The sequence below is a fragment of the Pogona vitticeps genome, chromosome 2 (genome assembly GCF_051106095.1).
Source record: "Pogona vitticeps strain Pit_001003342236 chromosome 2, PviZW2.1, whole genome shotgun sequence".
Classification (NCBI taxonomy): domain Eukaryota; kingdom Metazoa; phylum Chordata; class Lepidosauria; order Squamata; family Agamidae; genus Pogona; species Pogona vitticeps.
Window position 1 is genome coordinate 27,048,405 of NC_135784.1, and position 70,037 is coordinate 27,118,441.

General features: G+C 43.9%; 5 protein-coding genes across 12 annotated transcripts in view; 2 read left to right on the plus strand and 3 right to left on the minus strand.

Moving 5' to 3' along the window:
- The first annotated feature begins 2,301 nt into the window (after window positions 1-2,301).
- Window positions 2,302-16,743, plus strand: LOC110070838 (E3 ubiquitin-protein ligase TRIM11). The gene is made up of 8 exons (XM_020778555.3): window positions 2,302-2,492; window positions 4,250-4,796; window positions 6,170-6,265; window positions 6,981-7,214; window positions 10,290-10,312; window positions 11,671-11,783; window positions 14,784-14,816; window positions 15,722-16,743. The coding sequence occupies exons 1-8, from the start codon at window positions 2,473-2,475 to the stop codon at window positions 16,240-16,242; spliced, it is 1,587 nt and encodes a 528-aa protein (XP_020634214.3). The 5' UTR covers window positions 2,302-2,472; the 3' UTR covers window positions 16,243-16,743.
- Window positions 16,744-18,318: 1,575 nt separating this feature from the next.
- Window positions 18,319-34,496, plus strand: LOC110070840 (E3 ubiquitin-protein ligase TRIM11). 8 transcript variants are annotated; one of them, XM_072989054.2, is made up of 9 exons: window positions 18,319-18,635; window positions 21,144-21,683; window positions 24,965-25,033; window positions 27,460-27,690; window positions 29,244-29,266; window positions 30,643-30,758; window positions 32,570-32,602; window positions 32,705-32,752; window positions 33,574-34,496. In XM_072989054.2, exons 2-9 carry the CDS (start codon window positions 21,264-21,266, stop codon window positions 33,723-33,725), a joined length of 1,092 nt encoding a protein of 363 aa, XP_072845155.2. In that variant the 5' UTR covers window positions 18,319-18,635; window positions 21,144-21,263; the 3' UTR covers window positions 33,726-34,496. The 8 variants fall into 8 exon arrangements, 7 of the variants coding, with proteins under 7 accessions (XP_072845155.2, XP_020634220.3, XP_020634218.3 ...); XR_002299111.3 differs by lacking the exon at window positions 30,643-30,758 and adding an exon at window positions 30,583-30,612 and having other exon boundaries at window positions 18,322-18,635; window positions 24,965-25,060; window positions 32,705-32,815; window positions 33,574-33,712; XM_020778561.3 differs by lacking the exon at window positions 30,643-30,758 and adding an exon at window positions 30,583-30,612 and having other exon boundaries at window positions 18,322-18,635; window positions 24,965-25,060.
- A 10,497-nt stretch (window positions 34,497-44,993) lies between these two features.
- On the minus strand, window positions 44,994-47,439 carry LOC144587178 (vomeronasal type-2 receptor 26-like). Its single transcript, XM_078386837.1, has 2 exons — window positions 47,379-47,439; window positions 44,994-46,274 (listed from the first exon to the last, which is right to left on the minus strand). Exons 1-2 carry the CDS (start codon window positions 47,437-47,439, stop codon window positions 45,364-45,366), a joined length of 972 nt encoding a protein of 323 aa, XP_078242963.1. The 3' UTR covers window positions 44,994-45,363.
- LOC140703663 (vomeronasal type-2 receptor 26-like) lies at window positions 47,436-56,504 on the minus strand. Its single transcript, XM_078386838.1, has 4 exons — window positions 56,223-56,504; window positions 51,340-52,146; window positions 48,958-49,185; window positions 47,436-47,570 (listed from the first exon to the last, which is right to left on the minus strand). Exons 1-4 carry the CDS (start codon window positions 56,502-56,504, stop codon window positions 47,436-47,438), a joined length of 1,452 nt encoding a protein of 483 aa, XP_078242964.1.
- Window positions 56,505-63,075: 6,571 nt separating this feature from the next.
- The window catches only part of LOC140703664 (vomeronasal type-2 receptor 26-like), an 8,211-nt gene continuing 1,249 nt past the window's right edge, over window positions 63,076-70,037 (minus strand). Inside the window, exons 2-5 of the mRNA XM_078386839.1 lie at window positions 67,942-68,748; window positions 66,450-66,677; window positions 65,059-65,185; window positions 63,076-63,986 (exon numbers count right to left, since the gene is read on the minus strand). Coding sequence (XP_078242965.1) covers window positions 63,076-63,986; window positions 65,059-65,185; window positions 66,450-66,677; window positions 67,942-68,748 — 2,073 coding nt within the window. The remainder of the gene's footprint in view (window positions 63,987-65,058; window positions 65,186-66,449; window positions 66,678-67,941; window positions 68,749-70,037) is intronic.

Below are 70,037 nucleotides of genomic sequence, written 5' to 3' on the forward strand. Positions count from 1 at the left end.
TATACCATACAACGAAATTCACAGAGGGGAAGAAGTAAGCCTCAGGGGTAGAGTGGTGGCAAATGATTTCATAATTCCTGCTGATCTGAGCCTGTGAACCCTGGTTCCACAACACCACTGGCCATGATGTCCAAAAGTACATTTGTTAAATGCTGAGAAAGGTGTACATATTTATTTATGGAATGGAAGACCACCTGTGTAACAAAGAAATATCACACAAATTAGCTAGCAATAAGAACATAACATAAATCAGATACAATTTAAATATAAAACAGGTGAAAATGTAAATAAACATATTGGTAAAAGAGCAACATCCATCTGGCTAAAAGTGAGGTGGGGGAAGTGTGGCCCTCTAGACACTGAAGAACCACAAGTCCCAGCATTCCTTAGCGTTGAGGTGGGGGGATTCTGGGAGCCACAATCCAACAATATCTGGAGGGGCCCGTTTCACACATTCATTGGATAAAAGTTTGTCCCACTGACACTGAATGTCATTTTCAGGCACCAAAGGTTATGATGAACAAGAAGATCTGATTCTGTAGGCACTTACTGTTCTCATGGCATAATTTTGTAAGATGCTGAAAAAGGGGAAATTAAAAAAGGAACTGCTATCTGAAAATCTGGAAGTAGTCAGAGGTGGCAGGATCAACAGCTGTAATGGGAAAAACCACAAAAACCTAGAAGATAAAGAAGGTGGCATTAAAGAATCAGATAATCAGCTGGTCCAGAAGCCAGAATTCAAAACAGATATGAAGTACAGTACGTGCTTGATGATCAGTTGTAATTTGCACCATCAGGATGGCCATCCAAAGGGGATGCGTCTGTGATAGCACATCCACCACTTGGGTTCAGCAGCATACTTGAGTCTACGCTATTGCAAAAACTGCATCTCCCTTTATGAGCCTTTACCCTGGGGTTTATAATAATCAGGTGAGTCCTTGCTCTCTTCCTGATAAGTTTTCAATGCAGTAGAAAAAAAGGGGGGAGCGGCTGCTGGCCAGTACTCACAGCAGAATGTGGAAACATGACGTAACTACTCCTAGAGTGGGGTATGGATTCTGGGAGTTGTAGTCCAATAAAGCAATGATTCCAATCTTTGAATTATACCTAATGATAAACTTGTATGTTTAAATTGAGAGGAAAAAAAAATCTGAAGGCGTGTTCTTGCTGTGGTTGAGTGTTGTCAAGTCACCTCGACGTATGGTGACCCTATAGATACCTGGATATACTCAAACACAGTTTTTGAGGTGAACAGGCCTCTTACATTTAGCCAGAGAAAGGCATTCATGGGTAGTAGAGTTTCTCTTGTTTCTCACCTTCCGCCCACTCACTTGTGATTATCAGATGGCCAGGTTTAGGAATGTTGTCAGGACACAATGAGGAAATAGTTGCAACATTAAGCCAGCATTAATCTTCTAATTCTTGGCATCATTACCCAATTGGGGCAAGATCCTAATTTCAGGAGAAGCTGACCAATAGAATTGTAGAACTTTATGGCTCTTCTTTATGTTATAAAATATCTGTACACTGTATTTTCAGGGTCTTCTTTGCTTTTAAGAGAAGTCCCAGCTGACTCTGTATTGCTTATTCTCAATACAATTTCAGCTTTTTGCATCTTGCCTGATCCCAAATTATAAACAGGCTTTGGGTCATAACATGATCTCCAAAATGTCCTTTTCTCAACTGCCCGGCTCAGCTCTTGCAAACTTAGGCCTGTGGCTTCCTTTAGGGAACTGATCCATCTCACATTCCGCTGCCCTCTTTTCCTGCTACCTTCCACCTTTCTCAGCATTGTCCTTTCCAGAAAATCCTGCCTTCCCATGATGGGCTCAAAGTAGGCCAGCCCCTGTTTAAAGCATTTTTGCCTCCAGATATAGTTCAGACATATTCTTAGACTATTGTTGCTATTAGATATCATTGACACCACCAATTTACAGCTGATAGTTTTATTATCCCTGACCCGTTAGTGATGACTGGATCGTAGAAACAAAGCTTCAAGCAGCAAAACAACTCTCCGGACAGCCTCAGCTGTAGCCACAGTTCACTTAGCACGATCTCAAGCACGTGCGCCCTGAGACTTTCCTTTTCAAGCACCACAAACCTCTTTTTCTCCGGAGCTTTCCCGCGCGAAAGGAGAGGAATTATCAATGGAAAGAAAGCCGGCTTCCCATTGGCTCGAAGTCAACATAAGTAAACTCCCGACCAATCAGAACTGAAGCTCTGCTGTTCCGCGGAGCCAATGGCAGGAGTTTGGAATGCTCCCCACAGACCCAAGAGGGACTACAAGAAGCGGAGCTCGGCGTGGATGCGGGCGAAGAAGGCAGCGCGAAGGCTCTTGGGAAATGTAGTCTGTTCTTGATAGAAGGGCGTGGCCTTGCCTCCCATAAAGAAGGCGGCGGTGGCGGGGGGGGGGGGAGACGTATGGGGTTATAAGGATATTTTGCTTTGACTTGCAGGCAATATGGCCCATGCATGATCCCCAGGCTTTCCAGGTAAGGATGGTTTTGTCCTTGGGTTGCAACTGCCTCAGGCGGCATGGTTTATAGGGACGGCAGTGATAGCCCCACCCCACCCCTAGTTCACCTCATTGTTCTTTCTGAGCACCCCAGTCTGTCCTGCATCCCCTTTATTTCTCTGCTACCCTCAGTCTTTCTGAAGAAAACTGTCCCATTGACACTGTTTAAAAAACATCAGATCTTAAAGAGACTGACTGAGGCAGTCTTTTTAAGTGGAGAAATCTGACCCTCAGAAGAATCCTGGGCTTAAGTCTTAAAGATCAGTTACAAAACAAAGGAGGGTACAATAATTGGAGAGAAATGTCCCTGCTCTGTATTCAGAGGCTTTCAGTAGTTAAAGAATTCCCTCTTCTACTCATGAGCTATATGTAATGTCTGTTTCTGTGTTAAAGTGGAACAACTAAATTTCAGCAAAGTCCACTTGGTTTTTATATGTGGAAGGAGGGACAATAGAGCATCTTGTTCTTTGCTTCAGATGGCAAAATGTGTTGGACCAGCTTTAAGAATGGGAAGAACTGTCCTAGACTTGAGGGGCCAGCTGTTTCTTTTGCTAGTTACTGTGCTTTGAGTTTATTCATTTATTACAAGTTGCTTCCAAGCTTAGAGGCTTATATTATATCCTGAGATTTGCGTGGCTCCCTCGCTGGGTATTTTCAAGAATCATTTAAAAACATGGATGTTTCGGCAGGCCTTCCCATCAGATAATTCCTGATGCCCTTTTCTTCCCTCTCCTATAGTTTCTCCCATCTTGTTTAATGTTTTTTCTATGTAAAAATTGTTTTATATATACCTATTGTACTATTTTATGTTGTTAGCTGCCTAGAGTGGTCTTGATCTGACCAAATAGGCGGGATATAAAATAAATAAATAAATAAAAATAAAATAAATATACAGCTGGTCTACCTCCTTCATGGAGTATTGAGGATTAGTCCACATGATGCTTTCCTTAATCTGCCTTTTTTAAAAACTAGAAATTAAACCCCTGCTAATACAGTAATTTGTTTCCTACATTCATGCGCCTCATTATTCCCCCACCTTGTTTATAGTTCTCTTTCCAATTTTTAGTCTCATCAGAACCCTGCAAGCAGGTCTAGTTGAGGGAAATCAATTGGCACAAGACCACCCAGTGAGCCTCATGGTTTAGTGGGATTTGAACCAACATTAACTATGCAGTTCTTCATGTTGACTTTGATATTATAGCATGCTGATGGAAGAAAAACTGATTTTTTCTCTTCAATGTCTTTGGATGGTAGATCTAGGATCTGCAAGTAAAATGCTGCTAATATACCACCCCATAGTGCTTCAAACACTCTCTGGGCAGCTGACAATTTAATTCTGCAAACTACACAATGCCCAGCAAGCTGGGTATTCAATTTACTGATCTTGGAGGGATGGGAGGCTGAATCAACCTCGAGCTGGCTACCTGAGCCTGGGATTGAATTTACTGTGCCACATAGACAGCCACCTGTTTTCTCATCTGCAAATTATATCTGGGAAGGATAAAAGTTTGGTTGGGACCTTGGTTTGCTTTACAATAAAATAGCATAATTTTCTGAATTCTAGTTGCCCAACCAATCCTTAAAAAAGGGACGGTTGGCCATGGCTAGGAGAATGGGATTAGAAAATCACAGAGAAAGGAAGGATGGTTTCTTAAAAAGTAACTTTCAAAGCTCAACCCCACCATGGCTGGTTGTGGCTTTCAAACACTGTCGTTTCCTCTTTCTCACTTCCAGAAAGAAACAGTTCCTTTACAGCCCTTCTGGAGAGAGAAGACTTCTCTGGCAGAGATCACCCCGTTTGCCTGCCAGGCAAAGAGCTGATCCCATCCAGGGCTTTCCCCACGGGTGTGTGAGAAACGCCATGGCTACTGCCAGCAACATCATGAAGCAACTGCAGTCGGCACTAACCTGCTATATCTGTCAGAGAAGTTTCTTAAACCCTGTCACTCTTGACTGTGGGCACAACTTCTGCCACAGCTGCATCCTGACTCACTGGCAGGAACGCGGGTCCGAAGCCGCCTGCCCTAGCTGTCAGGAGAAGATCCTGAGGATCAGTTTTCCATTAAATAAGCAACTGGTTAATATTGTTCAGCTCACCCAAGACCTGGCCGATCAGGTAAGGCGAGCGGCAGGCAGGCAAGAGCGCTGCCAGGAGCACCAGGAAGCGCGGCAGTCTTTCTGCATGGATGACCTTGTCCTCTTCTGCTCTGCTTGCGACGCATCTCGAGATCACCAGTCCCACCGTGTCCTTTCTGCAGAGAAAGCTGCCGAAGAGTACAAGGTGGGAACCGACGACTTATGAATGTGCAGAACCAATGTTGTTCTTATGGCCTTTTGGGGGGCTCCGGTGTTTACTCAGGGTTTGATTTCTTCATGAGTCGTATGGCATGGCTAGAGAGAGGGAACAGGTGCGCTGTGCGTCGTGAGTAGCCCCCATCTTGGCCCAAAAATTTTCACTGGCCTCTGGTTGGGAGCCTAGGAAGCTATGGATTGGCTGGGCTTCCTTCTGAGTATACACCTGGCTCTGTTACTCATATGGGGCACACTGCCCATGCTAGAGCAGTGGTTCCCAGCCTTGGGTATCCCAGCTGTTCTTGGGCTGCCATTCCCAGAAGCCTTCGGCATCAGCTGGCTGGGGGTGTTCTGGGAATGGCAGTCCAAGAACGCTTGGTTTACCCAAAGTTGGGAACCATTGCTGTAGAATCAGGAATTAGAGGGACTCAAAGAATTTACTGTTTCTTTGCTGTTAAATGTGCCCTCTTTTGCACCCTCAAGATCGGTGCTAGAGAAGCAGAGTGCTGGTTGAGGCAGTGGCAGTAGGACACTTAAGCCATGGTCAAACTCTGGACCAAAAGGGACCCTTTCCACTTTAGAAGATGATGGGTATTGCTCGGTTTACTTCAAAACTTGGTAAGGCAGCCCTGCTTCATTGGAGAGTCCCTGCTGCTGCCTCTGCTGCGTAGAGTCCTCTACAGGGGTGTGTAATGTGTCCCAGGAAGGTGGTGGAGATGGCGATAAAGGAAACATTGGAACGGGAGAGGTGGATCCCTTCCATAGCAGTAAGGCTGTTTCTTGCTTTGCTGCCCAAATGCAACTAATATGAATAAAGCGTTCAAAAACAGAGACTCATTTCTTTCCTTTTCTTTCTTTCTCCTTGCCATTCTTTGCCTTATATCGGCAGTTACAGAACTAGAGTGACTTGGGTTGAGGGAACTTAAACTGTATTGACATATGCTACCAACATGAATTTGACCCAACTCTGGGAGGCAGTGGAAGAGAGGAGGGCCTGGCGTGCTCTGGTCCATGGGGTCACGAAGAGTCAGATACAACTAAACAACAACAAAGTGTGACATACGGAATGTTCATAAACATTTTTAAGTGTGTTCGGAGAGAGCTTTTGGAAAGTTTGTGATTAGTTTCTGTACAGGAAGGGAACGAGCCCGTATAAAAACTTAATTCAGATTCCAAGGCTGTGGTATAATAGAGGCATTGGCCCAAGAAAAGGGAACAAGAGGGTAGGTAAAATAGAAAAATGGGGTGCAGAGAAAGGTAGAAGAGGCAGAGAATAGAGGCGTCGGCATGAATTCATCTCTTAATTTTGTAACTACAGATTTCTAGCATTTAAGAATTTTGTCATATCTGTTTGTGTTTTAGCATCACTTTTTAACATGTGCAACAATTCTACAGAAGGAGAAGGAAAAGATTTATAAGAATGACAGTGCTGAAGAAACTGAGTGTATGAAATTATCGGTAGGTGTTACTGCAAAATGACTTGAAACTTATTCATGCGGTTTTCTTTTCTGCAGCTATTGACCGTGTACTCAGTGTAGACAGCTAAACTACCAGTGAACAAACAAATAAACAAGATTTAGCAGAGAAAATCATTTTCAGAGAGTTCTATTTTTAAAGCTGATTTGCAAAGTGCCTGAGCAGTGGATGTCTGGTACCAAAGGATTTTTGTAGACTGCACCCCCCCCAAGCATCTGATGCAGACTGTAGTCTGTGAAAGAATTCAGCCAAATAAAATGATCTCTAAGGCTGGGCAAGATGTTGTTGTTGCTGCAACAGAACAGCAAACTAGGCTCCATCTGAAAAGAGGGGATGTGCACAAAGTGCTTGGAACAAATTCCCAACATGTGGCATTATGGCTGAAATCCTGTTGCTTAGCATACTAAGTTGCACTAGACCCGAGCGTATCAGTGGGGATTTGTTCAGTCGGCTCCATAAACTTGTGGGTCTACCCTATTGGCAATTTACTATGCTACGTTAAGTTGCAGCTAGACCCTGCCCATTTGAATCAACTGAATTTACAGAAGAGTTGATTCAGTGCGCCTAGCCTAGTGTGACTTACTACGCAAAGCAACAGGATTTCAGCCATCATGCCCTTGCTGTGCTATTCGTGCCCTGATGCTGCAGGGCTTGATTCTAAGCCACCTACTCCTCTTCTCCTGCCTTATAACTACAGAAACAGATGTTCAAAGAGAAGAATGCTATGGTGGCTGAGCTGGAAGAACTGCAGCGTTTTGTGGCAGAACAAGAAACGTTTTTGCGGACTGAGATCATGGAAAAAACAGAGAAGGATATGACCTGGCGCAAGAGTGTGCGGACAGCCGTCCTTTTCAGAGAAGAGTTGACTTTTGATGACATCATCCGGGAGTTGAAGGAGAAAGACGGGGAGCCACCCTTTGACCTCCTCCAGGTAAGCAGGGTGTCTTGGACGCAGCTCTGCATCTTGTTCTGGGGCAGGTCAGTACTCGGAGCTCAGGCATCCCTTCTCAGTCAGTTGTAGAGCCAATGTAGTACAGTGGTGCCTTGCTTAACGGTCGCCCCGTTTAACGATGAATCTGCACAGCGATTAAGTTTTTGCGATCGCAAAAGCGATCGCATTGCGATGATTTAGATAGGAAAAAATCGCTTTGTGATGATCGGTACCCTGTTTTGCATACCAATCATCGCATAGCGATGATTTTCCAACAGCTGATCGGCGGTTCCAAAATTGCCGGGTTAAAAAAATTGGCCACCCGCTGTGTTTTTGCCCAGATTCCTCGCTTACCGAGCAGCGAAAATGGCCACCGTATGGAGGATTTTCGCTTAAAGGTGAGTTTTAAGCCCATAGGAACACATTGAAGGGGTTTCAATGCATTCCTATGGGCTTTTTAAAACCACAAAGCAACGAAATCGCTTTGCAGCGATTTTTGCTGCACGGATTATCATCGCTATGCGGGGCACCACTGTATAGTGGATGGAAAGATGGATTAGAACTCAGAAGACCTGGGTTCAAATCTCTGCTTGTCCATGGAAACTCACTTGGGGAGAGACGGTGGCACTGATAAGACTCCTCCTTAGAGGAACCGGATGGCATAATGGTTAAACTGCAGTACTGCGGCCAAAACTCTGTTCATGACCCGGGTTCAATCCCAGTTAGCCGGCTTGAGGTTCACTCAGCCCTTCATCCTTCTGAGGTCAGTGAATACACAGTTTGCTCTGGGGAGGGCAACGCGTAGTGTGCATAATTAAATTGTAAACCACAGTATGATTTGCAATTTTTGCTTTTTGAATATCTTGCATACTCTGGAAACCCTGTTAGGGCTGTCATAAGTCAGATGTGATGCGACGGCATGTGACAACAACAGCTCCCTTAACCATCCATAGAAGAACTTAAGAATTGGAAGAGTTGGAATGGACTTTGCAGTTTATCTAGCTTGGCACTTCCCAGATGTATTGGACTACAATTCCCACCATCCCTCAGACCCATTTCCAACACATCTGGAAAGTGCTAGGACAGAGAAGCCTGACACAGTGGCTGAAATCCAGTAGTGAGTCTCAATGAGAGTAAGCCCACTGAATCACTGAGGATTTATTGAGTCAGATTCTCTGAAAAGTCCATTGGTTCTGTGGGCTTACTTTAGTGGTGACTTATTACTGAATTTCAGCCAGTCATTCCTTTTGATAGATTAGGATGGCCATTCCAGTAGAGCTGGGGTGGGAAGATGTGGTACCTCCACATCTTGGAGTCTCATCCGTCCTAGCCAGAATATCCAGTTCCAGTGACAAGGGATCATGGGAGTTGTGGTTCAACAGCATCCAAAGGCCCTGCATTCCCACTGCTGCAGTCAGAGTTTAGAGGCTTAGTGGCTTTACATTTCTGTCAGAGTGGGGAAGAGTGGAACTGATGAAAATGGCTGTCCCTCGCCCCCAATGGATCAAGCCAACTCTGACTTATGGAGTCCCTTTTCAGGGTTTTTTGAGGTAGAAAATACTCAGAAATGGTTGAACATTGCCTTCTTTGGGGTGTGTGTGTCTGTGTGCGCATGCCCTGGGGCTGTGCAACGCCCAAGGCCACACAGGCTGGCTCCACTCACAGGAGGCCCAGTGGGGAATCAAACTCCCAACCTCTGGCTCCACAGCCAGATACCTAAACCACCGAGCTATCCAGTCAGCTATGATAATACCTATGGATCCATCACTGTTATTAAACACTCCAATTTTGCCTGTGGGTTACAAGCCATTGTAGTAGAAGTGTACAGAAGGGACATATATGGATGATAATGTGTAGTAGGAAGAGGCTAATACGGTATAAGGCCACAAAAAGACATATGAGAGAGAGACAGAGAGAGATATCCCATATTTAGAACAGGAAGCCTCTTAATATTGCAGAGAAGTGAGTGAGGCACTCTTTATGTCTTTCTGAAATTAGATTACGAAGGACCCCTTTACATAAATCACCAAACAAAGCAAGCTAAGTTGTATATTCCTGGCAGTGAGGAAAGCTCATGCTAGTTAAGAATTTTCCTCCCACAGGCATGAGCGGTCTCTGAGGGCCTTAGCTGATAATATCAAGGTACAAAATGTTGCATGGGACGTCTGGAAGCTAGTATAGTCCAGTGGTTTCTAAACTTGGGTCCCCAGATGTTTTTGGACTACAAGTCCCAGAAATCCTGGCCAGTACAGCTGGTATGGGAGGCTTCTGGGAATTGCAGTCCAAGAACACTTGGGTTACCCGAGGTTGGGAAACACTGGCATACAGTGGTGCCTCGCTAGACAGTTACCCTGCATGACAGTTTTTTCACTAGACATTGACTTTTTGCGATCGCTGTAGCGATTTGCAAAACAGTGATTCCTATGGGGGAATTTTGCTGGACAATGTTTGGTCCCTGCTTCACAAACCGATTTTTGCTAGACAACGATTTTGACAGCTTCCTCCGCGCTCGCAAAACAGGTGTTTTCGGGACCTAAGCTTCACAAGACAGCTATTTAAACAGCTGATCGGTGGTTCGCAAAGCGGCTTTCCTATGGCCGATCTTTGCTAGACAACGACGATTCTTCCCCATTGGAACGCATTAAATAGGTTTCAATGCATTCCAATGGGGAAATGCTTTTCGCTAGACAATTATTTCGCTAAACAGCGATTTCAGTGGAACAGATTATCATCGTCTAGCGAGGCACCACTGTAGAAGGTAAGCTAAGTATTGATGGCTGCTTGGCCAAGATTCTCTTGTCCGTTCCAACCTGCCTCTAAGAATTGTTGTGTGACTTCCCCTATGAAAACTGTATTTATGCTACCTTGAGATTGTGAGAAGAGGCCAGCAGTTAGGATGGATATACTGCGTAAACTCTTGCCATAGCCATCACCATCCGGTTCTCAAGCAACATACGCCAGGTTAGACTGCCAGGAGCTGTGCCTGTATGGAGCTGAAATCCCAAGATTCGGTGGCTACCTTTAGAATGATCTATGGAAAGGCACTGAGTTTCTCTTCCTTCTTTTCTCTTCTAGGATATTAGAGACCCTCTGGAGAAGTGAGTGGACAGGTTGAAAATGGAATCCTGGGTGTACAAGACTGGCCGTTCTCGGAGTGCCAGTGTAAAAAAATATGAATTGGGAAGCCTGCAGGATCTTTTCACATGTGCAACTTAGATAATTTTAATATCCTAAAACTTTTGTAAGGCATAATGTGCAGTTGCCGTCCAGGTATGGTTGTCGGAGGGAAGTTGTAAGGAAGCTGCGTGGAACTATAACATTCTGGGTGAAAAGCCTTATTTCATTCCTTTTTTTAAAAAAAAAAGTATACATTAGAATACTTGAGAGATGTACTTTTGAGGATCAATGGTTCAAATAAATCAGTGGACTGTGAATTATTGCATTAGTACAGTATTACCGCACTACTACTGTGCATTGTTACTCCCTTTAATAATTTCAAGAGCCACTGTATTCTGTTCAAGAGGAGCTGTTATTTAACTCTTCTTAATCTACTTCCCAGAAGTAATGGCTTATAGTCAAGATTTTCAAAGACCCATTGTTGAACTTGAGTTGATCTAGCTCTCTGCGCTCTTAACTTTGCACGTGGCTCTACATACTGGGAGATATTAGACGTTTTGAGGATATTTTGTGTCTCGGGGTTATCACATTCCTAGATGATACACTTAGTATATAGTTAGAAGCACTGCTCATTGAATGTGCTTGTGGCACATGTTTTTCTTATCTCCATACTTTGTATTTAGCTCTCTGATCTGCGATTGGTGAGTGGAGGGTAAATACAAGCTTACTTTGCAAAGCTGATAGTTGAGGTATGCGTCTCTGAAGAAATTCATTGATGCAGGAAAACTGTTGATTGTGGGGAGCACACATTTTCCTTGATGTCTAATTTCACCCTGTACTTGACACATCATATTGGCTGTTACCTTCGAGGCCGCTTTAACCTGATAGTAAGGCATCCAAATTTTAGAAAGGCCAAACTATTCAAAGGGCAGAATTAGTCTTTCTGTCTTGGGAGACCAGAACATAAGGCTGAAAGGTTTCTCTATCCCACCATGATTTCAGCTGCTTTATTGCTGTTTTTTTTAAAAACCTCTGGATCATGGGAGAAGGTCAGCAATTTGTGCTGTGGGGCAAGGAGTGTGTATTAGATAGGGTACACCATCATGAACCGGGCGTAATAAAATGAATTTTTCTTTCATGGCAAGCTCATAGATTGAGCCAGGCTTGCTCCCTGTTCTGTTTCTTCAATACTTCAGATAGTTTGTGTATTTATTTACAATATTTTTATTCCGCCTTTCTCCTTAAGCCCCAGGCACCTTACATCATTAAAACACATACACACATTATTTAAAAGCTCATTCAAAGATGTTTGAGGTGTGTCTGTTTTTCCCCCCCCCAGGTGCAAGAAAAAGTTTCTGGATATTGAGACTTTCCCAGTTCAGCTCAAAATGCACATTTTGGAGCAATTGGATTTAAGCTTCTTCATGCGGTCTGTTGTGTACCAGTTCAAAGGTAAGGGGAAAGGCTGCGGCAAACAAATAGGTTTCCAGCCCTTGATCATATTCTGAGAGAGGGAACTGGGCCACTGCTTGGTCTCTGGAAACTAGAGCGGAGCCTATGGGAACAGGTGAGAGCCTGAGCCTCATTTGTTGAGAAAGCCGTTCTCGTCCTTTGTGGCAGGTCCTCCTGTCGCCGTGACATTGTTCCTTCAGCTCTGTGCGAGTAAAGTAGCCACGGTAAAGATAGGGTGGCAGAGGAAAAGAGATCAGCAGACTGGTTATGGAGAACACTGCTAATAGATGAGGGGGGAAGAAGCTCTGAGATGGGGAGACTCAAGCGTTTGCTGCCACTGCTGGTTTTGTTCTCCCTTCCAATCGCTTCGGCGCTTGCGGTCGGCTAGCAACTCGTCAGCCTGGTAGGAAGACTCGTCTTCCCTCCTTCTGCCAGGAGTGGCTAGCCGATTGGGAGCTACGGAGGGATTGGAAGGGAGAGCAGAATCTGTTAGCGTAAGTACGTGGAAATTTAGGTCCAGGTAAAATGACTCACACACACACACAAGCAGCTTCTCCAACACCAGACGGGTATTTACAGGAATATTTACAGAAGTGCAAACCGGCAGCATGATACTCATCAGGAAAACAAGAATGCATCATCTATATAGAGTCCACATATATACATTTGTACATCTAGCTATGTCCAATCACCACAGACATTGCATCATCCCAGAGCCAGCCCTCCTGAGTCATCATGAGTCAGCATTTCAACACACCTGTGCATTATGGCTGCTCATTAAGGCACTTGTACTGCTCAGGCCTGTAAGTTTATCTTGACAGAATCACCAGCAGCAGATGGGAGAGTGGATGATCCGGAACCAGGGGGCTGGACCCTCGTTATGTCCAGCTGTGCGGGGTATTTGTATTCATATACAAATACCCCCCATCTCTGGCTGTCCAAACTGAGCTGTCCAAATTTCTCCTCCAATAGGAAGTTGTGGCCACCACCTGAGAGTGCCAGGCTCTTTAGGCTGTCACCTTACGTTTAGGAGTCAACCTAAAGTTGGGACAAGAGCTTGAGAAAGTTACCTTTTTGAGACGACACCTCCCTGAGTGTGGTCATGGTGGCTGGGGGCTTCTAGAAGCAGTCGTCCAAAAGGTAACATTTCTAATCCTTGGTTGAAAGCAAGATCCTTCTATTGTCCCCTCCCAGTGGGAGGTTGCTTAGGTAGAAGTGAGGGCTCTTTCAGATGATCTCCTTAATATTTCTATGTTCTGTACTGATACTATTAATATGTCCCCCTCCTCTCATTTTGCTCAGTATGGTAACTTTTCTCATGGCTTTCCACACCTTTTCATATCTCCTTGAAAGCATGATTTCCTTGTGTTCCCCTTGGGGTGTGCGGGGCAGAGTGTCGCATTGTGGCTCTTCCCACGTGAAGTTCATTATCTGGTAGGAGCCTCCTAATCAGAAGATGTCAACTAGGACTGCAAACCAGAAATGCTCCAGAAGAGAAGCTGATTTTTAAAAAAAGATTTCCTAAAGAGAAGCAGTTTTGTTAAAGAGAAGTCACTTTTTAAAGAAAAGCTTTGCCACTGGGTTTGCACTCCTTTGCAGCCAAGCAAGCGGGAAAAAAGGGTTAAAACTTGGGCACCATCTGGAAGAGGCCTTAAAGGAGCTTTCTAGCCAAGCTCTGTGTCTTCCTGATTAGGTTCAGCTAATGTAAATCCAGGTCAGGTAATGTGGATGCTTGGGATTGTAGCAAGAATTCTCACATGTCATTTGTCAGAATCTCACGACCAGAATGCTAGATCTAACTTGAATGACTGTTATTAAATTGATACAGGAAGGGACAAGGGGAAATGAAAATGGGCTCTTTGGAAATAGAACAAAATAAAACTTAAAAGCAAAGTTGGCTGTTCAGATGGTGTTGGTACTAGCTAATGTGCAGATAATGAGTATTAGGAGTGGCAGTCCAAGAACATCTGGAGGACCAGCTGCAAGTAGGCCATCCTTTGAGAAAAATAGTTGTTACGGTTAAATGCAGTCATTGTGAGTGGTTTGTCCTGCGCAAACACCATTGCTTTAGAGAGAGACCATTCTGAAGGCAACATAAGGTTGCAGTTCTGTGCACTCTTACCTAGAAGTAAATCCTACTGAATTTGATAACCCTTGTTTTCCTGAATTATGAATGAGGAATGTGTGGGCCTGCAGATGTTATTAGATTGCCTTCCCTGTAATCCCCAGCTGGGTCGGCTACCTAAATATGATGGGAGCTGTAGTACCAAAATACCTGGAGGCCCACATTTTCCAGACTTCCAGAGACCCCCACAGGTATCTGATTGCTGTAAATTCAGGCTACATTTCTCTTAGCAATTATATATTTAAATACTGTACAGTAATGGCATTTTGGATTTGGAACGCATTACACAGAGGGTTAGACCCATATTCCCCAAGTGTGTTTTTGATTCAATGGTTTCTGTGTAAGTTGTCTTGAACATATAAGGGCATACACGGGGAAGGGGGAGAAGGGGAATTACTGTGATATCCAAAACTGGCCCTGCTTGATCTGTGATTTTTTTTAAAAATCCAAGGTAATATTTCTCCCAAGAGTGAGACTCAAGCTATCTTATAATATGATTTCTTAAAAAGAGATACAAATGAAAAGATAGGAACCCGGGAGTCACCACATCAAAACATAAACAGATTATTATGTCAAAACAACGACCAAATGGAAAGCAATTCAAAAACCCATCAGTGAAAAGGCACAGCCCTTTATTGAGCAGCAAGATACTTGCCTAAAGCCTGATCTTAATCAATTTTCACTGGGTGTAATATTATAGCCTCCCTCACAAGCTGGCAGTCTCCAGATGTGCTGGATAATAGCTCTTATCCATCATATTTTTCTGGGGATGATGGGCATTGTAATTCAGCATATTTGGAGGGGGTGGGATTATAGGGAGCTTCTTCCTAACCAGATGCTCTAAAGCCTAATCTGTGTTCTCTTTCCTTCCTCAGGGATTCTGTTATCCGGATATCAAACGCAGAAAGGTAAACTTTGGAAACTGATAGAGGGGCCAATTCACAGAAGAGGTGGGAGATTGTTAGGAAGATACCAGCTGGATTTTATTAAAGTCTAATTCCTTTGAAGTCTGGAGACTTTGGAACCAAAAAAGGGCTAAACAAAAATACTAGTGTGCTTAGCCAGAATAGCCATGGAGAAGTTGATGGGAATTGTTAGGTTGGTTCAGCTGGAGGGTAGCAGGTTAGGGAAGGCTGTCTCTAAGCCATAGTTAAGATGATTTTTGGGTTCAGCCAGACATTTGCGTCTATGGCTTGGAAACGGGGATGAGCACCGCCCCCTAGAGTCGGACACGACTGGGCTAAAATGTCAAGGGGAACCTTTACCTAAATAAATACAACCGTGTTAAACAAACGACTTAAAAACATGCATTTTAAAATGTAAAAGGACAACTCCCCTCCCCAAGCAGCAGCTTACATGGTAAGGAAGGTTCTTGCCTACAGGCAGAAGGACAGCAGGGAGGGGGCCTAGCCTTGTTTCTCGTTAGAGAGAAATCAGGCTTACTGGGTGGCTGATCTATTAAGATGATGTATGGGGATTGCTTTGAATACTATAGAGAGTATAGGGTTTTTCTGTATATTAGATGTGTTGAACTACAACTCCCATCATACTCTGGCAGTCCAATGCTGTACACAAAGAGCTAATGGTATTGAAAGCAATTTAAAAGCATATTGGTCCCTCGGCATTAAAAGCCCCTTACTCGGCAGTTATAGAACAGTTGTATTGGCCTGGGTAATGGTGGGAAATGTAGTTCCAGTCATCTAAAAAACACCAGGTTGGGACTATCTGTTTATTTGATTTCCAGTTGCTGTTGTGTGCTTCAGCCTTGTTAAAAAAAGAGGTCTCATCCTGACTCCTTTGCTTTGTCCTTTAGCAAACGTGACTCTTGATCCGGACACAGCTCATCCCAGGCTCATTCTGTCTGAGGATCGTAAAAGTTTACGACTAGGAAGCGAACACCAAAATTTGGCAGAAGACGACCGGAGATTTGACCTGCTGACGTGTATTTTGGGTTATGAGCAATTCATTGCACGTGGCCGATATTACTGGGATGTTGTTCTGGGAGGGACGGGTTCCTGGGCTGTGGGGGTGGCCAGAAAGTCTCTGAGGAGAAAGGGCTTGGGTGACTTTCTGACACAGGAGGGGGTCTGGGTCATGTTCAGGATTAACAGGACGCAAGGATTTATCGGTGCTGGGAACGATGTATTTGTGCCCGTAAGACAGAGAATCAAGAGGATTCGGGTATACTTAAACTACATTGCAGGCCAGATAGCCTTTTGTGACCCTGACAAAGGGGTCATGCTCCATGTATGCACAAAAGCCTTCTTCCTTGGAGAACCTGTTCTGCCTTTTTTTTGGATTCATGGGAGAGCAGACCTCTCCCTTCCTTTCTGAGGTGGCAGCCAGCTTACCTTCCAGGCCCTGCTGTCCAAAGGCAGTGACCTTAGCTGCTCCTGCACTCATTCCTGACTTCAGTCTCCCTTTTAGCTCACTTCTTTTCTCTTGGGCCCCAAAGCTGCTTGCCTGGACAGATGCGGATCAAGAAATGTGGGTCTGGTCTTCAGAGTCAGTATTATTTTTTAAATTTGTGTTGGAGTCTCAAGAGTGAATGAGGAGCCTCCTCTGAGATTTCCAGTGAATTGTGGATCTTGATGAACAGGCTGAATCTAGCTTAATTATATTCCAAAGAGGGGCACTCTGATTAATCACATCAATATGATTTGCATTAAAGCAGATCTCAGTGTTCACAGCTTTGTACAAGAGCACCTTGCACCTCTATAATGTATAGGAACACTTGTGTTTTGGGGTTGTTTTTTAATGTATTTTACTTAAGGTTTATTTTCGTATTGCTTTGGAATTCAACTTCTAGCTCAAATAAAAACTGGCTATTTTAAATCCCCCTTGCTTTTATTTCATACCTTCAAAGATTCCTATACCTCGAAGGATTGCTTATATGATCTTGATGGATGTTGTGCTGTCTCACCCTTACAAAAAGCCATGTTAAGTAGACAGGATGAAGTACATTCAGTGGCACCTCATTATCTGGGTAGGGTGTACCTCACCCCCAAATTCTGGGGCCAGCAAAGATTGGGCCAACCTGGCCTCCAGTGGGAGGGAGTTCCAAAGTCTGGGAGCAGCAACAGAGAAGGCCTTCTCCAGTGTCTGTACCAAACACACTTGTGAAGGTGATGGGACTGAGAGAAAGGCCTTACCTTACCAACCAAGCTGATTCATAGAGGGAGACGTGGTCTTTGGGATAGCGTGGGTGCAGGCTGTTTAGTGCTTTATAGGTCAAAACCAGCTCTTTGAATTGTGCTCGGAAACCGATTGACATCCAGTAGAGCTGTTGTAATGGGGGTGTGGGTAGGTATGTGATCCCTGTAACTAGCCCCCGTCAGCCATCTGGCTGCTGCAATTTGAGCCCGCTGAAGTTTCCTGACACTGTCCATCAGGAGCCCCACATAAAGCATGTTACAGTAATCCAGCTGGGAAGTAACTATGGCATGTTTTACAGTGACCAGATCAGACCTCTCTAGAGACGGATGTAATTGATGTAGTAACTCTTGGCCACCTATTAAAAAATGGGAGATCCAGGCTCAGACATGAATCCAATAATCCATTTTAAACCTCCTCATTCCTTCATGAGATAAGCCAGTAAATGCAGACAGTGGAATAAGTCCTAAAGCTCTGCATTAAACAGGAAACCATACACCACCGGCCAAAATCTTGTTGCTTAGTCACGCAGTGGTTCTTAACCTTGGGTTACTCAGGTGTTTTTTGGACTGCAACTCCCAGAAGCCTTCACCACCAGCTGTGCTGGCTGGGTTTTCTGGGCGTTGCAGTTCAAAAACACCTGAGTAACCCAAGGTTAAGGACCACTGGCTTAGTGTAGCAAATCACATTAAGATTAAGCCCATGGAATCGAAAGGGGTTTAGTGAGTCAACCTCTCCATGAGTTCCATTGATTCAGATGGATCCTCTCTGTCATTTACTTTTTCGAAAATAAGAATGGGTCCATTTTGTGTCAATGGAATTCATGGAGGATTTGAACCATCATTGATTCAATGGGCCCCACTGAATCAATGTAGTGCTATTTACCACCTTAAGAGACAGGACCTTGGCTAATTGTAACTCATCAGCGTCTTTGCTTTAATCTCCCGTTTAAATTACTCGTTACTCCGCCTTTCATTTTCTCCCCCCCCCCCCCCCGCGACCCTCCCGCAAGAGCGGCCGGCGGGCTGTTTTGAGGAAAGGTGAAAGCGAGAAACGAAAGGAGGATCTTCATTGGACACACGTGCGGCCAATCGTTTCTGAGCAAAGGCGGGGTCTCTTCCCGGCGAAGCGCTGCACCAAGGAGACTACAATTCCCAGAGAGCTCTTCGGCAGAAAAGCGGCCTCTGGAGGCGGTCACAGGGGGGCCTGGGCGTTTCGGGAATTGTAGTCCAACGAGGCGTGGCCAAGGGCTAAGGTTTTGCTCTCAAAAACAGGAGAGCAGGTGAGCCCTGGATTCAAGCGACCTTTTTTTAAAAAGTCTTTGGCGGGAGTCTCTTGTTTGCTTCTTGGTCTGCTTTGCACTTTTTTTTCTTTTTTGCTTGCAGGGAGACTCCTGTAGCTTCGTTTTTAAAAACAAAATTTAAAATCGCATTTAGGAAATAAATTTTTCCAAACACCAGTCAGCTTGACCCCGATATTGGTTTCTTTGGCTGCAAGAGGGGTGGATGTCGTAGAAGCTTAAGCCAGTCTGCTTTTCGCCCCGTTCCTCCGTTTGTGTGCTTTGTACTTTCACAGTAAGTGGCTATTCGCAATATGTAGTGCATTTATAGTCGATTTTAAGCCGAAACAAGGTAAAACCAGTAAGGTCGGAGAGAAGGGTAGCTCAGAGCCGGCCCCACCGTTGGCCCGAGCAGGGCAATCATTTCAGGCAACAGCTTGTTGAATTTTCAGTTTGGTATTAGGCTGGGTTGGTTTTTTTTTCTTGGGCAAAGATATGAATATTTGCCTGCGGAATTTTCGTGCCTCAGCTACTGAGAGAACTTGCCTAAACTGGGATTTTATGTACCTTGAGGTGCAAGGAGGGGTGTGTGTGTCCCATTGGGTGCAATGCCTTGAAAAAACTCCCTGGAAGTTTTTCTCTGTCTTACCAGTTGCTGTGATGAAGCCAAACGGGGAAAGTGGAAAAATACTGCTTTTCTCAAATCCCCCAGCCACCAGGGTAATAGGGAGGTGAGAAATCCTGGAATTGTAATCACAATATACAGTAACTGATCCAAGCTTTAGCTCTGGATTTCCTACAATGAACAAATGGCTGAATTGGTTTATTTATTATTTTTCATTTTCATCAAATGTGTTTGCTGGAAAATGTACGAGACCATACCCATGCCTAGAATTCTAAGTACTTCCTGTCAACTCTTCAAGAGAACAAAAATCTTCCACATCCTTTTAATTCAGGGCTATAGAAGGTGCTCCAGTTTGTGTGGAAGAAAAGGGTGCCAAATGTCTCCAAAGGCAAGTGGTGCTCTTACACCTTTAAGTAGTGCATGAAACTGAAAATTATGATAAGTGAACCTGATCAGCTGTACCTCCTGATCGTCTGTCTTCCGTTCAATTCTCAAAGGTGCAAGAGCGCTCTTATTTTGTGGCATATTGGTTGCTCCTTTAAAGTTGTGCCTTCTTGCTTTCTCTAGTACATTTTACTACACTCTAGAGTTCAGAAGTAACTAATTTCAGACCATTAGTTCCTTTTTCCAGTAATGAAGGTGTAGCTAATTTACCTTCTGATTGTAACTTGATGGTGGATAATTTTAGTCCATTTGCAGTATAGCTGTAACTTCTTAATTAGTTTGATGTTTTGGGGTATATTGCTTTACAAAATAGTAGAGAAAGAACATGTTATTTTTAACAGCTGTTAGTAGCTTTTAATAAATGTTGAGAAACAGGAATGCTGCTTTTACAAATTGTAAATACCATAACTGATCACCCAAGGGGGCATCCTTGGAACTATTGTGGTAATTATAATTTATTTAAAGTTGTATTTCTCTCGGTTGTTGTGGGTTTTTCGGGCTTCTTGGCCGTGTTCTGAAGGTGGTTTTTCCTAACGTTTCGCCAGTCTCTGTGGCCGGCATCTTCAGAGGACAGCAAACTGTCCTCACAGTTTGCTGTCCTCTGAAGATGCCGGCCACAGAGACTGGCGAAACGTTAGGAAAAACCACCTTCAGAACACGGCCAAGAAGCCCGAAAAACCCACAACAACCGTTAGATCCCAGCCGTGAAAGCCTTCGTGAGTACATTGTATTTCTCTCTTCCTCACTGTCTTCTTTGCTGGGGGCATCCAAGACTTCTTTCTTTTTCTCTGTTTCCTGTGGCTTGACCCACAACACTGCCTTCTGTCGGTGCTAAATACCATCTTGAACATATGAAAAGTATCAGATTCTCACACTGGGAATCTATAATATTGATTGTAAATGTTGTTCAAAATCTTATTGATGTTCACATAGGAAAAGGTAAAGGTTCCCCTTGACAATTTGTCCAGACATGTCCGACTCTAGGGGGTGGTGCCCATCTCAGTTTCCAACCCATAAAGCTAGCGTTTGTCTGAAGACAATCTTCCGTGGTCTCGTGGCCAGCGTGACTACACACAGAACGCTGTTACTTTCCAACCGTGGTGGTACCTATTTATCTACTTGCATTTTGCATGCTTTTGAACCGCTAGGTTGGTGGGAGCTGGGACAAGCAACAGGGGCTCACTCCGTCACGTGGATTCAATCTTACAACTGCAGGTGGTCTTACCTTGCAGCACAGAGGCCTTTGTGGTTTACCCTGCAGCACCACCACGTCCCTACTGATGTTCACATAAGGCTTCTATAACTTGCCATAACGTCAGGTCCGGAAAAGGTCTTATGGGTCATTAAGTCCAGTCCGTGTCGAGGAGGCACAGTGGGGAATCGAGCTTCCAGCGTCTGGCTTCACAGCCAGAGATCTAAGCCACTGAGTTGTTTGATGAGGTGCTAGGGCATATGAGGTGCCTCAACACCTCATCAGTTAGCCACAATTAGCTGTGGCAAGTTAATGCAGACCTTTTGTAAACGCTAGTAGGATTCAGGCAAATGAGGGCAACAGCTGTGCTAGATTTGCTGGTTTGTTCTGTTGTTGCAGAAATCTTGTATGCAATCTTGGGATTCCTCCATTGCTTCTTTACAAGGCACCCTCCTCTAATATGTGATTTGAACCTCAGGAGGTTGGGGAGACTGGGAATTGCAAGATGGTTCACCCTCCATCCCTGTTCTCCCCTCTTCTAGCCTGGAGCTCACTCCTGTCTTGTTGTTGTGGAGACAGCAGTTGCTCCCCTTTCTCTGTCCGAGGCCTGTCAGCTGATTTGTGGCAAGAGACATCTGGATCCCACACTGATCTCCAAGGGGATGTCTGCGGCTGACGGCATTGAGGAGATGCTTCACTCGGAAGTGACCTGCTACCTGTGCGTCCACTACTTCATCAACCCTGTCACTTTAGACTGTGGGCACAGTTTCTGCCACTCTTGCATCCTGCGCTCATGGGGACCATTCTCCCTGGCCAGAACCTGCCCTCGGTGCCAAAAGGCCATTCTTCGGACAAACTTACGGCCGAACGACCAACTGGCCAACGTGGCAAGGCTGATCAGGCAGCTGAAAGATGTGGCAAAGCAAGTGGCCACAGGGGTGAGAATCTGCGAGGAGCATGAGGATGATGCCACTGCTTTTTGCATGGACGATCTGGTCACTTTCTGCCTAAAATGCGCCGAAGCCAGGGATCACCAGCAACATGACGTTGTCTCTGTGGAGGAAGCAGCCCGAACATACACGGTTAGGAGCTTTCAGTTTATGGAATGGAATAGGGGCCCTTTCATTCCATATATTATGGGGGCAACTTTTTTAGAAGGAGGAAGGAATTACACTCCACCCCTGACACGCCTGAATCACCAGGGCTTGAAAAATCCACTTGTCCACTTGTCTGTGACGAGTGAAAAAATGCTGCTTGACGAGCCACAGCTCCCTCCCTCCCTCCTTGCCTCCTTACCCTCAGTCTGTCTCTCTGATCCTGCAGTCCTCCCCTCCCCCTTCCCATTGTAAAAGGAAAACCAGCCCTGCAGGAGAATGTAGAGTAGTCCCATGCTGGAGAATATGGAGATTCCCTGCTCCCAATTTCAACTGAACGACCTGGCTCCTTAAGAGGCCAGGTGCTTTTGCTTTCAGGTTTATTTTTGCTGGAAACATTCAAAAGAAAGCCATTAAAAATACAAGCTTCATGACCCCACAGGCACGCAGGTAATAAAGCATCCAAGTCTGAGGGTATATTTAGTTTGGGTTTGTACACATTGTTATGTGGAAAGTGCCTAGTTTAAATTTAAGTTTAAACATAAAGGAAGAAAGGGCAGGTGTTGATCGTGACAGTCCCTGTAATCAGTATACAGTGGTGCCTCGCTTAACGAGCGCACCGTTTAATGAAGAATCCGTATAGCGATCCCTTTTTGGGGATCGCTATACGGATCAGCCCCAATCGCCGCACTCGCTTTGCGATGATTGGGGCGTCCGGTGGCCATTTTGGAGCTGCCGAACAGCTGATCGGCGGCTCCAAAATGGCCGCCGGATGACCCGAAATGGCCCCTATCTGTTTTCGCGCCCTCCCCTTGCTTACGGAGGTCGCGAAAACGCTGCGGGGGGGCATTTCGGGTCATCCGTGGCCATTAAAATGGCCGCGGATAGCCCGAAATGCCCCCCGCAGCGTTTTCGCGACCTCCGTAAGCAAGGGGAGGGCGCGAAAACACTGATAGGGGCCATTTCGGGTCATCCGGCGGCCATTTTGGAGCCGCCGATCAGCTGATCGGCGGCTCCAAAATGGCCGCCGGAGCGAAAACATCGCTGGAGGGGTAAGTTTCCACGCTTATTGGAGCGCATTAAACTAAGTTTAATGCGTTCCAATAGGCTTTGCTTACCCGCACAGCGATGTTTCCGTATAGCGAAGGTTAATCCGGAACGGATTAACCTCGCTATACGGGGCACCACTGTACTCTTCACTGGAGAGTCTAAAAATTCAGGCTAGACTGAGACTGTCCCTAATCAGTATAAGTCATTTGTAAACTTAATGGCTCTTAATGACCCACTCAAAATCCGCGAACACTTTGCTTGACAATGGATATTTATTTATTTATTTGATTTATATCCCGCTCATCTGGTCAGATTGACCACTCTGAGCGGCTTTCATAAAAAAAATACAATAAAGCATAAAAATTATTACAAGTAAACAACACCACATATAATAAAACAAATAGATAGAAAGAGAAAGGAAATTGAGTATTGACAGGAGGGAACGCCTGAACATATAACCATGTTTTTAACTGGTTCTTAAATGCCCATCGTAGGGGCTGCACGAATTGCTGGAGGAAGGTTGTTCCAGAGGTGAGGAGCCACCGCCGAGAAGGCCCAATTTCGTGTTCGCTAATTCCGGGCCTCCCTCAGCGTTAGGCTCCCCAGCCTCACCTCCTGGCTCGTGCGGTTGATCCGGGTAGATCTAGGTGGGAGCAGCCGTTCCGCCAAATATCAAAGTCCTAAATCGTTTAGGGCCTTGTATGTCGACGCGGAAATGGATGGGCAGCCAGTGCAGCTTGGCCAGAATAAGAGAGATGTGTTGGGATTTCCTCACTCCTGTAAGGAGCCTGGCCGCCGCATTCTGCACCATCTGAAGTTTCTGCGCCAGCCTCAAAGGCAGCCCCACGTAGAGTGCATTACAGTGATCTAATCTTGAGATTACGAGCGCATGCACCAAGGTTAGCTTGCAGTAATATACTGGTCCAGGGAAAATCCATCCAGCTCCTGTGAGAATTGCAGCTAAGCTCAGAGGGGCTGAGGAAGCCTGATGGGGTGTGGCAAGACATATCATAGTCCCAGTTGCTCAGACAGTACCAGGGCTTTGACCCTGCAAGTCCTGTCTCTGCTACGCTGCTCATCTTTCCTTAGCTAAATCCTCTCTATTGGGCTTGTGTCAATAAGGTCTTTGGCACTGACCACCTTAAGTGGTGCACAATGGTATGGAATGCTCACAAACACTGTATCTGTTCTGACAGTAGAGATGGCCAACGTGCAGCCCGCTAGAGGTTCCTGGCCTGCAGTTTCCAGCATTCCTCACTGGTAGGAGTTCCAGTTCCACCCCAATAAACGGGAACTTGAAGGAAAGGGAATGAGACACAATGAGAAACTGAGAAATGGGGAAATTTTGCATAATAGTTTACATGTCTCAATCTGTAGTTGCTGACTTCTCAGCCAAAATCCTGTTGCGTACTTCCATGGTCTTAAGGGCAGTCTTCCATTTTCCAGGCTGCCCATTGCCCAGTCAACTACACAGCAGGGAAAAGAGCAGGTATGCAAGGATCAGTGGCTGAAATCCTGTTGCGGAAACTTGCATTGTATAAGGCTGATGATGTAATCAGCTGCGGTGACTTTTCAGAAATTAAGCATTTCTTTCTGTCTCTGATGGTCCTGAGGCTCCCTTGGAATTCCTTGGGGAGAAGCCATTGGGAGCTGCAAGATTGTCTCCGTGTCGGTTGTCTTTAAATTCCAAAAATTGCTGCTACTAGTAAAATTATCCCAATGGCTGTGGTTTTTGGACATCAAAAACTCCCCTCCCCAATTCTGTGGCCCCCAACATCATCTCCACAATGAAAAGGATCCCAAGGGAACCTCAAACTCTTTGTGAGTGGGGGATGGAATCAGATCTTTTTAAATAGTAAAAAAATGCCTTCTGCTGCGTAATTTTCATAGAATTGTAGAAAAGTGAAGTTGCAAGGGGCCTACAAGGCCATCAAGTCCAACCCCCTGCTCAATGCAGGAATACAATCAAAGCATATCTGCCAGGTGAAGTTTTTCTTGAATGCCTTCAGTGTTGGAGCACTCGCCAACTCCCAAGGTAACTGGTTCCCACTGTTGTGCTGCTCTAACAGTTAGGAAGTTTTTCCTGATAACTTTCCATGGCAGGATTTCGGCCAGTCTGGAAAACAGCTCCTATTGGTTGCAGAGTAATCCTTGCATAATCCCTGTAGGCAAATGGGATTGATGTTTAACAAGATACCTGATGATGTCCTTCTTTTCAGGATTCCTTTATAAGTCGCGTCCGGCATCTAAGGAAGCAGGAAGAGGAGATTGTGAAACAGGAAAAAGAGGTGGAAAAGCAATGGGAAGACCTTATTGTAGGTGTTGCTGCCAATGGAAAGTTCTCTGTTTCTAATTAGCACTTTCATTTTGTGATTGACATTCAGAAAAAAAGAGCAATTTTTGGTTTCTATGAAGGCCATAGAAAAAGACTGTGTAAGGTTAGATCTCCCAAAACTATTCTTTCTGCTGAATGCAAGATGGGGGTCTGTTAAACACCAGATTTTAAAGGGTTTGTTTATCTCAAATCTCTAATTTAAGAGCATAGTTTTTTAAAAATAATTCTTGCATGATTCAGGGCTGCTACTTTCCCATACTTTTTTCCTGTTATCCCCATCAGGTGTTACCTATTTATCTAATTTTTTAAAAAAATTACATTTATACCTGGAAGTTACAATCATCATTACAAAAAAATAAATAGATGTAAGTAAGTTGGGTACCTGGCTGGGAATCTGATGTCAGAAGTTTGATTCCCCACTGTGCTTCCTGCGAGTAAAGCCAGCCTGTGTAGCCTGGAGCAAGCTGCACAGTCCTAGGGGCTTTAAGAAAAAGTAAATGGGAAAACACTTTTGTGTATTCTATACCTCTGTTGTTTAGTCGTTAAGTCATGTCCGACTTTGTGACCCCATGGACTAAAGCACGCCAAGCTTGACTCGATGGCAAATACAGTAATTGTTAATTATTATTGAAATCAAGCAGGCCTGTAAAAATCAAATAAAAACTCCACTGTAAAAGCTATTAAAATCAATTGGATGCACTCAAACCATTAGAATCAATTACAGTGGACCCTCGACTTACAGATGGCTCGACTCACAGAATTTTCGAGTTACACACTTCTCTGGCTGCAAAATTTAGGTTCGACTTACAGCCAGAGAATCGACCTACAGACCAGAAAAAAACCGAAATGGAACAAAAACAGAACAAAAACAGCCGGTTACAGATTAATCGGTTTTCAATGCATTGTAGGTCAATGGAGCCTCGACCTACAGACTTTTCGACCTGTTCCAATACGGATTAGTTCTGTAAGTAGAGGGTCCACTGTAACTGTTCTCTTTAAAAAATGCATAGTGGGGTAAATTAAATTTAGGTATGAGCAACACACAATGCAGGGTTGTGATTTGTGTTGCCCCGCAGCTGACAGCCAGTGACATCACATGGGGCCCTTCTCAGGGTGAGGTCATCACAACTTGCATTGCATAGCAAAAGTACAAACATGCATATCATGGGCACCTTGAAGACAAAACCTGTCTTCCTTAGTCTTTCCCTGGGGAAACTAGATCACAATTTAGAGTGTTTGTGGAACAGTCCAGGGTGATCTATTTCTGGACAGGCACATGATGCTCTGGGAAATGTGCTTCAGCCTCATCCTGGTCTTTTGGGTCCACCTGTATGGACATCTACTTTTGAGGGCTGGAGTGAAAACAGTAGGGTCACTTTAAGGAAAGATCACACCCATTAAAGTGCCCCTTTCCAGTGTGATCAGGTGTGCATTTTTGCAGCCATCTGGTCACACCTTAACAGATTTATTTCTATGCAAGCATTTGTGGGTTACAATCCATTTATTCAGAACCAACCTCTCTTTTATTGAGGAATTGGATTGTGACCCACAAAACTACAGGCTACAGTAAATTGATTAGTACTTAAGGAGCCATAACGCCTTTGTTCAATTCCCCATTGTGCCTCGTTGACAAGGGCTAATTCGGTGATCATTGTTATAATTATGTAGTAGGACCACATTATCTGCAGGTTCATTATCCACTGATTCACTTATCTGCTGCTTGAAAATACTAAATAACCACACATACCTGGAGATGTATATTTCCAGAGTGTATTTAACAGATGTTGCCACTAGACGGAGCCAGAGAACATGCAATGTATAGTGTTCCGTATTTCCACTATTTTCAGCATGGGGGTGGTTTGGAACCAACCCCCCCCCCACGGATACCATGGTCCTACTGTATTATACTTTTGCTGCATATCTTAAAACAAATGCAGCTACTTCACTGAAATCTTGCATTGTGTTAAAATGAGTTAGGTATGATAAGTATCTGGTGTTTCAAAGCAATCAGTTACAGTTCTTAGATTTTAAAAATGGTTAATCGTCACAGTTAATTAACCCACTAATGGTTAATTTTTAGAAAAGATTAAAAAAAGAGTTATGGGGGAGAAGTGCTTAGTGTCCCTCAAAATGTAGAATAATTTACATAAGGTTGGATGTTGGCACATGGGAATTTTTGAGCCAAAATATATTTTTAAAAGCATTTTTACAAAAGAGTAGGTTTGTGGAACTAAAAACAGTAATAAACCAAAAAAATCTGTGTCTGAATCTCATGAAGTGCCTCTCCTGTAGAATCTGCTGCTTGCTGCTTCTATGGCTGGCTTTTTCCTCAAAATACCTTAACTGGGCTGTTCTTTATCTCCAATGTGTTCCTGGCAGCAACAAATAGGAGCCGAGAAGGGAAAGATGGTGGAGGAGTTCAGCAAAGTGCACCAGCTTGTGGAAGAACAAAGCAGCCTGTGGGCTAGCAGGGTTGAGGAGGCGTTGGAAGAGATCAAGTTGAAGAGGAGTGAGCACATGGCTGAACTCTCCAAGGAACACACCATCATCAAGGAGACCATCTGGGAGCTAAATTGGAAGTGTGAGCAGCTGCCATTTGACGTCCTCCAGGCAAGGAATCCGACCCAGAACTATCAAAGCTTTTCCCCCCCCTTTTCTGTGGGGGGGCAGGGGGGGACTAAAGTCTGGTCTTTAGCCTTTGTGTCCATGCAGCCCTCCCCGCACACTTCTCACTGGGAAGATAAAGAAGCACAAGGCGAAATCCTGCTGTTATTTCCGATCAGTGACTGGAGACCACAGTGAGAATCCCAACACTATCTATTGGGCAAAATATCCCAATGTTTAATGTATTCTCTTGGAGAAAAAGCTGTCACTAAATCTGTGTGTGGTTACTTTGTCTGATGTCTCTGGATTGAGAACCTCCAGCCTGTGGACCTAATTGAACTCATGAAAGGTCTGGATATTTTTATTTCTGATCACTGATTGGGGAGAGCAGTGGGATTCCACCTCCATCAGCTGCGAAACAGGGGAATCCCGCTGTTGTCTTTAATGATCAGAAATAGTATACAAGTAGTGAATGGGGCATATTACCTGCTGCTGGGGCAAAAAAAAAAAAAGCTTGCAATTGCCATACCTGCAACACACAAAATGAGAGCAATCTGGTGAATACTGAGGAGACAAGTAGGTGAAATCTGTGTACTGAGAACAGGTGTTTCAACACCTGGGGTAGCCTTATAAGTATTTGCAGGAAACAATAAGAAAAATGTACACATCTCACAATAGAAGTTGTTTCTAAATACAGTGGTGCCTCGCACAACGAGTGCACCGTAGAATGACGAATCTGCACAACAGGGCCGTTCTAGTGATCGCAAATGAGATTGCACACCGACGGCCCCTATGGCTCAAAATCGCAAACGAAGGTCTGTAAGCGGTTCGCTTACCGACCTTTGCTTTGCGACCCGCCGATCAGCTGTTCGGTGGCTTCAAAATGGCCGCCGGAAGCCCCAAAATGGCCACGCGCAGCGTTTTCGTGCCCTCTTTAAGCGAGGGGAGGGCGCAAAAATGGCTGCCGGCCATCAGAGAAACATCGCTGTACGGTGAGTAAAGCTGCTATTGGAACGCATTAAACTAAGTTTAATGCGTTCCAATGGCTTTTTTTGATCCGTACAGTGATGTTTTCACACAGCGAGGGTTAATCCGGAACGGATTAATCTCGCTGTGCGAGGCACCACTCTATTTGGAAAGGGCTAGATAAGATGCTAGTTTCACAATCAGAAAGAAAGCAAAATGTTTCGCCTTCCAAATCTCAATCCTTTAAAGTTGCTTTGTCCGCATAGTCCACCTATAAAAGAATCTCTTATTTCTCAGATTGTGAAACGAAACTAAGCTCATTTTCAACTTGTAGAGCTAAGGCGGGAGCTCATGGTGGGATAAAGAAACTTTATTCTTAGTATGCGGTTAGAAGCACAGCTCTCTTAAGAGGTAAAGGACATCTGTTTATCCTAAAGCATGCTGGCTTCGAGCCTCACTTTGCCAATTTGCTGGCTGTTGTTCTGCAAAGCATTGGCTATATTTGTACATTTAATTTCTCAGGCACACAGCTTTGAATGCCATTATGTCATCCAGTTCTCTCCTTAGTTCTTTCTCTGTTCTCTCTCCTCTAGGATATTGGAAGCACCTTGGAAAGGTAAATGGACCTCAAGCTAAAAATGATATCCTGAAAATCAAAAGGTGGTTTCTTGTCTAGGCTGCTGCCAAAGGCCCTCTGTTAGCCCAAAGGATGTCTTTTCTCTGTTGAGCATCTTGACGTGCCAAAAATGTTTAATAGCATTAATATGCAGATGTGTAACAGGCATGATTTATAACTAAGAGGAGTCTCATAGAGTTAAAACCATTTGGGTGAAAAGCTTCATTATTTTCATTGCCATTTGTTGAAAACAATGACATAGAAGGGTCAAGGTTGCAAATATTGCATATGTTAAAGCATTTAAATATTAACGCAAGAGTCCAAATGTATGCTTGATTGGCCTGCAGTATATAAAAGGAGAACACAATGTCATATTGTAGAACAGTGAGCTAAAATGCTCGCTAGATGGAAATTTGCTTACATAGAAAAAGTACTCAGTATTAATCATATGCCATCAAGTCAATTCTGACTTATGGAGACCCTTCCGAGGGTTTTCCAGGTAGATAATACAGTGGTGCCTCGAATAGCGAGCGCCTCTATTAACGAAAAAACTGAATAGCGATGTGGTTTTCGGGGCATTTTTAAGCCTTGATTAGCAATTTTTCCTATGGGCGATTATTGGTAGCGATCTTCAATGGTTTCAATGCATTTCAATGGAGGAACCGCGGTTCGTGTTCGCTACTTTTAAAGGGTTTAAAGTTAAGGTTTTCTGTTTGAAATGTTTGAGATCGTAAAGTGCGGTTAATAAACCCTTTGTTAACCCCATTTGACCTTGTTCTGACTCTGTTAATTTGTGGTTGATTTTTCCTCCCCTTGAGATGCATTTCAATGGGGGAACCGCGTTTTGAATAGCGAGGTTTCCTATGGAGATTATCCATTAACGACGGCAATTTGTTCCAATTGGAACGGATTCGCCGGCTTTCAATGCATTTCAATGGGAAACCACATTTCAAATAGCGAGTTTTTTGAATAGCGATTTTTTTATGGAACACATTAACCTCGCTATTCAAGGCACCACTATACATAGAAATGGTTTACCCTTCCCTTCTTCTGGGAGAACCCTGGGACTGTGCAGCTTGCCCAAGGCTACACAGGCTGGCTTTACTTCCAGAAGTATGTTTAACGCTTCAACCAGTTCTCCCAGTTCTGACTTCTCCGCAGATATTTTTACTGATTAAACAGGAGAACTAGGATATTATGGAGAGAGAAAAAGTTACTGTGGCACAGTATAAAGGTGAGGTGTGTATGGACATTGTCCCCCCCCCCAGTGGTTGTCCAGCTTAAACTAGTTCTGCTCATCGTATCTTTTCTTACAGGCTTTGGAGAGATTCTAGTCTGCAAAGAAGGTTGGTTAAGAAATGTCTTTTTTTCTGCAGGTGTATGAAGGAAATGTCTGTGAATCGGGTTGCTTTTCCACCAGGGCTGAGAGGGGACGTCTGGGAACTGCAGAACTTTAATGCCTTCCTGCCAGGGGTGGTGAAGCAATTTGAAGGTGACAGAAGGACAGCTGCGAAGCTCTGATAGGGGTTGTGGCAGGTCCCCATGAAGGGGGCTGCTTGGTCTCCTGGAAAGCAGAACTGTAGGCAAATGAGGACATTGGAAAGCCAAACTAGATATGGCTAATGACCCATAATCAGAATTGAAATCAGACATTCAGGTGAAGAACACGTTTTGCCCTTCAGGTCCAGTGGTGAAACAAATCAAGCTGGCTTTCTTAGGATGGAGGGTGAGGAAAGTTCCAACTGTGATAATCACACACAACCAGCCCTTCAGAAATTCCCTCTTCTAGTGATAGGTTAATCTGTAATCTGTTGTCCTTGAGTAGATCTCTCTAGTTTCACGCATTGAGTAGTTGCCATTGGTTATGAATCTCATGTGTCAGAATCATGTCTTCTGAAGGTTTTCTGCATCTGTGCCTCAGAACTGGGAAATATATATATATTGGAATATATTTTAAAAAGAAGGAAAAAAGGCTTGAAGGTCATAGTATGAAAACTGACAATTTAAAAAAATTATAAATGTAAACTAGCTATTTAGCACAGGTTGGGCCTCGTTGTGAGTAGCATCAAAAGAAATCCAGAGGAAAAAAAACAAGACAAAAACATGGCACCTTAAAGACTATAATATTTTAATGTGAGCATTTATGGACAAGTCCACTTTGTCAGTCATATGGGAAAAAATGAAACACTGGATGAAATACCAATTTCACAAGTAACTAACTACACTCTGACTTACCCCTCCCTTCTGGTTTCTCTGGCTCTGCCTCCCGATAGCTCTCATTGGTATATGCAGATACACTGCCTCCTCAACAGGGTCTGGATTTGATGATCCATAAGGTCCCTTCCAGCTCTGAAGTTCTAGAAATAATAATAATAATAATAATAATAATAATAATAATAATAATAATAATAATAATAATAATAATAATAATAATAATAATCATAATCATAATCATCATCATCATCATCATCATCATCATCATCATCATCATCATCATCATCATCATCATCATCAGCAGCAGCAGCAGCAGCAGCAGCAGCAGAAGCAGAAGCAGCAGCAGAAGCAATCAGACAGTGACAAAGGCACATACAGTGGTGCCTCACTTAACGAGCGCCCCGTTTAATGACAAATCCGCATAACGATTAGGTTTTTTCGATCGCAAAAGTGATCGCATAATGATGTCTTGAATGGTAAAAAATCACTTTGCGATGATCGGTAAGCTGTTTCGCTTACCGATTTTTGCATAGCGATTTTTTTCCAACAGCTGATCGGCGGTTCCAAAATGGCCTCCGGGGGGAGGAAAATGCCCACCAGTTCTTTTTTGGGACTGATTCCTTGCTTACCAGGCAGCGAAAATGGCTGCCGTATGGAGGATTTTCACTTAAAGGTAAGTTTTTCCCCCATTGGAACGCATTGAAGGGGTTTCAGTGCGTTTCACTGGGGTTTTTAAAATCGCATAGCTATGTTATCAGTTAGCGGCGATTTTTGCCGCACCGATTAACATCGCTATGCGAGGCACCACTGTATTCAGTAGCACAAGAAAGGGTTGTTTGCTGGGAGTGATCTTCCTTAAAGTAACATTTTCATCTGTCTGGGAATTGCTCTATTCCAGCCCTCAAAATTTGTAGCCGTACAGCTAGACCAAGAAGGATTGAAGTGCAATTTGTCATGTGTCATCTGCTTCCTGCAATAGATTGCACTGGATGGCTCCATAAGCACTCCAAAATTCTATCTATTTCTTCATGTGATCACAACCTCAGTAATAAACATTGAGCTTAATTGTTTTTCTCTCTCTTCCTACAGAAGCTTTGGTGTCTGGATACCAGCAGATGAAAGGTAAGCTTCTGCGGTTGGTGGTGGATCAGGCGGTACAGTCGGGAAGATGGGAGGGGCCTGTCATACATATAAAATACATGAATCGGTGTGTTCTGTTGCCAGGATTTCTGTTCTGGAACACATTGATCTGCACTGGAGCCTATGGGAGAAGTAAGACACAGGGATAAGTGACATGATTTGTAAATCCACAAAAGGTGGCCTCTTCCAGGGCAAGTAGGTATTGAAAACAGGGGAAACCAATGGTCAGAAATGGTCTGCCGTGTTCTGCATATTGCAGATCTTTGGCTTTGAGGGACATCAGGCCAAAGATTGCAGCTTGAGGTTGATGCAGTGGTGTCTGCTGAGAGCAAAGCCCTCTTCCTTCATTCCTCTCACGTTGTCTGGGTGCGATCCCTCCTCCTAGAAGCTCCAGTTCAAAAAGAGGCAATTAGTCTGATTTTTTCAAATGTGACTGGGAGGCCTGCTGGAGGAGTTGTGGAGAAGTCAAGCTCTCTGGACTAAAACTCCCAGAAGCCTTCACCACCAGCTGTGCTGGATGGGATTTCTGGGAGTTGTAGTCTAAGAACATCTGGGGACCCAAGGTTTTGGGAACCACTGTTCAGATAGTAGCAACAACAGCATGCCCCCAAGTCAGTTCCGACTTACAGTGACCCTTTCCATGGTTTTCTAGGTAGTGAATACCCAGAAGTGCTCTTCAGGGGGTGCCTTAAGACTGTGCAGCTTGCCCAAGGCTACACAGGCTGACTTTTCCCCCTTGATATCCCCAAACTCTTTCTTCAGAACCAGATACCTAACTCACTTTTTAGATAGTGATTTTTTAAAAATGCTTTGGCACTCATAATAGTCATTGTAAGCACCTTTGAGTACATTTTATTCTGTAAATAAAACCTATACATTCCCAGATAGATCCCCAAATAAATGTTGTGCTCACCCTTATTTCTTTCCCCCCCTCCTTTTTGTGCTTTCCTCAGAAAATGCAGATTTTGGCCCTGACACAGATCACCCTAAACGTATGAAAATGAGAAATGCCCCTCAGGATTCCCCTGAAGACTCTGAAGAGAATTTGACTGAATCTGTGCCTTGTGCCTGGCACACGGAGGAATTCACAGCAGGCGGACATTAGTGGGGAATTGTGGTGGGAAATGAAGATCAGGTAGGGGATGGGCTGATTTTGCAGTAATCCTGTGAGGAGAAAAGGAGTTGTAGTAGTCGTTCTCCTGGGCAAGACAAATGCACAGCTTTCACAGATGCACACACACTTTTATCCCTTGGGTGGTGACCGAGGGGTGTTCATGAAAACTTGATTATTTATTGCATTATGCAGCTGAATGGCCTTTTAAAAATAAGTCAGACTCTCATTCTATGGAGAGTGTTTTAGCTCTTCTTTATGGGTTCAAGGAGAGGCCTCTCTCACTGACAAAGGCAGTCAGAATTATCTCATAGGCCCTACTTGGCCATCCATTTCCAGACTCTAGGACATTGCCTGCCAGATGTCAAAATTTCCCCTCTCCAACTCTCTCTCCTTGCTTATCGTGGCATTGTTGCTATATAGTGAGGCGGGTATATCTCCTCAGGTTGAACCTCTGCCATTATTAAATAGCAAGCGTGTAGCCATGTGAGATCTTTAGCTGGATGAGGAGCCTCCAGTAAGATTTAAAGTCGGAGAAGCAGGTCCTGATCTGGGCGGGGGGGGGTTGCTGGTGTGGAATGGAGGGTTGAATCCAGATGATAGTCCTGTGGACGCCCAATTTTATCTGAGTCATGTCCAATATATTCATGGTTTGAAGTAAGCTTGGACGTTCATTTTTAAAGAACACTTCTGTTCATTTACCTTTTGTTGCAATGCATATGTACATGGTTTCTGATGTATTTATTAAAGGCGTTTTCCTTAATAGCTTCTTGTTTCATTGATTCAAGACTGATTACACACAGTTACATAGCTCACTTTGTCCTATAGCTCAGTGGTCCCCAACCTAGGGCCTCCAGATGTTCTTGGACTACAACTCCCAGAAGCCTTCAGGGAGTTGAAGTCCAAGAACATCTGGAGGCCCAAGGCTGGGGACCAGTGCTATAGCTTATGCAGGAGTAGGAACCCAGGTTTCCCTAGCATTGCCATTAATTTCTAGCACTTCCCTGCCACCAAGTAAGCAAATGGGGAAATCGTGCCTCTGTTCTCTCTGCCCCTGGCTGCAGTAGTAGCAGGTAGGAAAGTGGCTCTGAGGGCAATATTCCATCTCTCCCATTTTCTGCCCCACATCATTGTACCGTGTATTTTGGTCACATTTTGCTGTTAATACTGTACAAGGAAGGTTTTTCCTGTCATTGACATTTAGATACCCTGAATTACGACTCCCATCATGCCACACAGCGGGGGGGGGGTTAGACATTGTAGAATTTCTAGTGCCCTGAGACTAGGACTCCCCCCCCCCAGCCTAACGTTTGGGAAACTTTAGTCCTTCAGAGAAGTTTGCTCAAAGGAAAGCTGATGATGCTTCATACGGAGGGCTCAGGAATGGAAAGAGCACATAGGTCTGCAACAGAAGGAAAAATATAGCCATCTGAGAACTATTCATGGTAGGACTCATGGGCTGAGTTGCTAACATTACTGGGTCCTCGCCTCTTTCTCAACTGGAACCGATCTGATCACTGCCCTGAACCCAAGGCTGACCCTCTCTAATGGTCAAGAGTATCAGCCAACAGTAGAATTGTCCAGTGCATCTACTGGGCTACAGCTGGCAGATATCAGAGAGTGCTAAAGGCAGAATGGAGCTGATTATTCAGTGCTGAAAAAGCCCTCCTTGGATACCATAGTAAGTGGTGCCTTGCATTGCGACGTTAATTCGTTCCGCAAAAATCGATGCAGAATGAAAACGTCATAATGCAAAATAAAAAAGCCCATAGAAACGCATTAAAACCTGATTAATGTGTTCCTATGGGCTTAAAACTCACAGTTCAGCGAAGATCCTCCATAGCGCAGCCATTTTCGGTGCCTCTTAAGCGAGGACTCCGTCCCAGAAAACCAGGCGGCCATTTTGTTTACCCGGCGGCCATTTTGAAACCACCGATCAGCTGTTTTAAAATCGTTGCTTTGCGATGCTTGGTTCCCGAAGCAGGGAACCGATCATCGCAAAGGGAAATTCCCCCATAGGGAACATCACAAAGCAATCGCTTTTGCGATTGCAAAAAATGCATCGCAAAGCGATTTCATCGCTAAACGGAGCGATCGCTATGCGAGGCACCGCTGGTATTAGATAATTAACAGCCAGTCTAATGTTCCATTCTTTGGCAAGGTGCTAGAGTGGGTTGTGGCTTTTCAGTTCCAGAGGTTCCTGGATGAAACAAATTATATAGATCCCTTTCAGTCCAGGCCTCGTTATGGGGTGAAGTCTTTGGTCACCTTGATTGATGGATTATACTGGGAACTGGATAGTGAGAAAGTGTCCCTGTTGGTTCTGCTGGATCTCTCTCTGGCTTTTGATACCACTGACCATGGTATCTCTCTGGGATAGGACTTGGAAGCACAGTTTTAAGGTGCTCTGATCTGTTCTGGGGGGGGGGGAGAAATCCAGAAAGTAGTGCTGACAGACTTCCGTTCGACAGTGGCCGTTGGCCTGCAGCATCCCTCAAGGTTGTGTTTTGTCCCTGTGCTATTTAGCATTTACAGTACACGAAATTGTTGTAAATATGAAATAAAAATTAATTTAGATTCTTTGTTCCTCCGGCAAGGTCCTGGAAGAGAAAAGAATTGGAGGGAACCCACCCAATAAATGTGCAAACAAGCAAAGAGGTTTATTTAAAAGAGATAGTCTTGCAAAATCGAGACATGTGATCATCCCGTCTTCACATCTTATATTTGGTGTAATATATTGGAATGTTGACACAGTCCTTACCTTAGAATTGTTACTTCTCTTGCTAGCCTTCAGGCTCCTGGACTTAGATTGGGATTTTCTTGTGTCCTTGCTTACTGTGTTAGCTCCCTTTGTGTGGGCGAGGGAGACAACTTTCCCAGCTGCAATGCTTAATGTTTAGGAGCTACGATTACTGTCAGAGAATGTTGATTTTGAGTTTCTGAAGCTAATATGGCCTTTTAGAGAAATACAATATTAGAAAAGAAAAAGGGGATCAGTTTATTTCTTAAATTTCCGTTAAAAAATGAACACCACTGAGAGAGGTTGTCCAGAGTTTTGGGGGTTCAATGTTATCAATACATGGATGACACCTAACTCTTTCCTTTCCAAGGAAATTGTTTCAATTCTAGATCACTGTCTGTTGTCAGTAATGGACTACATGAGGGTTAAAACTTAACCCATACAAGATAGAGGTGCTCCTCATCAGTCAAAAGGCAGATCAGGGAATAGGGATCCAGCTTGTTTTGGATGGGTTCCACCACCCTTGAAAACAGATTTTGCAGCTTGGGGGTGTTCTAGAATTCATCTCTGAGCCTTGGTTACACGTTTTCTCAAGATGATGCACACACCAATCCAAAAACCATGTTACTTTAAATTGACTTAAACTGATGGTTGTTGTAGGTTTTTTGAGCTGTTTGGCCATGTTCTGAAGGTTTTTCTTCCTAACGTTTCGCCAGTCTCTGTGTTCTAACCCCTGTCCTTTGAAGATGCCAGCCACAGAGACTGGTGAAACATTAGGAAGAAAAACCTTTGGAAAACGGTCAAACAGCCCTAAAAACCTACAACAACCATCGGATCCCGGCTGTGAAAGCCTTCAAGAATACATCTGACTTAAACTGTGTATTTCAACTCTTGTGCCTTCCTATGTTCCTTATTTCGTTTACTCTAAATATTTTCCTGGAAGGCTGCTCAGAATATATCCCATAGCAATGCATTTGATATATTTGGTTGTCTTTGCAGAATTCTTTAATATGGCCTTTGGTCCATTTTGCAGATTGGGTCTTAGTTAGCTGTGGTGATACTCCATATCGAGTTTATGAAAATATGCTTAGATCTCCCATTCTAACCATATTGATGATCTGTAGTGAGACTGGCATATACATATTTCTCCTTATATGATCCATGATACATCTGGGAAATGAAGATGTGTTTTATTCCAGACCACAAGCAATGTCTACCAGAGTAGTCAGTGTATTCTTGTTCCCTCAGGAATTTTCCTCTCCCATTTACAAGCACCATCTGCTATTGTATGTGATGTGGGGAATTAGTAAGTCTTATCATGATTATAGTTAACTATTGCATTAGTGTCTCTGCCTATAATAATGCCTCCTCTTGTAAACGTTCTTGATTTCCACAGGAGGCTAGTCATTAGCAAGATTTTGTATGTTATTAGGAGCAGAATGTTGTACCCAGTGTCAGTGTCATGTTTCCTAACCATGCACCTAAGACTGATCTGATTTTTTGGGACATCCTTTGCTGTAGTTCCATTGTGTGGATGCAACCTGAAGTCAGCTTAGGAGACGTGGTGACAAAGGGTCTGGTCACACAGCCCAAAAACCTGGGATCTGGCCCATCTTAAAAGCCATGCTGACTTCCATGTTCACACAATGAATTCCAAAGTACCTATTTATTTTGCTCTGGTTTGTATTACTTTCTTAGGAAGTGGGTTAAAATAAATGTCTGCTTATTTTAGCACACTTGTTTTCTTAATCGACTTAAGCACAATTGAGTACCTTACAGGTGCTTTTAAAAGGGAGTGTTTCAATTATAAAGTAGGAACGCAGGAAATTATGTGAAAAACCATGTGACTCATGTCAGCTAAAATTAAAATGCTACATATTGTGGGTTTTTTTGAGAAATGTAGACAGGCTCAAAGACAGGGATGATGACATGCCTGAAAGAGCAGATCCTAATGCTAGTTCACTGTTCATACGAACGTCTCTAGTTACAAATATTTCGACTTACGAACAGCTCCATCTGCAAAAATCTGCATCAACTTGCAAACGGAGCTTCGACCTATGAACGAAAAAAGGCAGGGGAAAAGGGTGGGAAATTCAAACCATTGATGGCAAAGAGGCTGCTACTTTGTAGCTGTTTCACCCCAAGGGTTAGAACAGGGGGGTCAGAGAACTTTTTAAAAGTACTTCTGCCCAGCAAGAGGAGGAAGCCGGTGTGCTCCCTGCCCATCCCTGGTGTGGGTCTACTCATGAGTAGGTGCCGCAGAAAGAGCGGATCTACTCGTGAGTAAGCGACGCTGAAGGCGCGGCAGTGGAGGTAAGGTGCTGCTTTTTTCTTTTTAAAAACTTGATCTGGGTGGGTTTTGGAGGGTAGCTTTGGGCTAGGAGCGGTTATATTTCTGTGTTGTTTTCTTTGTTGGTAATTTTTTTTTGCAGTCCCAGTGTGGGGGCTTGCTCCAATGTTTATTTTTGGATTTTTTTTTGCAGTCCCAGCATGGGACTTGCAGTGTTTTATTTTTTATTTATTTTTAATTTTTTTGGTATTTTTTTCTTCCCCCGAAACACATTAATTGGTTTTCAATGCGTTCCTATGGGAAATGTGCCTTGACCTACAAACCGTTGGACTTGCGAACACCATTCCAATATGGATTAAGTTCGTAAATCGAGCTACCACTGGATTAGGATCAATGAAGGAAGGAACTACAGTGGTGCCTCGCTTAACGAGCACCCCGTTTAACAACGAATCCGCATGGCGATGTGGATTTTGTGATCGCAAAAGCGATCACATTGCGATGTTTTAAATGGCCAAAAATCGCATTGCGATGTTTTTAAAACAGCTCATCGGTGGTTCCAAAAGGGCGGCCAGGTAAACAAAATGGCCACCCACAGCGTTTTTGCACAGTTTCCTCGCATACCGAGCGGCTAAAATGGCGGCTGTATGTAGGATTTCCGCATAGCTGTGAGTTTTCCCCCCATAGGAACTCATTAAAAGTGTTTTAATGCGTTCCTATGGGCTTTTCAGTCCCGCATAGCGACAAATCCGGATAGCGACAATTTTTTTGGAGCGGATTATCGTCGCTATGCGGGGCACCACTGTACGTTTTAAACAGAGTACTAGTGCAGAAAGAGATTCTTTAACCAGTATATCAGAACCACTAGGGGCCAAACTGAAAGACTTCTTTGTGAAAGACTTCAAGTTTTAACCAAAAACTGAAGTAATTGTTAAATATCAGCACAGTATGCATTGCTGTGTTTTGTAGCTCTGATGATGTTATTTCTGAGATCTGCAACTGCTCATAATACGGTGTGAAATTTCTTGATGTTGTTCCCAAAGTCCTGATGACTGCAGGGACCACTGAAGTGTGTTTCTTCCTGAGGCGAGATGTTTCAATTGCCAGGTCTCTTTATTTTGTTAATTTTTCCTATTCTTCATTTTCAGCTCTGCCATCCCCTGGAATTGCAGTGTCAATGATCCAGATTCCAGACCTTTCTTCATTCTATTACTGCTATGCCTGTTGTGCTGCTCAAGGTGTCAGTTTGTCCAGATGTAGTTGTACTAGAATGAGGAAATGCAAATTATCACATTGCAGTCTTTCCCCTATAAATACATAAGTATGTGCATATACATGCAGGGTTGTATATGTATATCTTCCAAAAACATTGAAGCTGGGGTGAGTACATTTGCTAAGAGCCCTGGGGTTTGGGGGGATGGCAGGTATATTTGCCCCCCCCTTATGGTCTTGGTTCCTGTGAGCCCCCCCTTCCCTTCCCTTCCCGTTCTCCAGGCCACAACTGGTTCTCCCAGGTCCTGGGAAGGAAGGTGAACCCCACCCACTTGAGCCCTGAACAGCTTTCAAAACCCAGAGCATGAAAGGCACAAACACTGTCCACCACGGGCTCTGCACTGCCACCACAGAGGCACACCAGCCTGCCAGGTTCCCAGAAGGGAAGGCACAATCTTGGGGCCCTCAAGGGAAGTTCATAATGACCCCAGCTACCAGTGCAGACTCCACAGCTGCCACAACCATCCCGTGGAACGTGGCTGCCATCTGGGAATTCCACTGCCTCTCTGGAAACAGTGGAGGCAGTGACAGATTTTAGTTTCTTGGGCTCCATGATCACTGCAGAGGGTAACAGCAACCAAGAAATTAAGAGATGCCTGCTTCTTGGGAGGAAAGCGATGACAAACCTCGACAGCATCTTAAAAAGCAGAGACATCCCCTTGCCGACAAAAGTCTGCATAGTCAAAGCTATGGTTTTTCCAGCCGTGATGTATGGAAGTGAGAGCTGGACCGTAAAGAAGGCTGACCGCCGAAGAATTGATGCTTTTGAACTGTGGTGTTGGAGGAGACTCTTGAGTGTCCCATGGAGAACAAACCTATCCACTTTGAAGGAAATCAAGCCTGAGTGCTCACTGGAAGGACAGATACCTTGCAGTTATGGACAGGTATATATTGGAACCACAAAATGCAGCATCCACACCATAATCAAATAACATAAGAGACACTGCAGACTAAAACAACCAGAAAAAAAATCAGCAGTAGCTGAACATGCCCTAAAACAAGCTGGACATGAAATTCTATTTCAAAATACTGAAGTACTGGACAACACCAGCAATCATTATGTTAGACTGCACAGGGAAGCCATTGAAATCCATAAACATCAGCATAGCTTCAACAAAAAAGAGGAAAGTCTGAAACTGAACAAGGCCTGGCTTCCAGCATTGGAAAATACAGCCTGCAGAAGATCAACGAACTCTACCCAGCCACAAGGACCAGGGATCATTGCACAAAAAAGACCTGCTAAAGACATCAACCACAGTGACAGATAATCTCTCCCACTTATCACAACAATACATCTACAACAAAAACACGCTGATCACCCTCCTAAAAAGGACAAAAGCTGTTCCCACAGCTATAAATACTCAACTATCCAACAAGCAGCAACAGAGCATGGACTGAGTTCCTACTCCAATCCTCTGAAGATGCCAGCCACAGAGACTGGCGAAACGTCAGGAAGAACAACCTTCAGAACATGGCCAAACAGCCTGAAGAACCCACAACAACCAAAGGGCTTACAGTTCAACTCGTCCCAATGTCCTTTCAAAAATGGATTACTGTTTTCCAACTCCCAAGTCTCTATCTCAGGGTTTAGTAGTGGGGCGGTCTCCTCATCTCGCTCCTCCATCCCATAAGGGTCTTCCTCTTCTCGTAGAGGGGTCCACTGTCCGTTAAGTAGCCCCTCCTCTGGGCTTCTTCTAGATGCTACACCCAGTGCTCTCTCTCTCTCTTCCCTGTCTACCGCCTCTTTTTCCTCCCTGAGCCGCTTGCGCCACTCTCTGGCCTCTGAGTCTCCCCAATAGGAAGGATCCTGCGGTAGACCCCTTCTTCACCGGTAATCAGTTTCCTCTCGGGAAACCCGTACCTTCTCCCATTTACCGGTCCAAGGGTCCTCTACACATGTCATTTCCCAACCCCCTCGGTATTAAGTCCTCCTCTCATTTTATATCTCCCATTCCCGCCTCTACAACGCACCTCCCCCTTTCCTCTTTTCCTGCCAATTCATCCCCTGTCTGGGTGACCACTGTCATATTTAACAGTTCCCAGTCCAATTCCTGGGTATCAACTCCCCGCTGTTTGGTCTTGATGAGTGGTGCAGGCAGGTTTGTCTGTGCCTCTTGTTCCTTTTTGAGGGAGGACGACACTCCGGCGAGAGCCTTTACACTCTTGCTTCGCGTCTCACAATACAGTATGTAAGAAGGACTGTATGTAAAGAGCTAGCATACACGGTTACTGGTTAACAGGTAGAGTTTGAGGCTTGAGTTGCCTCGGGTAGGTGTTGCTGATTACAGAGGGTTTTTCTCTGTATAAAGGTAGCTCTGTGAGAGCATTACTTTTCTGCTCTGGTTCAGAAGCAGTCATGCTGCTCTGGTAAAGGAGTACAGTGGTGCCTCGCATAGCGAGGTTAATCCGTTCCGGATTAACCCTCGCTATGTGAAAACATCGCTAAACGGAAAGTAAAAACCCATTTTTTACTTTTTACCAATGGGCCCTAAACTTACCATTCAGCGAAGTTTCCTCCATAGCGGCAGCCATTTTCACGCCCTCGGTAAGCGAGGGGAGGGCGCGAAAACGCTGCGCGCGGCCATTTCGGGCGTCCGGCGGCCATTTTAGAACCGCCAAACAGCTGATCCGCGGGCATCGCGAAACACTTACCAATCGTCGCCATGCGAGTTTTGCCCATTGGAACGATCGGTATGCCTCCGCATTAGCGATCCCGAAAAGGGGATCGCTATGCGGATTCGTCGTTGTACGGTACGCTCGTTAAGCAAGGCACCACTGTAGTCGGGTTGCTCTGGTATAGGAGCAGTCATGCTGTTACATTATACTGGGTTGTGAGTAACCAGTTACTGTACAGTATATGGATATGCTGTTATCATATAGATAAGCATAACAGCTTATCTATATGGATAAGCTGTTATGCTGAAGATCAGCTGTTTATGTTACATATGTATATACAGAGTATTTTTCTAAACTAAGTTTGCCCTGTCTTACATTTAGCATCCAGAGTTAAAGGAAGAGCACTGAATTCTGTTAAGTTTCCACCCATTCTCTCCAGGGAGCGATATTCTTTCTTGAATCAACTTAAAACATTTCTGCTAGTACATGTTTATGTGCACACGTTCAAAGTATAGCAGATATACTCCCGACAGGGTGCTCTATCGTTTATGCAGTCGTATAGACTGCTAAAAGTTTGATTTTTGGACACCGAAAGACAAGACCTTTTTGGGGCAGCCCATAAAATTTGTTCACCTTTAAACTTACAACTCCCTCTACACCAGTGGTTCTTAACCTTGGGTTACTCAGGTGTTTTTGAACTGCAACTCCCAGAAACCCCAGCCAGCACAGCTGGTGGTGAAGGCTTCTGGCAGTTGCAGTCCAAAAACACCTGAGTAACCCAAAGTTAAGAACCACTGCTCTACACATTGACAAATTGGGCAGTTATCTGCATTTTATAGAGAGCCCACATGAACGGGGTGCTTTCACTCTCTCAAGATGCATTGTATTTCCATCTAATGTTCTAGATGGTATATTTAACTCCCAACCAATGGAAACACAGCTCTGTCCTTGTAATTCTGGGGCCCTTGAGTCCCTGGCACATCCGCTTCTTTACTGTACAGTATACGAAAGCATGTAAATGCAAGTAGATAAATAAGTACCACCTCGGTGGGAAGGTAATGGCGTTCTTTGTCCAGTTGCGCAGGCCATGTGACCACAGAAACTGTCTATGGACAAAATGCTGGCTCTACAACTTGGAGACAGGGATGAGCACCATGCCTTAGAGTCAGACACAACTGGACTAAATGTCAAGGAGAACCTTTACCTTTTATACAATGATATCCATGCATCTAATTTGGAGCGAATTCTTGCTAGTTTACCCGGTCGATCAGAGGAGGTAATTCTGTACACTCTCCTGCTAGGAGAGAACAAAATCTATACCAGGCTGTGATTGGGTTCTTTGTCTAATGTAGGCGGGCCCAGAGTTTCGGCGGGAATGACTGAAGGCATAGACATTACTGTCCCAAACAATTTCGTTTTATTACAATTAACATCTGGTAAACCAAGACCAAACGGGTCCAACAAATCAGCTTCTGTCAACAAGTTATATTTCTTTGGTTTCACAACATCAACAGGTTTCTCAACGTTTACATTCTCTTCACCCCAGGGGGGAAGGTTGACATCATATTCTGTATTGGAGTGCTCAACACCGCGCAAATGGTCCCGCAACACAGGTGTTTCACAACTGAACTCTCCAATCTGGGCAGATAAGGACTGGCCCCACATGGGATCTCGCTGACTTCTGACACCCGAATAATCGAACCCACTTCCCGACTCCATCCCTTCGTTGGCTCACCCTGATTCTTCTTTCTCAGTTCCAGTAGCACAGGCAACAGTCCATTCTCTTTCATTAGATTAGGGAAGTCTTTTATCAGTTTGGCAATTCTTTCCCTTTCTTCTCCAGTCTCCTCTGTCTGCACACTTTTCTCTTCCCCTGGTGACTCTCCTCTCCTCTTTCTTCCCTCCTCTTTTATATCCTCTCATCTCCAGTCATCTAGCTCCCCCCCCCAATCCTTTGATCTACCCTTGGCCAGAAACACTTCCACAGCTTTAGTAGTTCCAGCTCCTTCATCATCTAACTTAATTAATTCTCCTACTACACAGCCTTCACTCTCTTCCACAGGATGTGCTGAGGACAGCACACTTTGGATCTTCTGCTCACACAGGCAGATGGCCAAATATATATATCTATTAATACAATGAGGTAGGTCACAATTTCAACAAACTTCTTGTTCTGCCCTCATGGGATGTAATTAACAACTTCCCAGGTTTGCCAAAGCCTCGCTGCTGATGTCTAGCTGTTCTTTCAAATGAATTATGCTCATTTTGCTATCTTTCATTAGTTTTTATGCTACCAGACCTCTTTGTTTCCTTTCTAACTGGGCAAACACTTCTCATCCGGGTGAGGACTGTTGCCGGTTGTGTTATATGTTTCTTTAGAGATGCCAGTAAAGCGACTTGACTTGACTTCAGTGCCATGAAAGCATGGAAGTCGGGAAGTATGTCAACCATTTGTGAACTTTCTGGCACAGGCAACAAACATCTTGGTCTACCTGGGACATTCATAGAGGTTGAAGCAGTCCTTATAAGAAATTGTTTCTTTTATTCTAGTTGTATTAATGTTTAAATCATTCATTTTTTATTATTTTATTAATCATTTCTATTTTCGTTCACAAACTAGGTTAACACAGATCCGTTGACTCTTAAAAAAAGATGTTACCTTCACAGTAGCTACAGAGGACAGAGTGATGTCAACATTTTGAAAAACAAATGAACGATCAGTTACCATCCTGATTTTTCAGCATCAGATGTTCCTTGGTGTTCAGGTCAGGCTTGAATACAATGATGTAGCATTTTGGCACAAAGATGCAAACCAGTAACCCCAGACTAGAGGATAGGATGGAGAAGACCTGCACGGCCACCATGTACTTCCCTTTGGTGCTGAGATAGGTGGGCACAAAGGACACCCAAACACTGCAGAAGATCAACATGCTGAAGGTGATCAGTTTGGCTTCATTGAAGGCCCCAGGCAGCTTCCTGGCTAGGAACGCCAGGGTGAAACAGGTGGCAGCCAGAAAGCCCATATAGCCAAGGGCACTATAGAACATCACAACAGAGCCCTCATTGCACTGCAGTATGATCAGCCCAGGTTGGGAATGCATGTATGAGTCTGGGAATGGAGGAGAGATGCCCAGCCAAACAATGCAGATGCCCAGTTGAATAGCAGAACAAGAAAGGACAATGGAGTTGGCCCAGATCTTCCCCAGCCATTTCCTCATTGTGTTCCCTGGCTTAGTGGCCATAAAGGCTACCACTACCATGACGGTTTTTGCCAACAGGGAAGAGACGGCAATCGAGAAGATGACACTGAAGGCAGTTTGTCGGAGAAGGCAGGTCACTCTCTGGGGTCGGCCAATGTATAGAAAGGAAGACAAGAAGCAAAGGAGGAGGGAGCCGAGGAGGACATAGGTGAGGTCCCGGTTGTTGGCTTTGACGATGGGCGTTTCTCGGTGTTTCACGAATATCCCTAACACCAAGAGTGTATTTAGAGATGAGAACAGGGCCAAGAAAGTAAGGGAGATCCCCAAAGGTTCTTCATAAGAGAGGAAGCTGATAACTTTTTCAACACATTGGTCTCGTTCCTCATTCGAATATTGATTGTCTGGACACTTGTTGCAGTTTTTTGCATCTGAAATGAGTTGTAGAAGCTTTTAAGAACATATCAGAAAGTGTATATATCACAAGAGGGGTGTGATGGCTATATGGATCATTCTGATATAGAGGCAATATGTAAAGGGAAGAGCAGATGCGGAGAGCAATAGCTCTCAGGAAAAAGGTATGCCTTCTCACTCTGGTGATGGATTTCCAAGATATATGTGTTTGTCCACTGTGGGAAACAGGCTACTGATATTATGGTCCACTGATGTGGTGCAATAGGTGTCTTCTCATCCTCAGTGGCCAGGAAGAAGTTTTTTGGGTTCAACCTAAGCATCAACCTTCCCAAAAACACATTGGCATAAAAGGGCTGAGGAAGTCCTTTTTTATGACATTGACAGTTACTCCCAACAAAAAAGAAGGTCTATAGATCAAGCACCCTGGAATAGCAGTAGAGTGGCAGGGAAGTATTTCTATTATTCTTTAACCCTAAACCTAATAGAATCCGCAATGCTTTTTTTATTCTTTTTTTAAATTACTAAATCTCTTAATATTGAATTGATGTTTTGCTATTCCTTCTTAGGACTCTTGGCAGCATACATGAAAATGTCCCATTTTGAATGTGTGAGTTAAAAGGACCACAAGTGGTCCTCCTTAATGACAACTGTCCTGAAAACCCAGAATTAGATATGGGCATGAAGTGCTGATTCGGTGGTTCGGCACCTCTCCCCCTCTAATGGGTGCCCCCCCAAGTGCTATATTATTGTGTTTAGCTAGTCTTTTTTGTCAGGTGACCACCGGTCTTTCTGGCTGGGTAGAGTTCGCTGACCTTTTGCAGGCAGTATTTTTCACTGCAGTGAACCAGGCTTTGTTGAGTTTTAGACTTCTCTTCTTTTTTGTTGAAGCTCTGCTGGTGTTTGTGGATTTCAGTGGTTTCCCTGAATCATACAATCCTTGATCCAGACAGCTGGAAAGCACCCCAAAACACATCAACTCCAACCTGCTGCAGGAAATCTACAGCTAAATCTTCCTTGTTGTTTTGTCCTGATCTTTAAGGATTCCTCTCCCGAATACCTTAAATCATATAATCCGACAACTGTAGAGCTGAGAAACACCTCAGGGCTCATAGAAGCCTAACCTGCTGCAGGAAGCAGGAAATCTACAGCCAGATCTTCCCCGTTGTTTTGCCCTTGAGTCATTCACCTTCTTGAGTGGAGATGGCGCCTTCAGCACAGGGGGCACAGTCATAGCAGCAGACGGGCTGTCCCTCCTTAGTCAGCTTGGCTTGTCCAGGGCGGCAGCTTTTAGTACATCTAGAGAAAGGTGCAGTCTACAAAAGGACATCCAGGAAAATGTGTTCATTAGGATGCTGTTTTTAATATTAATAAAGGATTTTATTTATATGGCTCTGTTGTCCAAGCCATCAGGCAGTGGTCTTGGCCTAGTATGAAATAATCACAAAACACACAGGCATTGGAAGTAAAAATGGGCTGCAACTTTATTGGTAACAGCTGCCAAATATGTACTGGGACTAGCATGGAAGATGGAGCAATATCAGCAAAGCCAACCGCCAGCTGATTTGTAACCAAGGTCACAAAAATGGTTTTTCCACTGTGTGACCCTTTCCAGCACTCCTAGGGCAGAGTGTTAACAGTCTCCTGTGCTAGACCCCCTTAAAGGGGATCCACTAGAGAAGATCAAGCCTAACCCAACCCCTTGTCTGACCAGATCCTTCCTCACGTTTCCAACTGTCCCAACAAAATAGTGACAGAACAAATAGGACATTTTTCTTTCCATCCTACAGAGCCAAAAGAACAAAGGGACGGTGGATCTGAAAAAACTTTAACGAACGGGACTGGGCTGGCTTCCCCTTTTCTTTTCCCAGAAGGAGTTTATATTTTAATCAACCAATCCAGAACAAATGTGGGAGGAGCTCCTGCTTCCCTGCCCCATGATTGATTGGTATGACATCTCCAGGATATATGGTGCCTTTCACCCTGTGCCCTGGGCATTAGGCAGCCAGATCCCAAATAGCAAGTGCCGCACAGCCCTCCCCCCCACCGACACACACACTGGGCAGTCTTCCTTACATGCAAAGACCTTGACTCCACATTGGTGAAAAACTAAATCTCATTCATAGGGACTCCAGTGCTTTCAAATGAAACTTAATACATAATCTCTAGAATCATATTAGGGATTCCTTTCTGGCCTCCCAGAGCTGGGAAGCTTCCTGGTTTCTGACAGCGCTGGGGTCAGGCCAGCTGAGCCCTCACTCATGTGACAGGGGACAAAACATGAGCCGCTGAAGGTGCCCCTCAGCTGATAACCATGATGTGGCCAGGCCAATGCTAGCAGGCTCCCCAGTTACCTCAGCATTAACCAGCTACAATGCTGGTGGGTCAGTGGCTGCTTCGGATATCTTGCTGGGGTACAGAGAATTGCATTATAGCAGAACATATTTTGTGCCCGTTTGTAGATGACCTGTAGTAAAAAGCTCATTGCAGGCTACCTGCAAATATGTAGTTTCTGTCCACAAGTTTTCATAAGGCATCATTCTCATCAGCTTCATTTTTCATTCATGCTGGAATGTCTTCCCCATTTATGTAGGAGTAAGCCTCACTGAACTCAGAGGGATATACATTAGAGTAGATATGCTTGGGATTTCCTAGTAGGATCTATTGAAAAGAATAAAAGGAAACAAGTGGTTTCCCCCCCACCTGGTTAAACCATGTGGGCCACACAACGGCACTGTCATCAATGGCGATCTTGACATCAGAGGAGTCCAATCTCTCTATGCGCCCAACATCTACTCCAGCAGTGGACTTGTTGGGCCACCTCACCCAGTTCACAATATGAAAGTCAGCTGCCAAATCCTGATTCTCATGGAACTCATCTCCGTTCATGGAAACATTGTAATGCTGGAAGAGTCTCAGGAAGGGGTGAAGCTAGAAGAAGAAGCAAGCTCATTAAACACACAATAAATGAAACAAATCAGCACACCAATGACGTAAACCAAGGGAAGGCTAAATAATGGCAATGAATTCCAATAGTAAATTGGAGAAAGAGAATATCATTAAAGGCTTTCTTGAATAGTTTGGTTTTGAGCAGTTTTTTAAACCTCTGGGGAGACGAGATCTGGTGGATTACCAAAAAGGGGCACCAAAAGTCCTGTGACAACCACCAAGAAGGCCTTACTCCTAGCTGAAACCCTCATTGCCTCTCTTGTTCTCACCACTCGGAACAATGAAGCCTAGAAGAATAGGATAAAATGGGCAGCAGTTGAATTTACTCCAGCCCCTAGTGATCTCTGCCGCTTTAGAGGAGCAAATTAGACATATCTAGACGGCAAATGGTATGTAAGCAGCAGACATACATAAATGGTACATATGTCGAAGAATTGTTTTTTTAAGTAGTGAAAGACTGAAATGTTAGTTTTGGCATATGCTTTCCCTCACCACCACATTTTGCAGGCTTTGTCTTGTGATTGGTCTTAGGCTCCATTTGCAAGTCTGAAATCCACTGTGATAATGATAATATGGAGAGAAATGCAAGCTAATCATGAGGAATATGTACCTCCTAAGAATTTAGTTTGACCACAGTTGATATCTAACTCCAGTTTTTACAGTTACAAGAGACCTAAGATCCATTCTTGAATTTCCACCCCGCCTCTCGCATTCTATGTTTTACCCAAGGGGGGCTCTTCTTCAAAACTTCTCAATCTATGAAGTCAATAAATCAATAAATTGCCAACCCTGTTTGGACTACAAGAGTGATAAACCTCATGCAGGTGATGGGAGGCTCTGGGATTTTTATTCAGAAAATATGAGGTTTTATTAGAGTATGAAAAATGCCTTCTCCAAACTCAGTTAAATTGAATTGATTTAATGGATGTAACTTGCTTTTTCTTTCCTTTCTTTTTTTACTACAAGAGACAGAATCCCCCAGCAAATCATGCCTGTAGTCAAGAAAAGGGACCTTTTATATATTAAAACAAGCCATTAACAATTGTTTAGTGGACAGCATATGAAAAACAGACTCAATGAGTACCTCTGTACTCCCCATTATCACCATCACATCTAGTACATGAAAGATAAATGCAAACCATTGTATGTTCTGCTATGAAACAAAACCTCTTAGCACTTAGAAGAGGTTGGTGGGGGCCAAGAAAATTCAACCCAATGACATTAGGAGATTCCACAAGCGTATCTGAGACCAGGTCAGCAGAACGTTAGACTGTGTTTGTTTGTTTGTTGTTTGTTTGTTTCTAACATCAAGAGAAGCCACAAAGCATACTGTAGCTTGCTTTGAAGAAATTGCAAAGCTCTTTGCAGACAAAACCATTCACATCTACTCCATCTTGGAAGCCATGTGTATATGTAACAACTCCCAGACTCTGGAACTCCCTCCTGTGAAAAACCAGGCTGAATCCAACTTTGCTTTTCTTTCCTCAAGCAGGCAATACTGGAGGCATTGAATAGAAAATGGTACAATAATATCAAACCTGCTTTGATCTGGATTCCTGCACTGAGCAGAAGCTTGGATTTGATGGCCTTATAGACATTGTAGTTCAATTATTTTATGATTGTATAAAAGACCTTTCTCTTTAGGCAGGCTTTTCCTGTCTGTTTAATTATGTAAGCTGCCTTGGTTCCTTTGAAACAGGAAGATATGGTAAAAATAAATAGATACCTGCCTGCCTGCCTGCCTCCCAAACTCCCTCCCTCCCTCCCTCCCTCCCTCCCTCCCAACCAACCAACCAACCAACCAACCAACCAACCAACCAACCAACCAACCAACCAAACAACCAACCAAACAACCAAACAAACAACCAAACAAACAACCAAACAACCAAACAACCAAACAAACAACCCTACGTATTTTGTCACAGGAAAGTTTTTACATCCCATCTTTACTTTATTTGGACTTATACCCCGCCTCTCTAGACAAAGTCTACTCTGACAATCTGCAGGTGGAGAACTGTTGACTGGGCCACCTCCTACCCCACAGAAACTCTAATGCCTGAGTCACTGTCTCCTCCCGTTTCAAGATGTAAGCGGTTCATAGGGATTTTACCTGGAACAATGAACAAAAAGAAGTACCTGCCAGGGTGGGACCCACGGAGGTGCCCGTCTGTCCAAACGCTTCCTCCTGCTCCAATTGGATCGGAAGAGGTCAGCTGCATGCAAGGTTTGTGCCACAGCCTGGATGGCCTTATAAATACTGTAGTTGTCTTGAGACAGGATTCTCTCCGTGACAGCCTGGTCTGGATTCTCCCAGTTCTTTCCTTCTAAACACCTTTTCCAGACTTTCACAGACATGCTGTGTTTCGAATATAAACAACGAAAGGCTTTCTGCTTAAATTGCTTAAGGTCAAAGAGAAGCTCATCAAAGTTATCATATCGTGTTGCTTTGTTTGTCTGGATCAAGAAGGACAGATAAAGATGGGTATGCTGGAGATCAGCCAATGTGAACAGCAACCTGACACTGAGATCCTGCAAAGCTGTTGTGATCCAAACTTTTCCAACAGTTCCGGAATGGATCTTAACCTGTTGCGTTACCACCAATAAAATGCTCATTGCTTGAGAGTCCAACTGACAAACCACTACATTGGCTTTAGTATTCAAAAGAAGAAAAAGCATATTTATCTTTCTATAAACATTCATCATAGGTATCCTGTAGGTGAATGCAACACAAATGCCGCTGTTTGTGGCCACGGATGAAAAACTGCTAATAAATCTTTCTCCACTGTCGTTCTCTGGAGCGAGAACATTTATCCAGGTCCACCTGAAATGAAGGAGGAGTTTGATGATCCCCAGGAAAGGAGGTTCTTGTTTTGGGGCCGTCTGATAGAAAAAGGGGAAGCGATCTTTATTCCTTGGAATCTGTGCAATAAAACCATAACTGACCTGGTTAGAAAAGAAAACAGACACACAGAGAGAGATTTTAATGATGAATCCCAGCTGTTTCTTGATCTCAAGCAGTTTTCATCACAGCTACTAACTGCTGTTTACTTCACAGGGATGTTGCAAGTGTTTGGGTCTGAGCCCCAAGTCCAGGTCCAAGTCCCAAGTCTCAAGTCGCAAGTCCCTATTGAAAACAAGGTTTCCTTTTCCAGAAATAAAAGGTAAGGGAATGGGTGGGTTCCAAGTCACAAGCTGAGTCTGACTCATTCAAACAACAACGGGTTGAGTCTGGGTCAAGTCACTGGTGCAACTGAAGTCTGACTTGACAGTGAGTCCCGCGACTTGAGTCCCCCTCCATTTTAGTATTTATTAAATGCTTAGTATCCTACAATAAACTTTCTAAATCAAAGTGATAAAAAATTTTTTTCAGATAAATCTCATATGACGGGCACTAATTTATAACTTTCCATTGACATTTTCCCCTTACTTTAAGGTTTCTACCAAGGACGCTCTGCAGGAGCATCCAACTGTGTACCTTCTGCATCCTACACGTGCCCTGGAGATATGTTCTACTACATTTCCCATTGTTCCCACCTCTAAGGGTTATTAGGCAGTACACCAGGCTTGAGTAACTCAGAAAAGCTATGGGCTATGCCGTGCAGGGACACCCAAGACGGACAGGACATAGTGGAGAGTTCCGACTAAACGCAATCCACCTGGAGTAGGAACTGGCAATGCCACTCCAGTATCTTTGCCAAGAACGCCCCATGATCAGAAACAAAAGGCTAAAAGATATGACGCTGGAAGATGGGACCCTCAGGTCGGAAGGCGTCCAACATGCTACTGAGGAAGAGTGGAGGACAAGTACAAGTAGCTCCAGAGCTAATGAAGTGGTTGGGCCAAAGCCGAAAGGACGCTCAGCTGCGAACATGCCTGGAAGTGAAAGGAAAATCCAATGCTGCAAAGAAAAATACTGCATAGGAACCTGGAATGTAAGATCTATGAACGTTGGGAAGCTGGAGGTGGTCAAACAGGAGATGGCAAGAATAAACATCGACTTCCTGGGCATCAGTGAACTAAAATGGACAGGAATGGGTGAATTCAGCTCAGATGATTATCATATCTACTATTGTGGGCAAGAATCCCGTAGAAGGAATGGAGTAGCCTTCATAGTCAACAAAAGAGTGGGAAAAGCTGTAATGGGATACAATCTCAAAAATGATAGAATGATGTCAATACGAATCCAAGGCAGACCTTTCAACATCACAATAATCCAAGTTTATGCACCAACCACCACTGCTGAGGAGACTGAAATTGAACAGTTTTATGAAGATTTACAACACCTTCTAGAACTGACACCAAAGAAAGATGTTCTTCTCATTCTAGGGGACTGGAATGCTAAAGTAGGGAGCCAAGAGATAAAGGGTATAACAGGGAAGTTTGGCCTTGGAGTTCAGAACGAAGCAGGACAAAGGCTAATAGAGTTTTGTCAAGAGAATAAGCTGGTCATCACAAACACTCTTTTCCAACAACACAAGAGGCGACTCTATACATGGAAATCACCAGATGGGCAATACCGAAATCAGATTGATTATATTCTCTGCAGCCAAAGATGGAGAAGCTCTATACAGTCAGCAAAAACAAGACCTGGAGCTGACTGCGGCTCTGATCATCAGCTTCTCATAGCAAAATTCAAGCTTAGACTGAAGAGAGTAGGAAAAACCACTGGGCCACTCAGGTATAATCTAAACCAAATCCCCTATGAGTACACAGTGGAAGTAAAGAACAGATTTAAGGAACTAGATTTGGTGGACAGAGTGCCTGAAGAACTTTGGATAGAGGCTCGTAACATTGTCCAGGAGGCAGCAGCAAAAACCATCCCAAAGAAAAGGAAATGCGATAAAGCAAAATGGCTGTCCAACGAGGCCTTAGAAATAGCAGAGAGGAGAAGGGAAGCAAAATGCAAGGGAGACAGGGAAAGTTACAGAAAATTGAATGCAGACTTCCAAAGAATAGCAAGGAGAGACAAGAGGGCCTTCTTAAATGAACAATGCAAAGAAATAGAGGAAAATAACAGAAAAGGAAAAACCAGAGATTTGTTCAGGAAAATTGGAGATATTAGAGGAACATTTCGCGCAAAGATGGACATGATAAAGGACAAAAATGGGAGGGACCTAACAGAAGCAGAAGACATCAAGAAGAGGTGGCAAGAATACACAGAGGAATTATATCACAAAGATGTGGATATCCCGGACAACCCAGACAATGTAGTTGCTGACCTTGAGCCAGACATCCTGGAGAGTGAAGTCAAGTGGGCCTTAGAAAGCCTGGCTAACAACAAGGCCAGTGGAGGTGATGGCATTCCAGTTGAACTATTTAAAATCCTGAAAGATGATGCTGTTAAGGTGCTACATTCAATATGCCAGCAAGTTTGGAAAACCCAACAGTGGCCAGAGGATTGGAAAAGATCAGTCTACATCCCAATCCCAAAGAAAGGCAGTGCCAAAGAATGCTCCAACTACCGCACAATTGCACTCATTTCACACGCTAGCAAGGTTATGCTCAAGATCCTCCAAGGTAGGCTTCAGCAGTATGTGGACCGAGAACTCCCAGAAGTACAAGCTGGATTCCGAAGAGGCAGAGGCACTCGAGACCAAATTGCTAACTTGCGCTGGATTATGGAGAAAGCCAGAGAGTTCCAGAAAAACATCTACTTCTGCTTCATTGACTATGCAAAAGCCTTTGACTGTGTGGACCACAACAAACTATGGCAAGTTCTTAAAGAAATGGGAGTGCCTGGCCACCTTATCTATCTACTGAGAAACCTATATGTGGGACAGGAAGCAACAGTTAGAACTGGATATGGAACAACTGATTGGTTCAAAATTGGGAAAGGAGTACGACAAGGCTGTATATTGTCTCCCAGCTTATTCAACTTATATGCAGAATACATCATGCGGAAGGCTGGACTGGAGGAATCCCAAGCCGGAATTAAGATTGCCGGAAGAAATATCAACAACCTCCGATATGCAGATGACACCACTCTGATGGCAGAAAGTGAGGAGGAATTAAAGAACCTTGTAATGAGGGTGAAAGAAGAGAGTGCAAAAAATGGTCTGAAACTCAACATCAAAAAAACTAAGATCATGGCCACTGGTCCCATCACCTCCTGGGAAATAGAAGGAGAAGATATGGAGGCAGTGACAGATTTTATTTTCCTGGGCTCCATGATCACTGCAGATGGAGACAGCAGCCACGAAATTAAAAGACGCCTGTTTCTTGGGAGGAAAGCAATGACAAACCTTGACAGCATCTTAAAAAGCAGAGACATCACCTTGCCAACAAAAGTCCGAATAGTCAAAGCTATGGTTTTTCCTGTCGTGATGTATGGAAGTGAGAGCTGGACCATAAAGAAAGCAGACCGCCGACGAATTGATGCCTTTGAATTGTGGTGCTGGAGGAGACTCTTGAGAATCCCCTGGACTGCAAGGAGAACAAACCTATCAATTCTAAAGGAAATCAACCCTGAGTGCTCACTGGAAGGACAGATCCTGAAGCTGAGGCTCCAGTACTTTGGCCATCTAATGAGAAGAAAAGACTCCCTGGAAAAGACCCTGATGTTGGGAAAGTGTGATGGCAAGAGGAGAAGGGGACGACCAAGGATGAGATGGCTGGACAGTGTCTGCGAAGCAACCAGCATGAATTTGACACAACTCCGGGAGGCAGTAGAAGATAGGAGGGCCTGGCGTGCCCTGGTCCATGGGGTCACGAAGAGTCGGACACGACTAAACGAAACGACACCAGCTCTGTGGGAGACCAGATTGAGGATGATTGCCATACGGAACTCCACTAATAGTCTCTCTGGATCAGACATGGTTTTAAGGAATGAAACCTGACAACCTTGATTTCTACTGTCTGAAAAGCCACAAAACTGGTTAATGGAAGAAGACAAAAGACAAAATGAATGTACATCCCCTTCTTTTAGTAATGACCGTCTCTAGGTCCATCAGTGTAGCATTGTAGACATTGCTGGAGAAATGGGAAAGTGGGAGTGGGCTCCTTCTCCACACCGGTCCTACCTGTGGGATTTTGTAGATGTCCAGCATGGTTGAAATCTGCGTGGAGATTTCAGAGTTGGCCCCTTCTAGAACTGCCAGCATTCTGTTTTTCCTTCCGCAGCCGTAGTTTGGAATATGTTGCTGCCCCACAGACAGCAGGTCCACCAAAGCTTCAGAAGTCATTCTTGGATTGAAATAATTCTCATAGACGTTGTAGCCCAGGGTGATATTGGGCAAGAACTTGGGGTTCTCATTGATTTCACGTACAGCAAACAAGAAGGGCAGGATGTCCCAGAAGATCATGCCACCTATACTGGAATAAAAGGGATGTGGTGGGGTTGACTGGGCAAGTGTATGAAATTCTTGCATCCTTTAAGAAAACAGAAATCTCTGCATGTTACACTCAAAACTTGCGCACCCACTGAACGAGTGCCAATAGCACCATTCTTGCAAACATCACCAAGAGGTACTGGTTGTTGCTTGTGAAGTTACCACAGTGTTTCTAAAGATCAACCTGACAAGCTGCAGTATTTGGTTATGAAGTCACAAGAGCCACCTAAGGGGAATTTCTACAAATCCCAGAAACCTTTCCCCTCAGGTAGAGATGAGGCTAAAGACATACATGACTGACGAAAGGTAGGCACAAGAGGGAACACACACAGAGAAAAATATAATGGGATGAACAGAGAGTGTAACTTCGGTCACCAGTACTTACGAGTAAAAGTCGGTTAAGGGAGATTTGGAGAAATCATATGGTAGGAATATAGTATTTGTGGTAGTTATGATGCCAGCAATTTGATAATCTCCTGGACTGTAATAATTAAAGGGAGGTTCTCGATCCCTGATCTCCTTCCAGGGGCACTGTCTCTTAAGTCTCACACAGAAAGAAAAAAGTGACAATATAAGCATCAGCAGATGCCACCATGCCGTGTAGGAGACAGCTGAGAAAGCTCTCTCCATCCTCTGCTCCTCAGTGCCCTGTCACTAGACTCAGAGCTAACTAGTTAGAAGCTGAACATTTCCACAAGAGCACAACTGTGGTGCCTTCTCTGAAGAGAAAGGAATCCGGGATTGCTGCCCCAAATCTAAGGAGATGGGATTGGGGGGGAGTTGATACAATGAAGCCTCACTCTGGCACAGCCCCTGACTTTTCAAAGCTTCAGTCCCACATGCTGAGTGGCCCAGGAAGTATTTATGCACTATATTTTTTTCCAGACTTTATAGATGAGAAGTATCTGACTCTACTCTTGTATCCGTTTCAGTGTCGAGATTTGACAAAACACGGCCCCATGAGCTTTGGTGAAAACTTGACTAAATCACCATGATTTCCATAATTATGAGGAGGCAAACATGACTCTTAGAACACAATTGGTTTGCCAGAAGGGTTTGTGTGCAGGTGTGTACCTGGAGTAAATATGTTTGTGTGACTCAATGGTGTGTAGAATATTTCATGGGCGACAGAGAGAACCGTTCAGGAAAATTTGGCCAAGTCTCAGAGCTTTTTTTCCAGGGATGTTACTGTCCATGGTGGCAATAGGGGTTCTGGGAATTAAAATCTAAAATGTAATTTCCCCAGCCACTGTTCATCTGAGGTAAAGAGAGAGACATCTGAATTGAAATCCCATGGAGGACTTTAGGGCAGTCAGTGGCCAGTCCTGGACGTTTGCCTTCACAAAGTGATACCATGCAAAGCAAAATCCCAGAAGCTGATTCCATTTTTCCATCAATTAAACACTTCTCACCCAATCACAAAGCAACGGTCAGGACTGTTTTTCAACAAGCGTGAATGGTAATGAGGAGAAGAGGGTATCTTGTAGACCATCTGGACTGCTGCTATCAACATTCAGGCTGTCCTTTGACATGTAAAACTTGGCATCCTTTTTCCTGCTGGCAACGCAGGGACGAAACTGTGTAGTAACATTTCCTGGCTTTCTGAACAATATACGACAGTTATAAACCAGGATTGTTGTTGTTGTTCTAAAAAGAATTGATTTACAGACTTAAAAATAGGAGGTGAAATATACGTATGCTATACAGAAATACGATCAGAAATTTCCCTCATGTAGAATTACCAGGGTTAGAGGATTATAAAAGATGGACATATTATCTGTACTATGGTTACTGGGAGAAGACAGAAGCAAAAACTTGTTTGATGTGGCCATAGTCCCTCTGTGCCAAAATATTTTGAAGGGCTGTTTTGGACTTAATGAAATGGGAAACCAAAGATGTGAGTATGGACAACATGTACAATGGAGAAATATACACACCCTTAAGTAGTAGACATCCTTCAGTCTCGAGAGACTATGGTAACGTGCTCTGAACAGAGGACTTGGAACAACGTCTGGTGTGGCTGAGAAGGCCAATTTGAGAGTGACCATCCCTTCCACACTGAAGAGAAATACAAACTGTGCCCTGTCCAGCTCCCTGCTTTTACTGGTTTGGGGACTACCTCTTTGTCTCGGCCTGCTGGACAAGTGTCTCTTCAAATTGGGAGAGGCCATGCTGCACCGCTTGCCTCCCGGCCGAACGCTCAGATGTCAAGTTTTCCCATCTTTTGAGGTCCATTCCTAAGGCCTTCAGATCCCGCTTTCAGATGTCCTTGTATCGCAGCTGTGGTCTTCCTCTAGGGTGCTTTGCCTGCACTAATTGTCCGTACAGGAGATGTTTTGAAATCCGACCGTCAGCCATTCTTACGACACGACCAGGCCAACGTAGATGTCACTGTTGCAGTAATATATGCATGCTAAAAATTCCTGCCCATTCTAGGACTACTCTATTGGGAACTTTGTCCTGCCAAGTGATACCAAAAATGTGTTGGAGACAGCGCATATGGAAGGTGTTCAGCTTCCTCTCCTACCATGCACGAAGGGTCCAGGACTCCACTTAGGTACAGGAGTGTACTCAGGACACAGACTCACAACCTTCAACCTCTCAGTTAAACTATTGTTGCCATTCCTGTTCTGCCAAGTGCAGGTTGGAAAGCAATGTTCCAATTACTAAACCCTTTCTTTCAGTTAAGTAAGCTGAGGATGAGGCACTATATGGGACCGAAAGCTTTATGGACATGTTTTCTGAATGTTTTACAGAAGATGCCCCTTTGCTTTTTCAAATTTTAAAAAAAATGAAGGAAGAGGTTGGAATTAGCAAAGAGTATCACTGGAAACCAAGGTCAAAATCATCCATATTATGTGAAAGAATTAAAGAGAGACAGGGACAATAATGGTCCTTCACCTCTGGAACACCTTGCTTCTTGAAATTTGTCTGGCACTCTCACTGGGAGTTTTTAAGAACAAGCTGAAGACTTGGTTCTTCACACAGGCTTCCCCCCTTCCATCACTTGGTTCCCTGTGTTTTCCCCTCTTGGACCTTGCCTCTCTATGTTGTTGATATTGTTGTTTTAATTTTTGTTTTATACTCGGACTGTAAGCTGCTCAGAATAAAACAGGATAAATAAATAAATAAATGAAAGAAAGGAAGGAAGGAAGAAAGAAGGGAAATCAGGGGGTTTACCTCTGTTTTCATTAACTTTCACCCCAATGTTCTCCCCTCACATGCCAACTGTCCTTGGCTGCTGTTACTGCTGTCCCCTTACCCATGGGGTAACCAGGTACACTACCCATGAGAAAACTGGGTAAAACTTGCTTTAACATCACACAAAGAAGAAGAAAGGAGTTTCACAGCTTAAATGTATAAGCTGCTGAATAGTATTGTCCATCTTTTAAAATATCTTTTAAAAATATTTTTAGAGAGAAGTTCAATGTTTGGCCAGAAAGTAGTTAATGTTTTCTTTCACAGTCATTGAATGGGGTTTTGAGTTGCAGGGTCAAAAGTTCAGTCCATTTCTAATACTGGCAATTTATAAGAAAACCCAATATTTTCTGCTACATCTGAGCCAAATTTGGTGCTGATCCAAGGACCAGTTTCATTATTATAATTTTTTGTTTGGGGCACCCGATATTTCTTCAGATAGGATACATAATGTAAATCTTGCTATCAGCATAATATTACTGGTGCCTTTCCAGGCATCAGTGATGCAACCACACCACGTTGGAGATAAATCTCAGTGCCAGGTGCTTTGTGGTCCAGGAGGTATTTAGGCTTTAGCTTCTCCAGGCTATGAATATCAAAAGTTAGTGAGTTGCTTTGAGGTTCTCACATCAGTTTCAAAGGCGGTGTTTTGGAAACATCCCTTGTTGCACTTTGAAAAGAAGTTTAAAAAATCACTGTGATTTTGAAAATTATTGGGTTGAAGAATCCCTGATGCCAACTCTGGCAAATGGTTCCATGTGCAGCAGGAGAAAACATGTAGTAGAGTCTGCTTCATGGGTTTCAAACAGAGCAGTTTGGGTATTTTTGGCAGGCCTTTAGGGAAGAGAAATGAGGACTCCATCTTTTTACGTCTCGGGAGGCCACCCACCATTGTTGCCAGAGGATTCTGAGAGTTGCAATCCAAAAGTGCACTTTTCCATAGCTCCTCTCAGCTGGCCACCGAGACATCTGACTTCAGTCATTCTGCAAGCCTTATGGAGTGAGGGACTTTAGGGAAATCTGAGTTAGAACTGTTAGCCTGTGGTCCACGCTAGGCCTATCTGTGGCAATGTAGCGAAGCACACCTAGGCTGTGGGGTGGTCTCTCTTGCTGCCCCGCATATAGATGTTACGTGAGGTAATAGAGAGAGTACTCTCCGCCTTGGAAGGGAGGGAAGCCTTGATGTTCAAAGACAGCCTTTCCTTTCCCCACAATACCTCACCGCAAGTGTCTGTTGGGCATGCTGCAGAAAATTTAAATGACCGCTCACCGTCACCTCAGGCTCACGACATCTGCCACTAGTGCCAGATAAGCCCTCCTAGAACATAAAATGGCACACACTATCTCATGGGTGCGGTTTCTAGGAGGCCATGTTTCATCGGTCACCCACTCTTCCCTAGTCATGTCTGGATCTATGTCTGTCTTCTGGGGCCTTCCTCCAAGATAGAAAATAAGTGATTGAATGTTCACAATAGTTTATACAAAGTACAGTTTCTTAGAGTATAAAGTATCTCAAGGCTCTTCCCCCAACCCCTCTGAAAATGAGACCTATTTTCAGGTTTCAGTCAGAGTGAGGCCTAGGCCTGTCTCCACTTGATTGTCTCTGGCAACACATATTTGGAGCTCCTTACTTTCCCGTGGGATGGTCCTGGGCAGGCAATGCTTTGTCCTCTCTCTGAGGATTCTTGTTATGTGCTGAGAAGTTACCCCCAGTTTATGCCACCCTGATAGCTTTTCAGTGTATGAGATGTTTCGGGAGCAGTCTACTTTTGCCACACCCTAATGGCTTTCCACAACTGAGTAGGAACCTGAGCCCATATCTCCTGAATATTATTACAGCCCATAGGGAATGGCATCACACTGGCTTGAGAGAAGGATGTCAAAATGTCTGGAGCAGAGAAATACCGTTTAAAGAATTCATGATGCTCTTACTGTTGGGAGGGCAGAAAAACAGACCTTAACAAGAGCTACAATCTGCTGAGAGTTAACTCTGTGCAGTTAAAATAGTGGGATGAATTCATCAAGTTGATGAATGCAGATGCTAAAAGAAAGTTTGTCATTTTAAGGTGTGTTTTCCCAACCGTAAAATCTGTCATTACGTTCTTTGCCTCAGAGTAAACCTATGTTGTGGGCACTGTGGAAACTGAACTGAAAGCATCCTTGCCTCCAGCTGCTAATCCCACTGCTGCCACTGCCAGATACGCCCACTATGGTACACCATGCCACTGACATTGGATGGTGTCCACCTGAGGGCGAGTTGCAGAAGGCCAGTAGTTGTAGGGTATTAGTTCACAAGGAGTCCCAATTTGGTGGACTGGAGGGAATAATGGACTAGGACTCTGGAGAACAGGGTTTGGACCCCATTTGGGCATGGAGACCCCTGAGGGAGCAGGCCTGGTAAAAACGATTCCTTCAATATCAATTAGGGTTGTTATTCGTTGGCTCTGACTTCATGGCACAGAACATACACAAGTTCACAAGCATGGGTCACCAGATGTTGTCACATTTCAAACTCCAGGAACCCCAGCCAGTGCTGAGGATGTTCAAACTGCAAGCCAACACCATTAGAGGACCAAGGCTAGAAACCACTGAAATACTTTCATGTGGGTCAGAGAAAGAACAATTCCATTCATTGTCCCCTCATTTATTTATTTTTATTAAGAATACACTGCTTTTCACCAAACGCATCTTCCCCTCCCGTTCTTTATTGGCATTGCACATAGACACATGGATCATTAGAACACAAGGTACAAACCAAAGATGAAATTCTCCTACATTTCAAGTAGCCACATGGAGCCAAGAAAGGCAGGCTAACACTTTTGCCATGGACAATCCAGTGCACCTTGGCTATTAATCTGTCACATGCTCCCAGAAGAACATGTCATGTAACATTTCTCCCCTTGTAGGGCACAAAGAGAAGAGAGTCATGAATTCTATCCCCACAAAACAAATTGAGTTCAGAGCCATGAGCTCACCCACATACACCTTTCAGGTCTAGACTTGCTTATGTCATACACAACCGTGTTCTTGGTGACCAGTGCTACGCATCGGTAGTACACTTACAAGTCCTGACTTCAAATAGGTCATTTTGCATCCCCTCAGCGTACAAGGTGGTAGGATACCTTTGTCTTTCTGTTTACTACTAGTTTTCATCTCAATATATGTCAAGTGCTGTCAATTAAGGAAACATATGAACATTGCTGTATCTACAGAGGACAAGAATTTATTTATTTATTTATTTATTTATTTATTTATTTATTTATTTATTAATTTATTTTAATTTAATTTATACCCCGCCTACCTGGCCCACCGGACCACTGCCAATTCATTTATTTTTAATGAAGAATCAAGTGCCATCCTTTGTTTTCAGCATCAGAAGCTCCTTGGTGTTCAGCTCAGGCCTAAACACAATAATGTAGCATTTGGGGACAAAGATGCAGCCCAGTAACCCCAGACTGGAGGATAGGATGGCAAAGACCTGCACGGCCACCATGTACTTCCCTTTGGTGCTGAGGTAGGTGGGCACAAAGGACACCCAAACACTGCAGAAGACCAACATGCTGAAGGTGATCAGCTTGGCTTCATTGAAGGCCCCAGGCAGCTTCCTGGCTAGGAACGCCAGGGTGAAACAGGTGGCAGCCAGAAAGCCCATATAGCCAAGGGCACTATAAAACATCACAACAGAGCCTTCGTTGCACTGCAGTATGATCAACCCAGATTGGGAATGCATGTCTGAGTCTGGGAATGGAGGAGAGATGCCCAGCCAAACAATGCAGATGCCCAGTTGAATACCAGAACAAGAAAGGACAATGGAGTTGGCCCAAATCTTCCCCAGCCATTTCCTCATTGTGTTCCCTGGCTTAGTGGCCATAAAGGCTACCACTACCATGACGGTTTTTGCCAACAGGGAAGAGATGGCAACAGAGAAGATGACACTGAAGGCAGTTTGTCGGAGAAGGCAGGTCACTCTCTGTGGTCGGCCAATGAATAGAAAGGGGGACAAGAAGCAAAATAGGAGGGAGCCGAGGAGGACATAGGTGAGGTCCCGGTTGTTGGCTTTGACAATGGGAGTTTCTCGGTATTTCACAAATATTCCTAACACCAAGAGTGTATTTAGAGATGAAAACAGGGCCAAGAAAGTAAGGGAGATCTCCAAAGGTTGTTCATAAGAGAGGAAGCTGATAACTTTGTCAACACATTGGTCTCGGTCCTGATTTGAATATTGATCATCTGGACATTTGTTGCAGTTGTCTGAATCTAGAAAAAATTACAGAAGCTTCAACATTCCAATAAAATATATGAGAAAAACTACATGCCCGAAGAACAAGAGGAGGGAAGGATATAGATAGAGTAAGAACCGTCCACAGACCACACCAATTTAGCACAGGGCTCCCCGTTCTCTGTGCCTCTATGGCCGGTCTCCACCAACTCTTTCCAGGCACAGATGTCTTTCTTATACAGTCTCTTTAAAGCCTCAAATCTTATTAAACACCTAGTATTTTGAGCCTGTTTGTGCAATCCGGGAAAGACAGGGCAATGGTAAATCTGTGTCTTCCGCAACTCTTTGATTTCTCAGAAAGGGTCTGATCCAGGTGACGCCATGTTTGGTGATCTACCTGCATAACTTCACTGTGGAAGGTTGGAGAAACTTTTTTTCCTGACTCTTATGACTGTGAGTACATGGCTTTTATTTCTCAGGATGCAAGTCTGGCTCAAACTGAGCTGAAAAGGAGCTAAAACGCTGGAGACTTTCTTTTCAACTACCCTAGCTGAGCTGCTGACCCAACAAGAGAGGGAAAAAAAAGTTGCAGGGAAACCCATAAAGGAAGAGGGGGGCTGGTTGCCAAACAAAGAGATCAAAAGAGCAGCTAATAAAGGGGTAAACTGGTTACTACTTAATGACCCCTTTCCCATTCTTAATTTCTACTGTTATTCTGTGCCTGAAGGACTGGTTAATTCTTAACTGCCTCACACTGTAAAGAAAATTGATTGGAGGTGCCAGTCCATAGCCTGACTTTTCTTCTTTTTTGTTGAAGCTCTGCTGGTGTTTGTGGATTTCAGTGGCTTCCCTGAATCATACAATCCTTGATCCAGAGAGCTGGAAAGCACCCCAAAAGCCCATTAAGTCTAACCTGTTGCAGGAAATCTAAATCTTCCTTGTTGTTTTGTCCTCATCTTTAAGGATTCCCCTCCTGAATACCGTAAATCATATAATCCTACAACTGTAGAGCTGAGAAACACCTCAGGGCTCCTAGAAGCCCAGCCTGCTGCAGGAAGCAGGAAATCTACAGCCAGATCTTCCCTGTTGTTTTGCCCTTCAGTCACTCACCTTCTTGAGTGGAGATGGCGCCTTCAGCACAGGGGGTGCAGTCATAGCAGCAGACAGGCTCTCCCTCCTTGGTCAGCTTGGCTTGTCCAGGGCGGCAGCTTTTAGTACATCTAGAGAAAGGTGCAGTCTACAAAAGGTCATCCAGGAAAATGTGTTCATTAGGATGCTGTTTTTAATATTAATAAGGGATTCAGGGGATCCACTAGAGAAGATCAAGCTTAACCCAACTCCTTGTCTGACCAGATCTATCCTCATGTTTCCAACTGCCCCAACAAAATAGTGACAGAACAAACTAGACCTTTTTCTTTCCATCCTACAGAGCCAAAAGAACAAAGGGAGAGTGGATCTGAAAAAACTTTAGCAAACAGGACTGAGCCGACTTCCCCTTATCTTTTCCCAGGAGCAGCTTCTATTTTAATCGACCAATCCAGAGCAAATATGGGAGGAGCTCCTGATTCCTAGCACCATGATTGGTTGGTTTGACATCCCCAGGATAGACGGTGCCTTCCACCCTGGGTCCTGGGCATCAGGCAGTCGGACCCCAAATGACAGCTGCCACACAGCCCTTCCCCCACTGCCATATCAGTGGATGGATAACCTACGCAAGTGCCCAGTGAGTCCGGGGCTCTGACGTACGGATCGGTGCTCCTTGCCCCTATCTTTTGAGGACAACAGTTGTGGGGCAAGAAAGGATGAGGAGCGTGATATGTTTCGGCTTAAAAGAAAGCATTTATGGCATAAAGTCCCCCCTTCCCCACACTGGACAGTCTTCCTTACATGCAAAGACCTTGACTCCACACTGGTGAAAAACTAAATCTCTTTCATAGGGACTCCAGTGCTTTAAAATGGAACTTAATACATAATCACTAGATTCATATTAGGGCTTCCATTCTGGCCACCCAGAGCTAGGAAGCTTCCTGGTTTCTGACAGCGCTGGGGTCAGGGCAGCTGAGCTCTCACTCATGCGACAGGGGACAAAACATGATCCGCTGAAGGTGCCCCTCAGCTGATAACCATGTTGTGGCCAGGCCAATGCCAGCTATCTCAGCATTGACCAGGTGCAATGCTGTGGGTCAGTGGCTGCTTCAGACATCCTGCTGGGGTACAGAGAATCACATTACAGCAGAACATATTTTGTGCCCATTTGTAGATGACCTGTAGTAAAAACCTCATTGCACGCTACCCGCAAATATGTAGTTTCTGTCCACAAGTTTTCATAAGGCATCATTCTCATCAGCTTCATTTTTGCTTTATGCTGGAAGGTCTTCCCCGTTTATGTAGGAGTAAGCCTCACTGAACTCAGAGGGATATACATTAGAGTAGATATGCTTGGGATTTCCTGGTAAGATCTGTTGAAGAGAATAAAAGGAAACAAGTGGTTTTCCCCCCACCTGGTTAAACCATGTGGGCCACACAATGGCACTGTCATCAACGGCGATCTTGAGATCAGAGGAGTCCCATCTCTCTATGCGCCCAACATCTACTCCAGCAGTGGACTTGTTGGGCCACCTCACCCAGTTCACGATATGAAAGTCGGCTGCCAAATCCTGATTCTCACGGAACTCATCTCCGTTCATGGAAACATTGTAATGCTGGAAGAGTCTCAGGAAGGGGTGAAGCTAGAAGAAGCAAGCGTATTAAACCCACAGGGAATCCTGTTATTCAGCCCTGGACGTTTGACATTTATATACTGCTCCATTTACTGGAAACCACAGCTCTAGGTGGTCTTTCATTCTAAAATAAAACCCTACCCTCCACCCCAAACAAAACAAGAAATGAAACAAATCAGCACACCAATTACATAAACCAAGGGAAGGCTAAATAATGGCAATGAACTCCAATAGTAAATTGGAGAAAGAGAATATCATTAAAGGCTTCCTTGAATAGTTTGGTTTTGAGCAGTTTTTTAAACCTCTGGGGAGACGAGATCTGGTGGATTACCAAAAAGGGGCACCAAAAGTCCTGTGACAACCACCAAGAAGGCAGTACTCCTAGTTGAAACCTTCATTGCCGCTCTTGGTCTCACCATTCGGAACAATGAAGCCTAGGAGAATAGGATAAAATGGGCAGCAGTTGAATTTACTCCAGCCTCTAGTGATCTCTCCCACTTTAGAGGAGCAAATTAGACATATGTAGACGGCAAATGGTATGTAAACAGCAGACAGATGTAAATGGTACATATGTAGAATAACTGCTTTTTTAAGTAGTGAAAGACTGAAATGTTACGGTAATTTTGGCATATGCTTTCCCTCAACACCACTTTTTGCAGGCTTTGTCTTGTGATTGGCCTTTGGGTTCATTCCCAAACTCTGGAACTCTCTCCTGTGAAAAACCAGGCTGGATCCAACTTTGCTATCCTTCCTCATGCAGGCAATACTGGAGGCATTGAAGAGAAAATGGGACAATCATCTGTCAAACGTGCTTTGATCTGGATTCCTGCACTGAGCAGAAGCTTGGACTTGATGGCCTTATAGACCTTGTAGTTCAATTATTTAATGATTGTATAAAAGACCTTTCTCTTTAGGCAGGCTTTTCCTGTCTGTTTAATTATGTAAGCTGCCTTGGGTCCTTTGAAGGAAAAAGGTTGGGCACAAACAAACAAACAAACAAACAAACAAACAAACAAACAAACAAACACATATACATAGATACACACACACATTCACACACACACACAAACATACATACATAACAACCCACCTACTCCTATTTTGTCACAGGAAAGTTTTTACATCTCATCTGACAACCTGCAGGTGGAGAATTGTTAACTGGGCCACCTCCTAGCCCACAGAAACTCTAATGCCCGAGTCACAGGCTCCTCCAGTTTCAAGATGTCAGCAGTTGATAGGGATTTTACCTGGAACAATGAACAAAAAGAAGTACCTGCCAGGGTGGGACCCACGGAGGTGCCCGTCTGTCCAAGCGCCTCCTCCTCCTCCCATTGGAACGGAACAGCTCAGCTGCACGCAAAGTTTGTGCCACAGCCTGGATGGCCTTGTAAATACTGTAGTTGTCTTGAGACAGGATTCTCTCAATGACAGCCTGGTCTGGATTGTCCCAGTTCTTTCCTTCTAAGCACCTTTTCCAGATTTTCACAGACATGCCGTGTTTGGAAAATAAACAATGAAAGGCTTTCTGCTCAAATTGCTTAATGTCAAAGAGAAGCTCATCAAAGTTGTCATATCGTGTTGCTTTGTTTGTCTGGATCAAGAAAGACAAATAAAGATGGGTGTGCTGGAGATCAGCAAATTTGAACAGCAACCTCACACTGAGGTCCTGCAAAGCTGTTGTGATCCAAACTTTTCCAACAGTTCCGGAATGGATCTTAACCTGTTGCGTTACCACCAATAAAGTGGTCATTGCTTGAGAGTCCAACTGACAAATAACTACATTGGCTTTAGTATTCAAAAGAAGAAAAAGCATATTTATCTTTCTATAAACATTAATCATAGGTATCCTGTACGTGAATGCAACACAAATGCCATTGCTTGCGGCCACGGATGAAAAACTGCTGACAAATCTTTCTCCACTGTCGTTCTCTGGAGCGAGAACATTTATCCAGGTCCACCTGAAATGAAGGAGGAGTTTGATGATCCCCAGGAAAGGAGGTTCTTGTTTTGGAGCTGTCTGATAGAAAAAGGGGAAGCGATCTTTATTCCTTGGAATCTGAGTAATAAAACCATAACTGACCTGGTTTGAAAAGGAAACAGATACATAGAGAGAGATTTTAATGACGAATCCCAGCTGTTTCTTGATCTCAAGCAGTTTTCAGCACAGCTACTAACTGCTGTGTACTTTACAGGGATGTTGCAAGTGTTTGGGTCGGAGCCCCAAGTCCAGGTCTTAGTGCCATGTCTCAAGTCCCAAGTCCCTATTAAAAACAAGGTTTCTTTGGAAGGATACGATTTACCATTAGGCTGGCATGCTTACCTGTGGTATAAAAAAGATAAAGAGCAAAAGCACTTTAATTTACATATGATAAGAAAAGCTCTATTGGGAATGTGGAGAAAGATTATACAACAAATTTACTATAAAACACCAGTATGGGTGTCACCTATTAGAGGCCTTTACACAACTTAATCTCATGACAAAAGCAAAACTTTTAAGATACTAAGATTTATTTTAAAAGGATGGTGAATTAAGGTCTAAAGAAGAACTAGAGTCACAGAATATCTATATAGACTGGTGGTCCAGAGCACAGCTGGAATCTAGATATACAAAAGACAAAATAGAAGGTTTCTACTCAGAACAAATGATGTTTGATAAGCTTTTATTAGGTTCAAAAGACAAAATAGTTAAGAAAATGTATAACTATATGTTATAAATTAAAATGCAAGATGAAATGGTTAAAGAATGTATGACCAAGTGGGCACAAAATATAGGGCATAATATTGATATTGATCAATGGTTGAAAATATGGCAAAGTATGCCCCGAGTAGACATGGTCTAGAGGGGCGGGGTAAAAATCAAATAAATAAATAAATAAATAAATAAATAAATAAATAAATAAATAAATAAATAAATAAATAAATAAATAAATAAATAAATAAAATAATATAAAGGTTACAAGATTGGTTAATTTTAAGGAGAATATATACAAGATGTTTTATAGGTGGCATATGACTCCAGAAAAATTGTCGAAGATGTATACAGATGTATCAAATATGTGTTGGAAATGTGAAGCACAAGTGGGAAGCTATTATCATATGTGGTGGTCATGTAGAGTAGCGAAACAGTACTGGAAAAGAGTACAAGCTATGTTGCAACAAATATTGCTCTGTAAGGTGCCATTAACCCCAGAACTGTTCTTATTGAGTATGACACCTGATAACATAGATAAATCAAAGGAATATATAGTTATATATATAGTTACTGCAGCCAGAATTCTCTATGCCAAAAATTGGAAAAGTCCAACGGTACCGAAACAAGAAGATCTTATTGAGAAGATACGGGAAATAGCGGAAATGGACATTTTATCA

Coding starts and splice junctions, on each gene's coding strand:
- LOC140703663 (XM_078386838.1), bottom strand. CDS start 56,504: ATGATCTTCTGGGACATCCTGCCCTTCTTGTTTGCTGTACGTGAAATC. Junction 49,186..51,339: donor CGTGGGTCCCACCCTGGCAG/GTACTTCTTTTT, acceptor TTCTTCTTCTAG/CTTCACCCCTTCCTGAGACT. Junction 47,571..48,957: donor GGCCCACATGGTTTAACCAG/GTGGGGGGGAAA, acceptor GTCCTTTTGTAG/ACTGCACCTTTCTCTAGATG.
- LOC110070840 (XM_020778556.3), top strand. CDS start 21,264: ATGTCTGCGGCTGACGGCATTGAGGAGATGCTTCACTCGGAAGTGACC. Junction 21,684..24,964: donor AAGCAGCCCGAACATACACG/GTTAGGAGCTTT, acceptor CCTTCTTTTCAG/GATTCCTTTATAAGTCGCGT. Junction 32,603..32,704: donor TGGATACCAGCAGATGAAAG/GTAAGCTTCTGC, acceptor TTCTGTTGCCAG/GATTTCTGTTCTGGAACACA.
- LOC110070838 (XM_020778555.3), top strand. CDS start 2,473: ATGATCCCCAGGCTTTCCAG. Junction 7,215..10,289: donor CACCCTTTGACCTCCTCCAG/GTAAGCAGGGTG, acceptor TTTCTCTTCTAG/GATATTAGAGACCCTCTGGA. Junction 11,784..14,783: donor TGTTGTGTACCAGTTCAAAG/GTAAGGGGAAAG, acceptor TTCCTTCCTCAG/GGATTCTGTTATCCGGATAT.
- LOC144587178 (XM_078386837.1), bottom strand. CDS start 47,439: ATGACTCAAGGGCAAAACAACGGGGAAGATCTGGCTGTAGATTTCCTG. Junction 46,275..47,378: donor TTTCCTGCTTCCTGCAGCAG/GTTAGGCTTCTA, acceptor AACTCATTTCAG/ATGCAAAAAACTGCAACAAG.